Genomic DNA, 72,089 nt, shown 5'->3' with positions numbered 1-72,089 from the left:
GTGAATGCTGTGAGCGCCTTCAGCCTCAGCACACTGGCGGCGCTCACATTTGGGTGCTTCGCCTCGACGTTCCTCAAGAATTACAGCGCGCCTGTCTCCATCACTGCTGCCAATATTGTGCTGTGAGGACACGATATTTCTGCTTCCTGCATTTATTTATTGACTTTATAGCCTTAGATATGTTGGGTTTGTGGTATAAGAGAAGTATTTTGGCGCCATATGCTCTAAGGACACGTCAGCTTAACCCATTCAGTACAATGATACTTTTCCACATTCATCCTGCTTACTAATTGGTGAGGCAGCTTCAGGAAACTTATGTGGGGGGGTTAAAATAGTGAAGACTGTGGCTATAAATCTTCTGACCTCCATAGACACTTCCTGTTGTCAATAAAATGGTCTAATCGTACCCAAAAGTAAAATGTCAGTATTGAAAGCGTTAAAGTTACATCAATATTGGTCTTATTTGTTTTATTTCTTATTTTTTGCACATTGAGAAAGACTTGCGTTATTGTAGTGTGGTAAATTTGCAGTTTGAACAAATATACCCTATCTTATATTTCTTTTCCCTTATGTCTAACAAGCTTGAGGACCTCCTGGGAAACCTAACCTAACCTAATCTTACTATTAATTTCTGATAGGGTAGAATAGGGTTAGAAATGCTCTGATAGGGTAAAATGGGATTATAAATGCTGGTAGAAGTGTGACCTAGACTGAGAACGTGTATAGTGACATGTGGTGTACTGGTTTGGTTCCAACTGCAATGATTCCTAGTGTGTGATTACTCTTAATGTGTCTGTTGTTGTGTTTCGTCCTTACTATTTGTGTATATGTTGTTTTGTCTAGTTTTTTGGGGAATTCATGTAAGGAAAACACATACTCACACACACAACTAGGTAACTACACATACAGTACCTTTAAACCATTCTCTCTCTCTCTCTCTCTCTCTCTCTCTCTCTCTCTCTCTCTCTCTCTCTCTCTCTCTCTCTCTCTCTCTCTCTCTCTCTCTCTCTCTCTCATTCCTTTCATTGTTCCTCAGATATTCTCTCTCTCTCTCTCTCTCTCTCTCTCTCTCTCTCTCTCTCTCTCTCTCTCTCTCTCTCTCTTTCTCTAACCTGCAGGAAGAATGTGCCGGAGTATGCAGTGTCTCGGGAGAAGAATGACCTTGGAGCGCTGCGTTTTGACATGAACTCTGACCTCACCCCGCTCTTCAACTGGAACACCAAGCAACTCTTCCTCTACCTGGTGGCTGAGTACGAGACACAGAACAACAAGGTTAACCAGGTCAGTGTTAGCTCATTTAAGGACACACACACACACACACACACACACACACACACACACACACACACACACACACACACACACACACAGAAATTTATGCATGATTCTTATTTAGATAAAATAAATAAAAACTTTTAAAAATAACAAAAACAAACTAGTCATTATATAACTACTACTACTACTACTACTACTACTACTACTACTACTACTACTACTACTACTACTACTACTACTACTTACTTTCAGGTTGTGTTATGGGACAAAATCATTCGACGTGGAGAAGCCTCTGTCGTGTCACTGAAGAACCAACATCTCAAGTATTATTTCTGGGACGATGGGAATGGCCTGCTGTAAGTATCTCTCTCTCTCTCTCTCTCTCTCTCTCTCTCTCTCTCTCTCTCTCTCTCTCTCTCTCTCTGGAAATAATAATGTCAAAAATGTAAAACAAAATTCATTAAACACTCCAAGAACACACACCAAACACTGCAACACACTTGTAACACTCCAAACACTGCAACACACCACACAAACATACAACACACATTAACACACCCCCAAACACACTCAAAACATGAAACACAGTAACAGCCATACAAACACACTCAAAACGTGACACACCCAAAAACACTGAAATTCACAGCAACACACCCTGAAACACAACACCCCCCCACAAAATACATTGAAACCATGTCACCACACACCCGCCATGGACTCAAAACACAGCAACACCTTCCCAAACACACTCAAAACACAGGAACACACCTCGAAACACAACATCACACCCGCCAAACACACTGAAAACACAACAACATGGAACACACACTCCCAAACACTCAAAATACCTTATCACACGCACTCAAAGCAACAACACACACTAAACACTTAAAAATACAGAAACACAGCACTACAAAACATTCAAAACACAGCAAAATACCCACAAACACCAAAAGCACTGCAACACACAGTAACTTACCCAAAAATACTACAACACCCACCCAGAACACACTCTAAACACAATGAAATACCCAAAAACACACTTAAACACCACAACACACCCAAAACACACACAATCCCAAAAAACACAAGAGAACACCACAACGCACACATAAACCCAACAAAACACCCACAAAACACAACATAACCCTCAGTAACACCCAAAAATACACAAAATACTCCAAAAACACACACAAAACATCACTAAACACCCACAAAATACAATATAACCCCAAAATACACAACATAAACCCCCAAAATCTCCCCCAAAAACACGCAAAACATCCCCAAAAACACACAAAACACGCACAAACTCAAAAACACCACAAAACACAGAACACCCCAAAACACTCCTGAAACACAAAATACCCCAAAAACACACAAAACACCCACAAACACTACATAACCTCCCAAAACACCCAAAAACACCACAAAACACAACAAAACCCCAAAACCACACACACACACAGTAACACACCCCACATTAACCCGTCCAATTTTTCCTGCCAGGGGTCACAAGAACGTCTCCCTCTCTCTCTCCTGGAACATCATCCCCATTGCTGGCACTCTTCCCTTGTGGAGTGGCAGTGGGTCGTACCGCCTCACCTTCCCTGCTGAGTACACACAGGGAAGGAGCTCTTACTAAAGGGCTAGAGGTGGTGGTGGTGGTGGTGGTGGTGATTTGAATGTAGAGGGAGTGTTTCTTTCATTCTCTCTCTTTCTCTCTCTCTCTCTCTCTCTCTCTCTAATAATTTCTTTTGATATCTTTTTTTTTTTTCTTCCTTTTTCTCGTTCCTAACTCTTTCATTCTTTCTCTTAATATGTAGAAGTGGTTGTTTCATTCTCTCTCTCTCTCTCTCTCTCTCTCTCTCTCTCTCTCTCTCTCTCTCTCTCTCTCTCTCTCTCTCTCTCTCTCTCTCTCTCTCTCTTCTTGTTTTTTTTATCTTTCAGCCTTTTCTTGTTTTTGTTTTTTCTAATTTTTTCTGTTTTTGTTTATGTTTAGCCTGTTGTTTTTTTTTAATGTATTTTTTCCATCCTTCAGTCTTATTCACAAGCTTTATTTATTTATTTATTTTTATTTTTTTTCTCATTTTGTAGCATTTCCTTTTTTTTTTTTTTTTTTTTTTTTTTTTTATTCAACATTTTTTGTGTATCTCTTCATTCAATCTTATTCCATCCATTAGTTTCCTTTTTTAATTTGTTGTTTTCTCCTCCTTTCCCTTTTTTCTTGTATTTCTTCCTTCTATCTTGTTTTGAAGCTGTTTCTCTAATTTGTTGTGTTCCCTTTGTCTTCTTCACTAATTCTGAATCTTCACTTTCTTTTTCTTTTCATTTTATATTTCCTCTTATATTCTGTAGTGTTCCTCTATTCATCCTTTATCTTGTTATTCCTTATCATTTATTCTCTTTGTTTCTTGACTTTCCCTTTTTAAACCTATTTCCTTTTCATCTCATTACAATTTATTTTCTAACGTTTTTTCTTCCTTCTTTATTATCTTTCTTTCTCTATTGTTGTCTCATCTTGTATATCTAACGTGTGTGTGTGTGTGTGTGTGTGTGTGTGTTTGTTTGTATGTGTGTGTGTGTGTGTGTGTGTGTGTGTGTGTGTGTGTGCATCTTGTTTCTTAACTACGGCACAACACTTTGTTTTGAAACGTGACTCTTGCTTTCTGGAAAACTGGGAAAGAAAGAAAAATTGTACCGTTGATGTGAAAATTAATTGAAACCAAGATTAGAAACACTGCCATGGGTGAAGCTTGGTCGTCAGGTTCTTTTTTTTTTTTTTTTATGATTTATTTTTATTTATTGTATTTTTTCTACTTTTCCTTCATATTTATCTAGTTTTATTTATTGTATTGTTTTTTCTACTTTTCTTCATATTTATCTTTATCTTTTTCAATTTTTTCATATTTATTTTAGATTTATTGTTTTTTCTATTTTTTTCTTCATATTTATCTATTTTTGTTTATGATATTTTTTTTTGTATTTTTCTTTAAATTTGGTTATTGTTAGGTTATTAGGTTATTGGTTGCTCATTTTTTTTTTATTAAGTCATCAATATCATTTCCAAGTCACAGATATTTTCCATTTCTTTTTTATCATTATTCCAAACTGAATCATCCAGTATCTCTTTATTTCTATTATTTAGTCATCATTTATTTCAAAGTTACTGGTTGTCATTTGTATTAATGTAGGAAGTATTATCATTTTGTCATGATCTGCAATTTCTAGTGATTATCTGTATTTTGAAGTTACAAAATACACCTTAACAATCAAACTTATTATGTTCAAAACCCAAAGTAAATATTTGTTAAGGATCTAATGTAATGTATTCCTCATTATTTAGTGTGTTTGTATTTTGAGATTATTTGTATTTTTGAGATTATAAAATACAACTCCCATTAAAACCAAGTCAAGTATTTCAAACTTTAAAAGACAAACTGTTAAGGTCTCAAAGTAAGCTGTACAACAAAACCATTTACCTGAAGGAGGAGGAGGAAGGGGAGTAAGTTAAGGTAGTGGTGGTGGTGGTGGTGGGTGTTCACTTTTCTCTGGTTTATTTATACTCTGCTGTGTCCCGTGTGTGGCGCCTTGGCCGGTGCTGTGACAGGAGTAAGGGGCAGTGACGGGCACAGCAGTGAATGTCAGTCCTTCGCTGTTCATAAATATACGTGACTTTTCCTTCATCTTGTGTCAGTGTTCCTTAAAGTATAGTGTTAGTACTGCAACATGGAAAAGATTGAATGAAGTGGTTGAATACTTACTGCTAATTCAAACAGGAAAGAGAATTAACCTAGACAGTGTGATTTCTAATATTCTAGCATCAGTATAGTGACATAAGCTGCAAATAAGACTAAAAAGGAATTAAATAGACTTACTGCTAACTTAAATAGAAAAAAATATGAATGTACAGTTTAAGAAAGAATTAGCCTTGACAGTATGATTCCTAATATTCCAGCATCAGTATAGTGACACAAGCTGCAAGTATGACAAAAAAGAATAAAATACATGAATAGACTTATTGTTAACTTAAATAGAAAAATATGAATGTACAAGAAAATTAGCTTTGACAGTATGGTTCCTAATATTCCAGCATCAGTATAGTGACATAAGCTGCAAAGATGACAAAAAAAAAAATGAAATGCATGAATAGACTTATTGTTAACTTAAATAGAAAAATATGAATGTACAAGAAAATTAGTTTTGACAGTATGGTTCCTAATATTCCAGCATCAGTATAGTGACATAGCTGCAAAGATGACAAAAAAGGAATGAAATGGATGCATAGACTTATTGCTAACTTAAATGGAAAAAAATATGGATGTACAAGAAAGAATTAGCCTTGACAAGTTGACAGTGCAGTTCCTAATATTCTAGCTTTAGTATAGTGACCTCAGCTGCAAATAAGACTAAATAGGAATGAAATGGATGCATACTTATTGCTTATTCATAGAGAAAAAAAAATTGTTTTGTGTCAGTGTGGTTCTTAATATTCTAGCATCAGTAACATAAGTTGTAAATAAGACTAAATAGAAATTAAATGCATGAATAGACACTGCAAATTCAAATAAAAAATCTGAAATTACAAGAAAGAATTAGTTTTAGCATCAGTGCATTCTTAATATTCTGGCATTAGTATAAAGACATGAGCTGCAAGGAAGACTAAATAAGAATGAAACAGCATGTTCTAGCATTAGTGTAGTGACGAACTGCAAATAAATAAGAATGAAATGCATGGATACTTATGGCCATTTCAGACTGTGAAGAAATCCATACGAAATTCAAGGATATTCTAGCATTTGTATAGTGACATGACCAGCAGATGAGACAAAATAAGGTGAAATGCATTAATACTTCTTGCTAATTCAAGATGAGAAGAAAAATATGAGTGTGTAAGAAAGAAATAGTTTTGCATCTGTGCAGTTCCTGGTATCCTAGCATTAGTTTTGAGAGTAATAGTAACAATTAACCCCTTCAGTACAATGATGCACCTCCCTATTCATTGTGGTTACTATTTAGTGATTTTATACAGCTTCAGAAACTTATGTGGGGGATTAAAATAGTGAAGACTGTGGTCATTAATCTTCTGACCTCTAATGTCAATAAAATGGTCTAATGGTACATAAAACTCAAGGTAAAAATGCATCCCAGAACTGAAGTGGTTAAGAGAAAAGAAAAAACAAGAATATCTGGTTGCTAAAAAGAAAGAAAAGTAAAAAACATGGACACTAGTAACAATAAAAATAAGTAAATAAATAAATAAAAAATTCTCGGTTTCCAAAAAGAAAGTCAAATGCTTAAGATAAAAGAGTAACAGAAGTAATGTCAACAGAGGCAGACACAGACATGACATCCCAGTGCTGGTATCACTGACAAGCTTCACATCCTGACGCTGCTGCCACTGAGAAAGGCTGGGCTCCTGTGTGTGTAGTCACTGATAACACTTCCTGCTCTTATCTCAAAGCTTCCTCTCACTCTCTCTCTCTCTGAACTGTTCAAGAAATGCCATGTTTTCAATACTACCACAAAAGTTAATATGGTTTTCAGTTAATGAACACAAAAGAAGTTATCATTTATATTTTTTGCAAGAGGGGGAAAACAGGCCAGGGCAATGAAAAGAGTGAAAAGAAAAGGCCATGTTTTCACTAAATGGGAATGAAAAGTTATGGGTTTTCAGAAAGTAAAGTTAATCTCATGTTTTAAGCAATTGGATACATTATTTGTCTGTATCAGCTTGTGTTCACGTGAGTTTAGTGATCTTAATTGTGTTGAGTCAAAATGTGCTCGAGAGAGAGAGAGAGAGAGAGAGAAATGGAGAAAAATTATAACTATCAACAAACAATCATGGTATTTTGTCTGCTGTTCCTGCACTACAGTAGAAAGAAACTAATACACTACAGTAATGCATTATTCTATTAACACCTTGAAACTTTTGAGTCAACAGTTAACATCACACTTCCACCAAATCCACCCATCATTCTCTCACGTTTCCTACATTAAGGGAATGACATCTGCATTGGCCACTCTATCATTCCATAAACACCTTCAAATATAATTAAATGAACAAATTGAAGCTAACATAACAAGAGCAAATAAAAAAAACATGTGATTTAGTTTCTCCTTGGATCAGAGCAAAACCATAAATAAAATACAAAATAAATAAAATAAATCAATGAAATAAAGATAAATGCAATAACAAAACATCCTTCCTACATCAGAGTAAAAAAATTAAATAAAATACAAAATAAATCAGTAAATCAATGAAATGAAACAAATAATGAGATGAAAGACAAAATACACTGGTGGTACATTGGAAGCCCTTTGGGGTCCGAGGGGTCTCCAAGCACACGGGTTCAAAATCCTGTCCACGGTCCGAGTGCAGGTTGGACTTCCTCACTCAGGGTAACGGTTCCTACGGGTGGGCCTTCAGATTGGAGGTACCCAAAAAGAGACACCTCCTTTACCCCATAAATACCTGGGAAGAACCCACATGGTACAAATTATATATAAAAAAAAAAAAAAAAAAATAATTCACCACACACACACACACACACAAAGGTAAAAACAAAACCACACACCAATGATCTTCAGACTTCTTTACTATTCAACATCATATACAATAATAAACTGTACCAGAATAACAGTGGATAGGGAAGGGCAGGAGGGTGGGAGAGGGAGAGGGAGGGAAAGAGAGAGACAGGAGAACCCATACAGAGCCAGTGAGAGATTGGTGAGAGGTGAGAGGTGTGTAGTCCCTTGAGTCATGACCCCATCACAGCCTGCATAATAATAATACATATAATATCACAGAGGTTGGACTTGGTAGGGTCATGGCTGTCTTGGGGGGAGGAGGAGGTGGCTAGTCCTTCACTCACCCAGAGGCAGTGGTGGGGTGCTGTTGTGAGTGGTGGTGGCTTGTGGGGTGTGTGTGTGTCTGATATAACACTGAGTAAACCAATAAACTGACCTAACAACTGTGTGCCTTGGTTAGAATTGAGTGAATGACTTATATTGACGTTTAAAAAGTGTGTCATGTGCAGCTGAGTAACACAAACTTTATTGGTGTGTTTATGAGTGTGTCTTGCATAAAACTAAGGTAGTAAGAGTTAGCCTTGCCTAATATTAAGCAAACGAAACCTATATTTGTGTTCTAAGTCTTCCTTAAATCAAACAGAATGATAGAAAAATAACTTTGTGCTTTAGCAAAAATAACTACCAACTTGTAATCATTGGCACCTCAAACATAAAATTTTCATCCATCGTTTTAATAATGTGTAAAAGGAAATAAACACATCAAAACAAAATTCTATACCTAAACTTGGTAAAATCATACACAGAACACATTTTAAAAGCACCACAAGACACACTCACACACAAGACACACTCTGAAAACACCTGGATAGCCAAAACAATTACAAACAATAAACCAGATGTGTGATGCACTGTAGCACCACAAGACACACACACACTCACACACAGAGACAAGAACCTTATGTACCTCAGGCCTCCAAGATGAGAGAGAGACCCACAGCTCCTCCTGGCTAGCACGAGATGAGAGAGTGTTCCTTGGTGGGGAAACATGGCAAGCCTCTCACATCTCAGCGCTGTTGTTGCTTTCACTCGAGACTTGTGACTAACTTGTGGGGACTGTATGTGTGTGTGTATGTGTAGGGGTTTGTGAGTGGCTGTAGTGATGATGTGATGTAAAATAGAAACAGTACATGTATTTTAACAAGAGGAAGGGCATTGTGGGAGGCTGTACAATGATGCATGTGTGTGTATGTATTGTGAGTGTGTGTAGGTGGTTTGTGAGTGACTGCTGTGATGACGTGATGTAAAATAGAAACAGTACATACATTTTAACAAGAGGAAGGGCATTGTGGGAGACTGTACAATGATGCATGTGTGTGTGTGTGTGTGTGGTTTAAGTGATGCAAAAATGATAATATTTAATAATGATATATACACTGGAAATACAGGATTGAGAAAAAGCAGAATAATGATGTGTGTATGTGTGTAGGTGTATGACAAATGATTGATGATGATACTTGCACAAATAATACATAATGATAACAAGAAAAGACAATATTGGAAACTGTATGTATGTGAGTGTATGAATGAATGAGTGGCCACAGTGAAATGAAATGTAAAATGATGCAGAAATAATAAATAGAGGTAATACAAGAGCAGGGGCAGTGTGGGGCGGTGATCCTGTAGGTCCATCAATAAACAGTCTTGGAGGTAGAACGTGGAGAGAAATTACACACAGACGCCGGTAATACGATAAATACTTAGCAATGTTACAGATACTGGTAATATAATACAGAAACCATGGCAGGAGATTGGCATTAAAGGAGTTTGTGAAGAATTTAAGTATTTTGGCAGTGAAATCAAAGCAAAAACTAGACGCACTAATATCATACAAATATATTGAACAGAACCTTTAAATAAAAGTTTGTGTAGAATGAAGTGTTTTGGCAGACAAATCAAATGACAAACTAAAGAAATAATTATAAAAAATACAAAATAGGGTTGGCAGACTAAAAAGAGACAAATCAAATGAGAAACTAAAGAAATAACGACAAAAAAATGTAAAATAGTGCTAGCAGACTGAAAAGAGACAAAAATGAGAAACTAGAGAAATAATGATACATATATAATAGTGTTGGGAGGAAGCATAAATGAGTGTTTGGAATGACTTCACTATTCTGGCAACCTTATTGAATGATGGGAAATGAAACAGACTAAATAAAGGATGAAACTAAAGAGATAATAATAAAACAAATAAAGAAAATTAGTGTTGAGAGGAAGCGTACATCAAAATTTGAGCAGATTAAGGTTTTTTGGGTGAACTTGCAGTGGTATGAAGTGAAATATGAGGAAATAAGGGTAGAAAATAAAAGTGCAGTTAATATATAGACAGAAACTAGAGATAATCATAATATAAGTAGAAAAATAGTGCTGGGAGGAAGCGTACATCAAAATTTGAGCAGAATATGAAGTGAAATATGAAGAAATAAGGGCAAAAAATAAAAATGCTCTTAATATATAGACAGAAACTAAAGAGATAATGATAATAAATAGAAAAAAATAGTGTTAGGAGGAAGCATACATCAAAGTTTGAACAGAATAAATTTTTGGGGTAAACTTGCAGTGGTATGAAGTGAAATATGAGGAAATAAGGGTGGAAAAGAAAAGTACTGTTAATATAGAGACAGAAACTAGAAATACAGGTAATATAAATCAGAAAATAATGATAAGAAGATGACATGAAAGTTTGTGCAGAATAAGGAATCTTTAGTGAACTGGTAAAGTGATGCGAGGTGAAACAGACAAACAGACACAAAACTAAGCCGTACTGAACACCTCCAGGAAACAAAGAGTTGTGTGTGGACTAGCGACATAAACCAACGTAAAATTTTAGCATTACCGAAATACATATGAATAATTGTAATCGTATAAGTTTCTCTCACATTGTATTGGTAACACTGTGTCATTACGTCAACATGGCCGCAGTGTTGCCATCGAGAAACACAAGACAAAATTAGTGACCTATTCAAAACAGCTTAAGAATGTTGCTATTTTGAAACACAAGATGAATACAACACAGCAAAGCCTCAACTTAACAACATAACAATATTTCAGCACATCCTGTAAAGTATTGCCATTCAGAAACACAAACTAAAAAGAACATCCATTTCAAAACACATGTAAAATATATCTACAGAAATACAAAGTTATGACACCAATATTACCATTACCTCAGGCCACACACTGTTGCCATCTTGAAACACCACACGAAACGCAACACAAGACACCAACACATCAACACATAAACACATCATTACCAATTCAAAACGCAGGACATGAAACACACACCACTGGAAACTCATCCGTCATCGCACACGCCACTGATAACAAAACACACACCATGAAAACAAATGCCGTAATCTTGCCGTACGTCTCAAAAACAAACATAAACACACATAATGAAAAAAACAAATGGTAAAATAGTTCCATAAATAAATAAATAAATAAGCAGGATAAACAAGACAAGTTGGAAAACAAAAGCACAATCTTTCTGCGAGTTGTAAATAGAATAAACAAACACACATACAAACACACAAACGGAAGCTAACTCCACATCATTCCCACAAACAAGAAACGAGAAGAAAAACAAACCAAAACACAAATACAGGACCAGAAATAAACACCCACAAAAAATAGATAAATAAATAAAGATAAATAAATAAAAAAAAAAAAAAAACACACACACACACCTTCCCATCACATTACAAACCTCAAGGAACAAACAAACACAAACACACAAACACACAAATACGGCAAACAATAAAACACAACATACATGATTTTCAACACCACGTAACACTGGGAAGAGAAGGAAAGGAGTGGAAACAGAAGATGATGATGATGATGATGGTGATGATGATGATAAAGGGCTCTGATTGTGTCCTAGTGGTGGGTGAGAGGGAGATGGGAAGGGTGAAAGAAGTGTTATGGAAATCAAAGGTAAGGTTAGGTTAGGTTAGGTAAAGTTAGGTAACGACAAAGTGTTCCGCAGACAAACGGCAACACATGGACGAGACGTGTGAGCATGTTTGGTAGTATTGCATCTGTGTGTGTGCGTTTGTGTGTTTTGTTCTTAGCTTGATGTGTTGTTCCATTGTTTCTCTTAATATTTCTGTGTTTTTCTGGATATTTTTTTTTTGTTTATTTATGTTTGTTTTGTTTTTCCTATATTTTGTGTTGTTTCTATCTTTGTTCTTTTTCTCACTTTGTTTTTCAAGTTTTCATGTTTGTCTTTTACTTATCATAATTCTGTGTGTGTGTGTGTGTGTGTGTGTGTGTGTGTGTGTGTGTGTGTGTGTGTGTGTGTGTGTGTGTGTGTCAATAAATACTGTACATCTATCAAAAATTGCATCTTGTATGTTGCATGTTTGGGTAAAAGTTTGTGAGTGTTGTCAGTTTAGAAAAAGTGTAAGTATCAAAACACTCTGTACACACCAACACATAACAACAGGAAGGACAACGAGAGAGAGAGAGAGAGAGAGAGAGAGAGAGAGAGAGAGAGAGAGAGAGAGAGAGAGAGAGAGAGAGAGAGAGAGAGAGAGAATGATACACCCACACAAAAAACAACAATTTCTCCATTAAAAAACAAACAAAAGAATCCTACAACACTCATATAGCAAAAACACACAAATGAGAGAGAAAGAAACACACCAAAGACACAAAAAGTCCGTTAAAAAATTCCCCAGTGACAAAGTACATACGTTTTCTTAATATACATTTTTTTTTTGCCCTTTTTTGTAGTTTTTCATAGCTAACTTGAGAATGTAAACAGTGTCCTTTGTAATACTGACAAGATCAACCCTTTATTCCTGCCTCAAGTAATGTAGGTTAGGTGATGAGTGATGGGTGTGGGTTGAAGGGGTGATGTGTGTGGTTGGGAGGGGTGTGTGTTGAGGGGCTGACTGGTGTGTATTCATGGGGTGACAGGTGTGTGTCGAGGTGGTGACGTGTGTGTGTTGAGCGGGTGACAGGTGTGTGTTGAAGGACTGACTGTTGTGTGGCTAGAAAGGGTGGTGTGTTCTTGGGAGAGGTGTGTGTTGAGGGGCTGACAGGTGTGGGCGACAGGTGTGTGGAGGTGGATGAGAAATGTGTTGGTGAGATGGGAGTGTGTGGGAAGGCAACTGGTGTGTGTATAGGGGGCAGGAGACAAGTATGTGTGGTGGGTGACAGGTGTATGCAGGGGTGACAGATGTATGGGGTGACAGATGTGTGTGTGGAGGTGATAGGTGTGTGTGGGGGGTGGACAGGTATGTATGACAGGGTGATAAGTGTGTGTGGGAGGTGAGAAGTGGGTGTGTGGTGAGTGACAGCAGTGTTTGTGTGTGTGTGTGTGTGTGTGGGGATTACTTTACCAAAACAGTGTGTATATAGTAAAAAGACAAAGCACCTATAATTTCTACTTGTGAGTGTGTATGTGTATGTGTGTGTGTGTGAGGAAGGGAAATACATCAAAACTGTATACATGAAAACTAAGTGGTAGCATAAAGTGTAGTAAAAGACTTAATGTTTACAGTTTCAACTCTACACTTCCCCTACATGACTACCCAATCAGAAACCTTCCTCGTCAACCACACCGACCAATCACCAGCCACGAAACACTACCGGAACACAAACACCATACAAAAAAACACAACAAAACAGCAAATTGACATCCGAACAACAATTACAATACCGAAACCAGAAAAAAAACATTGATTCCTCGTCTGGAGTGGAAATGAAAGCAATTAATTTTCTTCCTTCTAGAAATGAAATGGGTGGTGGTGGTGGTGGTGGTGGTGGGCTTAGGTAAAATGGTAATGCACTGGCCAGGAATGGTGAAGAAATGGAGGAAATGGAGAGAGAGAGAGAGAGAGAGAGAGAGAGAGAGAGAGAGAGAGAGAGAGAGAGAGAGAGAGAGAGAGAGAGAGAGAGAGAGAGAGAGAGAGAGAGAGAATGAAGGTAACAATAAAGGTTTAAAAATATGCTAATAAATAAATAACTAGACAAATAATAAAACAAAAGAGGAAACAAAATATAAACAAAAGGAAGAAGGATCACACAAATACACAAAATATACAAAAGAAATAAGAGAAAAACAAAGAAAAATGGAAAAAGAATCAAAATGTACAACAATGAAAGAGAAATACATAAATAAATAAATAAATAAATAACAAAAAAAATGAGAAAGAAAAGAAAACAAGAAAACAAAGAAAAAAATGAATAGAAAAATATCAAAATGTAGAAATCAAAATAAGAAAAATAAATAAAAAAATGAGAGAGAGAGAGAGAGAGAGAGAGAGAGAGAGAGAGAGAGAGAGAGAGAGAGAGAGAGAGAGAGAGAGAGAGAAACACAACGCAAGCAGTCTGAAGTGAAAGGAGCGATCTGTGTCACTATTAACTATCTATCTACAAAACTCTCTGTAATAATAGACTCTTATTTACAGTGCCATTGCAGCAAGTACATACATACACACGTACATACATCCCTACATACGCACACACACATATGTAGCAGTACGAACGTTTCAATATATATATATATTTATTTATAGATATTTATATATTTATATATTTATATTTTGTATTTATATAGATTTATTCACTTAGCGGTGGACTTAACAGTTAGGTTAGGTTAGGTTAGGGTGGTGGTGGTGGCAGCGGGTATTAACTGAGCAGTGGTGCGCCACGTGACGTCTTCTGCTGACTCTGGCTGGTGGTGGTGGTGGTGGTGGTGGTGGTGGTGGTAGCCTCTGAATACAAACTTCTCCGAGCAGCACCACTCAACCACATCACTGTATTCATTCACTGGGCTTGTTGTTGCTGCTGTTGTTGTGGTGGTGGTGGTGGTGGTCTCTGTCATGCCTCCACACATCTCAACCACATAGACTGAGCAATGACATCCCACCACACACACCACACATTATGCCTTCACTGTTGTGGTGGTGGTAGTGGTGGTGGTGGTGGTGGTGGTGGTGGTGGTGGTGGTGGTGGTGGTGGTGGTGGTGGTGGTGGTGGTGGTGACTTCATTCCTTCATCTCAAAAGATAATAATAATTTTCCTTCCATTCCTTGCATTTAGCTGAGATTTCTTTTTGTTTCCCTTTCTTCTTTTGCTTATTTTTCTCAAACTTTTTTTTCCAATATTCTGAATATTTTCATTCACTTTCACTATATATATTTTTTTTCTATTTTATTTGTTCCTTTCCATGCCAAATTTTCCAATAAAAAATCCACAAATTGAATTTCTGAACACATTACAAACTATCACCACTCAATTCTACACAACTATTGAATTACTAAGCACATCACAAATCCTCTGCTCTCAAGTCTTCATAGCAACATAAATGTCAATTCTCTATACTTAAATTCCTCAACATATCAATCCCTCAATTCTTTATAATACTCAAATTCTAGACACATTAATAATTGCTTTCCTCTCAAGTCTTCATAGCAACTTAATTCTCAGAAAGCGATGTCAATTCTCTATCTAAATTCCTAAATATATCAATCACTCATTTCTTTATCATACTCCAGATTGTAAACATATCACTTAATTCCTTACAATACTCCAAATTCTCAACATATCATCAATTACTCTGTTCTCAAGTCTTTATAGCATCTCAATTCTCAGGTATGTCAATTCTCTATTTAAATTCCTGAACATGTTACTAATCACTCAATTCTTTATAATACTCCAAATTCTAAACATAAGATCAATTATTTGCATTTTTTTCTTATTGTAATCTTTTTGTGTTTTTTTAATTTCACCTTTTAATATTTGTCAATTTTATTTTGATATTCTAGAGCAAGTTTTTTTTTTTTTTCTTCTTCTTCTTTTCTCTTTATCTTACAAAGATCTAAGTTCGTTTTTGAGTTCTGAGTTCATGGCAATACTCCTTTTTTTTTTTTTTTAGTTATCTTTATTCCACTTTATATTTTCATTTTTCATCATTATTTTCTTTGCTTTCCTCTTTCCTTATTCTTGTTTACTTTCTTTCAGTTTATTTCAACATCCTAGCTATCATTTTCTTTTTCCTCATTTTTTTTTACTTTATTTTGATTTATTTTCACATCTAGACCATTTTTTTTCTCTCTACTTTCTTTTGATTTATTTGAAACATCCTGGCTATTATTTTCTTTATCTTCCTCATTTTCCTGTTTCCTTTCTTTTGGTTTATTTCAACATCACACACATTATTTTCTTTGTTCTCATCATTTTTTTTCTTGTTTCCTTTCCTTCCCAACATCTGAGTCACTTCTATCACTTTACAATCTTTCAATTAACTTTTTTTTATATTTTTTTCTATTTTTGCTAAGAACTGAGAGAGGAAACTGTGTCTTTTAGTTTTCTACCTCATCCTTCACTGGAAAGAGAGAGAATAAACGCTTCAATCCCCTCCTCTCTCTCTCTCTCTCTCTCTCTCTCAAAACCCACACGTAAACAAACAAACCCAGAAACAAATGGACAAACAAAACACACCACACCAATCTTGGCACAATCTCCCTTAACAAAAAAAAAAAAAAAAAAAAAAAAAAAAAAAACTTAATTCCAAGATAGCAACGGTGGCGACAGCAGCAGCAGCGGCGGCGGCGGCGGTGGTGGTGGTAGTGGCGGTGACGGTGGTGGTGGTAGAAGTAGTGGTGGCGGTGGAGGTGTTAGTGGTTGCGGTGGTGGTGGCGGTGGAGGTGGAGGTGGAGGTGGTGGTGGTGGTGGTAGGTGGGTGAGTTAAGTAGGGTCCCTGGCTTGGTAGAAGAGAATGTAACCAGTTTCCGAAGATTTTTGGAGCTCGGAAGTCAGGCCGTAGAATTCCTCCATTAACGACGGGTCAATTTTCTGAAAACATAAGGGGAGAGATGGGAAAAGAAGGGGAGATGGAAGGAAGGGGAGATAAGAAGAGGAGCAAAAGGAGGGGAAGGGGAGAGATGGAAAGGGAAGAGGATATAAGGGAAGGGAAAGGATGGGAAGAGAATACAAGAGATGGGAAGGAAAGAGAAGATGGGAATGGAAGAGGAGAGATGGGAAGAAAAGGGGAGAGATAGAAAAAAGGAAAGAAAGAAAGGGAGAGAAGAGATAGGAATGGGAAGGGAAAAGAAGAGAGAAGATAGGGAGAGATGGAAAAGGAAAGACAGAGGAAAGGTAGAGAAGGGAAGAGAAGAGAATGAAAGATGGGAAGGGAAGAGATGGGAAGGGAAGGAAGGAAGATGGGAAGGGAAGAGGAGATGGGAAAAGGAGACAAGGGAAGAGAAGGGGAGAGATGGGAAGGAAAGGGGAGAGTAAAAAAGATACCAACATTTTGTAAAACAGACAAATAACAGAACAAGATGAAAGAAGATAAAGAAAATGGAAAACAAAACAAGAAAATAGACACACAAGAAACACAAACGAACAAAAGAAAAAAGAAAAAGACACAACAAAAGAAAACAAGAGAAACAACACAAGACAAACACACACACACACACACATAGCAATACTCACATCAACAGCATCATCGTCAAACAGTAGCCAGAACCGGTGGGACTTAACGATGGCAATGTAGTGACCCCTGTTGATTCCAGTCCCGCAATGCACCACCACTGCCGCCAAGTCATACAGGCGGTCTGGGTTCACGGCATCCAGACTCTGCAATGAGGGAGATAGCGGGAGTGTTAGAGGAGATGAGGAAATGTGAGAGACAGAGAGAGGGAAGTGGCAGAGGTAAGAAAGTTGGAGATAGAGGGTGTTAGAGATAGGGAGTGTTAGAAATGAGAGAGTTAGAGATAGGAGTTCAAGATGGTAATGTTAGAAGGGAAGGAATAGTTAAGAGAAGATACACACACACACACACACACACACACACACACACACACACACACACACACACACAGAAACAAAAATATATGCCAAAACATTTCTGCATAACACCAAAATATTAACACTCTCTCTCTCTCTCACACACACACACACCTTCCCAGACTGCCTAACAAACACTGAGAGGCCCTGTTGATACTGGGCAGAAGCCTACTATGTCACCCAAGGCTTTGGCACCTTCTCCCCCATGCCACCCCTTAACCTGTCCACACCACACGTCACAACAATGTCCTCATACCCACCAAGGCCACTAGAACTGACCACTACAAAACAGTGCTATACCCACCATGGTACGACCCATAAACCATTAGAATAGGATACTAGTCATAAGCCTCCTCCCCATGTATATTTTCACTATGTATGTACTGCAATTCCTAATAAACCGTATATTATTATTATCATTATTATTACACACACACACACACACCGTATCAAACACTCTAAGCTCCAGGGGAAAGACGACACGGTGGGAGAGCTTGAGTGTTCTGTTGTACTGGCCGAGGAACTGGAACCTTTTCAAATGCAACACCAGAATTGTGGGAAGCTTCTTAACGCGAGTCCTTTTCTGCATGGGAGAGAGACAGAGAGAGAGTTAATATTTTGCTTTTATTGTCATTTTGAAGTGTTTAGTTTTTTTTTTTTTTTAGTATTTTTGTGTGTTTTTGAGTGTGTGAGAGAATGTTATGGTGTTTTACCGTTATGTTGAAGTGTTTTAGCGTGCTTATTGTGTGTTTTTAGTGTGTGTGTGTGTGTGTGTGTGTGTGTGTGTGTGTGTGTGTGTGTGTGTGTGTGTGTGTGTGTGTGTGTTAATTTTAATGTCATTCAGAAGTGTTTTGGCATTTATCTTTATCTCTGCTGAGTGTTTGAGCATTTTAGAGTGTCTTTGTGAGATTTTGCGATTGAGTTAATATTTTGTTGTTTTATTGTCTGTCAGAAATGTTTTAGTGTGTTTTGTATTAGTGAGTGAGTGAATAGATTATAAGAAAAACTATATATTTGAGGAAGAAACTGCATGAAAGTGTGAATATTTGACTGACAGCATGAATGAATGAGAGAATGACAACAATGAGGCTAACACACAATGCAAATGACAACACAAAAAATAAACACGGAAAAGAAGGTAAACAAAAATAAAATAAAAACACATGAATAAATAAACACAATCCCAAAAAATAAATAAATAAAAGTAAATAAATAGATACATAAATAAATAAATAAAATAACCTAATGTAACTCCAACTACCAACAGATACCTGGTGTTCAGAAAGAAAGAAAGAAAGAAAGAAAGAAAGAACCTAACCGAGACACCCCATACAATAAATAAATAAATAAATAACCTAACCTAACCCCAGCACCCCATACATATCTAGTGCTCATAAATAAATAAATAAATAAATAATAATAATAATAATAAACAAAATGCCAAACCTAACGTAACCTAAGCTATAGTGTGTGTAATCTAAATCGCCTCCTGGGTGACGGTCTGGGTCTGAATGGTGTCCCAGGGTGGTGGTTGTCAGATCATGAGGCAAACCGTGAGCTGTCCTTGTGATAAGTGCATTCATCAACACAAAACAAGTATCATTCACATTAAATCAATTACGTTATCAAGAAGCTACTATGTTCTGAATCCAGGAGCCATTTTAGAATAGACAGACTTAGCCCCAACAGCCCACACATACCCGTTATTCATAAATAATAATAATAATAATAATAATAATAATAATAATAATAATAATAATAATAATAATAATAAGCAAACACAAAAAACCCAAAGCTAACGTACACCCAGGTATCCCCAACAGCCCACACGTACCTGGTGTTCTTGAAGAGAGCAGCAGTTTTCACACAGCACCTTGTTCTCAGCGCTGATGGTTTCCGTGGAGAAGAAGCAGCGCAGGCAGTGAGTGATGCTGGTGTTCTGGTGCACCTCCACTGATAAATTGTTCAACACCTCGTCTGTGCTTCTCACCTGTGATGGTAGATAGGTAAGGTTGATAGACAGGTAATATTCATACAGTTAACATTTACACCCATATTAAAAAATGCCTTTCCCTCTCGCTTCAACAATTTTCCAAGGCCACAGAGACAACTACCCAGGTTTCAAGACAGTTTCTCCTTTTCACCCCTTCAGTACCATGACACATCTCCATATTCATTCTGGCTACTATTTGGTGATTTTATACAGCTTCAGAAACTCACATGGAAGATTAAAATAGTGAAGACTGGCCATTAATGATATGACCTCCACAGATCATTCCTAATGTAAATGAAATGGTCAAATCGTACATAAATCTCAAGGTAAGAATGTGTCCCAGTATTGAAGGGATTAATAAACTAGAAATTTTGCCAATCCATCACTGGAACCATGAAAATACTTTTTAAAATACAAGTATCTTCAATTGGAGCCTTTGAAAAACAGTGATACAGAATACAGTACTGGGACACATTTTTACCTTGAGATTTGTGTACAATTAGACCATTCTATTGACATTAGGAAGTGTCTATGGAGGTCAGAAGATTAATGGCCACAGTCTTCACTATTTTAATCCCCCCTATGAGTTTCTGAAGCTGTATAAAATCACCAAATAGTAAACAGAATAAGGAAATGCATCATGGTTCTCAAGGAATTAAGACAGGTAAGACTGACAGACACAAAAGAAACTGAAAAAAAAATGGAGAAGAAAAGAAATTGATGCTGAAAGAGGAAGAGAAGGGAAAAAAACACACAAGAAAAGAAAGAAAAGGGAAGGAAAATTAACAATAAAAGAAGAGAAGGAAAAAAATACACAGGTAACATTTAAAGACAGGCAAGATTTCAAGATACGAAAGTTTTATATATTCATCAATTTTCTGATTCATAGACAGGGAACAATTATATATTCATTTATTTCCTACATATAAGGCACTAGCTATCTACATTATCTGACACACCGAAGTTATGATTAAAAAATACAGTTAACTGAGGTGCTGGTTCATTTACAAAAGCAGTCCAAAGTCAAAGGAACAGTGATATAGAGTTGTTATTGCTAATTAAGGCATTTTTAACATGTACCTCAATGTTAGTGTGTCAATAAACTACCTATCTTGAAACTTCTAAGATAAAGTTTTCAAGTCACAAGGAAAGAAGGAGAAAACCAGGCAGGGAGTTCCAGAGTTTACCAGAGAAAGGGATGAATGAATGAAGGTAATAGAGACGGATTTGAGAGGAGATTGAGAACCAGACAGGGAGTTCAAGAAATAGAAAAAACAAGCACGGCAGGCAGGAGTTATAGAAATACAAAAGCAGGAAAGATATTACAGAGTTTACCAGAGAAAGAAATGAATAATTGAAGATATTAGAGAGAGATTTGGCAAAGAAATACAGAAACAGGCAGGGAGTTTTGGAAATACAGAAACAGGCAGGGTAGGCAGAGGGGTTCCAGAAACAGAGAAGCAGGCAGGGAGTTATGGAAATACAAAAGAAGGCAGGGAGTTCCAGAGTCTACCAGAGAAAGGGATGAATGATTGAGAATACAAGAGGGAGATTTGGAAAGGAAAAAAAGGGAGACAAAGAGGCATGAATATGAATTAAAGAAAAAGAGAGAGATTTGGAAAGGAAAAAGAGACAAAAATGCAGGAATATAAAACTAGTAACAGTGAAGGAAGGGGGACACACACACACACACACACACACAAACACACACTCACCGCTTCACAATTCAAGCACCGTAGCTCTCTCGTCACCACCGCCTGAAAAATCTCATGGACCCAAGTGTTCTCCTGCTGCTGCTGCTGCTGCTGCTGGTGCTGTGTGTTGCCGCCACCACCACCACTGTCCTGCTGCCCCCCACCCCCTGCCTGCTGCTCCCGTCACCACCGCCCACCCTGCCGCTGCTGCCTCCCTGACTGCGACCCGCCAGCTGTTTCTCTGTCAGGAATAGAGAGACTGTGAGAGAGAGAGAGAGAGAGAGAGAGAGAGAGAGAGAGAGAGAGAGAGAGAGAGAGAGAGAGAGAGAGAGAGAGAGGAACACATACACCTTTCAAAATACAGAACAACCCCCATACACACACACACACACACACACACACACACACAAGAAAAGACCCGTTTCTCACCCATAATTGTCTCATTGATGCTGTCGATGAGCTGAACAAAGAACTCGTGCGCATCTTGTTGCATGTAGTTGTCAAATTTCACTGTTTTGGAGAGAGAGAGAGAGATTATTAGTCAAACTTTTAACTTAACCTAACAACAACAAAAACTGCACACACACACACACACCTTTCCTTGTTAATTAAGCATTTTTGAGTGAGAAAATGAATGGAAAGTGAATATGAGTGGAAAAGCATTAAAAATCTAACAATTTGAATGATAACTGTGAAAGCAATCAAACACATTCATAAAAAAAAAACTTAAAAAATACAAAAAAAACTAACTAAAACACACAAACCAAGGCAAATAAAACACAACCTTAAAACTTATTACCAGACACACATACACACACACACACACACACACACACACACACAAGAAACCCCAACAAGAAAAACACATCCAAACACAAACAAACTACAACACACACACCATTCTCTTTCCTAAACCTGGCGATGAACTTTTTAGGCGCGATGCTTCCGACTTTCTTCTTCTGAGTGGCAATACTGTAGAAGAGGTCAGCAAGGCAGGCTAAGAGAGTCTCCTTGGTCCTCTTGTTCTTGGCCTTGTACTCCAGGATCTTCTCCCTAAATGGCTTGCAGAAATACAGCGCCTGCAGCACCGAGTTGATGTAGCACGTGTTGCCAAACTGTACAGAGACAGAGACAGAGACAGAGAGAGAGAGAGAGAGAGAGAGAGAGAATTAATGAAGAGTTGGTTGTCTTAAAGAGGTTTTAATTACTAATGATTAGAATGAATGGGATTGAATGCATCTTAACCCATGGGCTGCAGGCGATGACATAGTTTTGTCGGTAAAAAGAATACTCAAAACTGTGGGCAACACACGTTATGCGTCGTCAAATTAAAATATCCTTAAAATATTCCTAGTGTATTACTGAGTGCTCAAATTTTGACAGAGTGATCCCTGAAGGCTGCTCGTGTTTCTTGTAAGTGCATGCCCTCGGGTGTAGCTTGCCTCATGACTCACCATCCGCACCTCCCATGCTGTGTTGGGCGCAGAAAAGGCTTGGCTAAGACATGTTTGGGCTGATAATGCAAAACTTTACACATACAACAGATATTTAGAACCCTTTTTTTTTTTTCTTCATTTTTATTTTCATGGTGGGGGGAAGGGCACAAGAATTCCATTTCCACAATAAACAGAATTAGCTCAAACCAAGCCTCAGTGGTGGTACATGTAATTACAAACAAGGCCACAGGGGATCAGTTAAGAGAGTCTGATTACAAAAGAGTAAGACTGGATGTGTTAATGTGCTTTTTGGATTAATAAGGGATTGGATGTGAATTAAACGGGTTTTGATATGGAGGAATGGGATTATATATGTCTGAAGGAAATATTGATTGAGAAGAAATAAGATTAGATTTGTGTTGCGACTAAAATTATAAAAAATTGTGTTGCCAGATAAATAAAAACCACACAACCAAATGAAGATATATCTGAAAAAAAAAAAAAAATGCCAAAAACAGTATTGCCAGATAAACAAAAATTAAAAATATAAAAAAAATGAAGAACTAAATGAAGGTATATGAAAAGAATGCCAAAAACAAGGATGCCAGAAAATATAAACAAATAAAACAGAACAAAATGAAGGCATAATAAAACAGAAAACCAAAAAAAATAATGCCAGAAAAAAATTTAAGTAGAACCAAAAGGTATATATAAAAAAGTGCCAAAAAAGGTGTACTTACAAAAAAGGCAGTACTTACATTAACAAGCCCAATATAATGTTCATTGGGAGGGAACTGGTCTGCTCCGATCTCCTTCTCCAGCTGGGAGGCATTGGCGCCCTGTATTGAGAGAGAGAGAGAGAGAGAGAGAGAGAGAGAGAGAGAGAGAGAGAGAGAGAGAGAGAGAGAGAGAGAGAGAGAGAAGGAAGGAAAGAAGGAAGGAAGGAAGGAAGGAAGGAAGGAAGGAAGGAAGGAAGGAAGGAAGGAGACAGGGAGGAAGGAAGGAAGGAAGGAAGGAAGGAGAGAGGGAGGGAGGAAGGAGGGAAGGAGGGAAGGAAGGAAGGAAGGAAAGAAAGAAATTGAGAGAGGGAGAGGAATAGGTATTTAGAGAAATGGAGTAGAAAGAGAGAAAGAAGGTAAATAGAGACATATAGATAAACAACAATAATAATAATAGTAATAATAATAATAATAATAATAATAATAATAATAATAATAATAATAATAATAATCTAAAATAAGATACAAATTGAGATTCTAAGCACTTAACACAGCTTACTAATGCATCTCTTTATCACATCTTCCTCTATGCACCTTACTGACCACTTCCTCCACTCCACACACACACAAATACACATATAAACTGAAAGACAAGAATTGACGTTAATATCAGCTTTTATGAGTTTGATCCCTTCAGTACTGAGATGCATTTTTACCTTGAGTTTTGGGTGTGATTATATGATTTTATTGACATTAGGAAGGATCTATGGAGGTCACAAGATTAATGGACACATTCTTCACTATTTTAATCCCCTATATAAGTTTCTCAAGCTGTATAAAATCACCAAATAGTCACCACAATTAATATAAAAAGCTGTCATGGTACTTTAGAAGTTAATCCCCTCAGTACTGAGACACATTTTTACCGTGAGTTTTGGATATGATTAGACTATTTTATTTGCATTAGGAAGGGTCTATGGAGGTCACAAGATTAATGGCCAGTCTTCACTATTTTAATCCCCACATAAGTTTCTGAAGGTGCATAAGATCACCAAATAGTCATCAGAATGAATATGAAAATTTGTCCTGGTACTGAAGAAATTAAGGTTTGCTAATGTTTTCCTCACATCTTCCTTCATGCACCACATTTATCACTTTCTCTCCTTCCACACATCCATAATAAAGGAAGAGAGAGAAACAGAAATGAATGATAATGATAAAAACGTGAGATATTTGAATAATTTAAGGTTAAGAGTTTTCCTGCCAATTTTTTCCTCATATTCTCATTCACACATTTTACTTATCATCATTTTCCTCGACACCTCCATAAAAGAAACAATAATAAATAGATAAATAGAATACACACACACACACATACAGACAAATTATTTTCTTGATCACATATCTTATAATTTCCTCTACACCTGCATAAAACACGATAAATAAATAAATAAATACCAAATAATTAATAAAACACATGCACATACAGACAAATCGTATTCTTGTTCACACATCTTCTCTATCATCACTTTCCCTCCAAAATGAAATGATAAGTAAATAAATAAATAAATAAACAAATAAATAAATAAGTAAAACACACACACACATACATACAGACAAATCCTTTTCTTAATCACACGTCTTATATGTCACCATTTCCTCTACGATAACAAATAAATAAATAAAACACTCAAATACAAATAAATAAATAAAACTCAAATACAAACACACAGACAAACATCCACGTAACCACTCAAACCAACAAACACACACACAAACACAAACACGGTGCTGCTTCTCCACATTAAAAAATATATAATAATAATAAATAAATATAAACACAAATAGAATAATGACTCGTATATTTCAAGACTTAACGTGTCAAATCTTCAGAAGGAGAGGCAGCTGTCAACATCGGCCTAACACTACCAAAACTCACCTTAAGCCTACAAAAAACACTGAAGCCTTAATAAAAACTCCGTGAAATGTCTTACTAGGAAAACATCAAGTAAATTAGGACTAAATATTTACCGCCCTCTCTTCTCCTTATCATATCTTCCCACATAGACCTCCCCCGCCAGTTTTGCTTAGGCCTACCGGTGCTCTAAGCCTTTCTCACCATTTTGCAGTAGCCGAGGAGATCCAGATTGTAGTAGTTTAGGAGAAATAGAAGAGTGCGAGGCGGCAAGGCGACAGAGGCCAGCCAACAACAACAACAATGGCGCCGATTGTTGTAGTCCTATAATTTTTCTGGTTCTGGCTGTTTTCTTCCTCAATGTTGTAGATAAATGTTGTTTTTATTTATTATTTCAAGGTTTGTGTGTGTTTCCATGGCTGCCTTTGATTTTTTGTGATTTTTTTAGCTTTAAATGTTTTAGTTTCGTATCCTTTATTTTTACTTGATAGTGTAGAAAAAGTTGTTTATTTATATTTATTTCTCTACAACAAAAATAAACACTCAATTGAGAGTATTACTTTACTAAAATTCAATCAGAACTGTATATAATTTTAGGTTTGTATCCACGGTCTTCAAATGACAGGAATTTCTTTTGACAGACATCCACATCTCCCCACACTCTACTCTCAGCTTGGTGGGCGTGTCTTCCTTCACGAGTCTGGCATTATACTAAAATTTCAACTCTTCGTTTCCAAATACTTTATGCAAAGATTAATCAAAATGCAAAACACAACTGGTACAATTACTCCATTATTGCCTTATTCATTCATTCATTTTATTTTATTTTTTACATACATTCAGCATTAAATAAAGTCAATAGAGGTATGTTTCTACTTAAATATTACCGTATCTATGAAACAACACAGTAGGAAGGGGAGTATAGAATCATGCATTACAAATTTTAAATCTTCTAGCGACACAACACTATAGTAACCTAAACCAACCATTAATCCTCTCATTTACACAACTTTCCACATATAAAAGACACAAAATACACCCAAAACAATGAGATAAGCTAAAACTGTCAGGAAGGCGAATATAAAACCAGACATTACAAAACACAAATCTTCCAGCGACTCTTAAGACACAACATTACAGTAATATAAACTAACCTAACCTCTCATTTACACAACATTTCTTATATAAAAGACACAAAATACACTTAGAACAATGAAATGAGGTAGAAGTATGAGTGTGTATAAAGCCATCGCAGTGTTGCCAGATCGGAGAGTGGACACGTCAGCTGGCAGGGCACGGAGACTCACGGGCCGCCACCACCACACACCCTCCACCACACACCACACAGGAATATTACTGAGCCGCTGTAACCTTCAGGATGGTGAGTGAGGCGTGAGTAAGGAGTGAGAGGGAGTGAGAGAGGGATAGGGCGGCGGGCAGGGCGAGATGGGAGGGTCAGCTGATACTCTCCCAGGTCAGTCACTCGTCATGTTTTCCTTGATAAATAAATGCAGGCGTGTATTTTATGTGTTATTTTGCCTGTTGTGGGTGACTGTATGGGTGTGTGGGTGAAGGGATGGGTGGTTGTACTCTCACTCGTACACTCGTCACCCCGGCTTGTTTATTCTAGTACTAAACACAATACTATTCCTGTTTATGTATTGACGTGGCTCCTATGGGTGTATGGGTGAAGGGAAGGGGGTGTGAGCTGGTGTATGGGTGAAGGGAAGGGCGTGGATGGGTGTATTGGTGATGGGTGATGGTGTGGGTGGGTGTATGGGTGACAAGCGGTGGTGTGTTAAGATGAGGTGTGTAAGTTGGCAGTTTGTATATAGTGTCTACCTTCAAAACTCATTGGTTCAGTGGTCTTAACCCTTTTAGTAGTTTAGTGTATTTTGATTTAATTTGTATTCTAAAACATCACTGCTTGTCTCTTTAAAGTCTTTACGGTAGAAATTGCTAAATGTATTCACTTATTATCTAGTCTATTGTAAATGATTATAATATTTATTTGGGTATTTTATTTACCTATTATTATTTCATTATTTTTTTATCTATTTTATTAATTTATCTTATTATTATTTATTTATTTTATTTTTTTATTGTGAGAGGTTAAGATGTCAGGTATGAACGAACAGCTGGGTTAGCTATCATATATTTAACGGCTCATAGCATTGTATTGCCACATGAAGGGCTGAGGACTTCTTGCAGCTTTCATTGATGTTCACCTTATTGCATCATCACCACCACATCACCACTTTCCTTTTGATGTCCCTGTTGACACCACCACCACTGCCACTACCCTTAATATTCCTGTTCCTATCACCACCACCACCACCATGGATGATTTTCTTTACTTTCTTGTTTGTTCTTTTTTTCTTTCCTGTGTTTTCTTGAGTGGTGTGTTGTCTCGTGTCTTTCAATATATTTTCTTGTTTCTTTAATATGTGGATGTTTATTTCCTTAACATATTCCTATCACCACCACCACCACCACCATTATTTCCTATCACCCCCACCACCACTACTTTCTTTTATGTTTGTGTTGAGTATAGACACCACCACCACCACTGCAGCCATCCTTAATATTCCTGTTCCTATCACCACTGTCAATATTATTTCCTTTAATATTTTCCTATCACTACCCTGACCACCACCTTAACCTGTTCCAATCACCACCACTACCCTCCTTTATGTTCCTGTTGACACCACCATCACCACTGCCACCACCCTTAATATTCCTGTTCCTATCACCACCATTTCTTTCCTTAAACTGTTTCCATTATCACTACCATTACTCGCTTTTATGTTCCTGCTGACACCACCACCACCACCACCACTGCAGCCACCCTTATTATTCTTCTTGTCATCACCACTACTTTCCTATCACCATCACCACCACAAGTCTCCTTCGTGGTCCTCTATGTTCCTGCTCACCACTGTCACCACACACCACCACCACAAGTCTCCTTCGTGTTCCTCTATGTTCCTGCTCACCACTGTCGCCACACACTCACTAGCACCACCACCACCACCACCACAAGTCTCCTTTATGTTCCTCTGCATTCCTGCTCACCACACACTCACCACCATCACCACCACCAGTCTCCTTCATGTTCCTCTGTACCCCAGCTCACCACCGTCACCACACGCTCACCACCACCACCACCACAAGTCTCCTTTATGTTCCTCTGCATTCCTGCTCACCACACACTCACCACCATCACCACCACCAGTCTTTTTCATGTTCCTCTATGCCCCAGCTCACCACCGTCACCACACGCTCACCACCACCACCACCATGTTCCTCTACACCCCTGCTCACTACCGTCGCCACACACAGGTGCTGCTTGCGGCGGCCGTGTGTACCCGCAGTGGGAAGGCGCTGGTGTCTCGGCAGTTTGTGGAGATGACCAAGTCTCGCATTGAGGGTTTGCTGGCGGCCTTCCCTAAGTTGATGACCAGTGGGAGGCAGCACACCTTTGTGGAGACAGAGTCGGTGCGTTATGTCTATCAGCCGCTGGACCGCCTCTACATGCTGCTCATCACCACACGCGCCTCAAACATCCTCGAGGACTTGGAGACACTCAGACTGTTCTCTAGAGTGGTGCGTTGGACTGTGTGTTTTGATTTTTTTCTTTCTTTTTTTTTTTTTTTTTTACTCTCTCTTTCCCTTTGTTTTCTATCTTTTCTGTCCATTTTTTTGTTTTCTTGTATGTCCTTGCAATGTTTTTTTCTTTTTTTTTGTATGGATATGTTTTTCTTTTGTCTTTTCCTTTCTTTTCTTTCTTTTCTTTTTTTTTCAAGTGGTGTGTTATCTTGTGTCTTGCAATATTTTTTTTCTTATTTCTTCAATATTATTTCTTAACTTTCTTGCTCTACCTTTCTTTGTTTTCAGGGTTTTCTATCAAGAGCTGCATTTTCATGTTTCTTCTTGCGATATCTTTTTTTCTTGATTTTCTTGTTTCTTTCACGTGTGGATATTTCTTCTCTTCTTTTCTTTTTCTTTTCTATGTTGTCTCAGTTTCTTTTTTCTGATCTCTCCTCCTTTTCATTCTGTTTCTCATCTTTTCTTCCTAATCTCTTTCTCTCTTCTTTCTCTCTAATCTGTCCTCTCAATACATGTTCTCTTCTATTCAACTTATCCTTTTATTACTTAACCTAACTTAACACACCTATTTATCCTTTTAAACCTACCTAATCTAACCTAACCTAACGCAGATCCCAGAGTATTGTCGCAACATGGAGGAGAGTGAGATCCTAGAGAATTCCTACCACCTGATCTTTGCTTTCGACGAGATCGTGGCGCTGGGCTACAGAGAGTCCGTCAACCTGGCACAGATTCGCACCTTCGTCGAGATGGATTCGCACGAGGAGAAGGTTTACCGAGCCGTGAGGGAGACACAGGAGAAGGAGGCGCGCTATAAGATGAAGGTTTGTTGGGGTTCAGTTTGGTTTGGTTAGGTTAGGTTAGGAAGGTTTGTGTAGGGGTTTGAGTTAGTTAGATTGGGTTGGGTTAGGTTAGGTTATGTTCGATTAAGTTCTTTTTGGGTTTTGGTTAGGTTAGGTCTCTCTCTCTCTCTCTCTCTCTCTCTCTCTCTCTCTCTCTCTCTCTCTCTCTCTCTCTCTCTCTCTTAAGGTTTCAAGTTGGCTATTTATTCATTTTATTTAACCAGTTATTCATTCACTTTGAGTCATTTAAGCCATCATTTAGCCAGAACACATTATCCACTCATCCATGTATCCACTTATCCACTCATCCACCTGCAGGAGAAAGTGAAGGAGCTGCAGAGGAAGCGCCACGAGGAGATGAAGCGCGGCAACAAGGGCAGCAGCTACACAGGAGGCAGCGGCGGCGGGTTTGGCGTGTCTGGTGTGTCTGGCGGCTTTGGTGGCAGTACTGGTAGCTTCCCCAGTCCCACCGAGACCATCCCATCCCCTACACAGGTGCTGGTGGGTGACAGTGGTATATTTGGGGGATGTCAGTGTCGCTTATTCAATCAGTCATCAATCCAGCCACTTAACCACCATCATTTACTGAATTCTATAAAGTTCTGGGTATAATAAGATTTGTATTGCAGCTTTCCAGTCAGTTAGTCAGTCAGTCAACCAGTCATCAATCTAGCCACTCAATCCACATCTTCCCAGCCATTCATTCAGTCAGTCATTCATTCATTCAGTCAACCAATCATCAACCTAACCACTGAATCCTCTAACCATTGAATTCTTTAGTCTTGTAATACATCTTCCCAGTCAGTCTGTCATTCAGTCAACCAGTCATCAATCTAGTCACCCAATCCAGCTATTTAGGCACCATTAACTATTGATTTTCCCTCCATTAAGTTCTGGGTATAATGAGTCTTGTATCATGTCTTCCCAATCAGTCAGTCAGTCATTCAATCAACCAGTCATGAAGCTAGCCACCATTAACCATTAAACCCCCTCCATTAAGTTCTGGGTATAATAAGTCTTCTATCACATCTTTCCAGTCAGTCAGTCAGTCAGTCAGTCAGTCAGTCCAGTCATCAACGTAGCCACTATAAACCATTGAACTCCCTCCATTAAGTTATTGGTCCATTAACCCCTTCAATACTGTGACACATTTTTAGCTTGAGATTTGTGTATGATTAGACCATTTTATTGACATTAGGAAGGGGCTATGGAGGTCAGAAGATTAATGGCCACAGTCTTCACTCTTTTAATTCCCCACATGAGTTTCTGAAGCTGTATAAAAACATCAGCCTGTAAGCAGAATGAATATGGAAAAGCATCATGATACTGAAGTCTTCAATTGCATCTTCCCAGCCAGTCGTCACTCAGTCATTCAATCAGTCATTAGCCACCATTAACCATTGAACCCCCTCCATTAATTTATTGGTCCATTGAGTCTCTCGTGTCGTCCCTGTGCAGGAGACTCGACCCAGCACTATCAAACCAGCCGGACCAAACCGTGCCATGAAGTTAGGCAGCAAGGCGAAAGATGTGGACTCCTTCGTGGATCAGCTCAAGTCCGAGGGGGAGCGTGTCGTCTCCTCCACCGAGCCTGTGTCCACCGTGTCGCCCACCAATACTCCTGCGGTGGATATGGATGTGTGGGTATTCCTTTGTGTTTGTTTGTGTTGGCTGGTTTTCGTTGGTTTTGGTTTAGTTGGGTTTTTTGTTTTTTTTCCCATTCACTTATTTGTTTTCTTCTTTTCCCTGTTTTTATTTATTTATTCTTTCATTTTGTTTCATTTATTTGTTTATTTATTTCATTTATTTATTTTATTTATTTATTGTTTTGTTCCGAGGGGCCAATACCTCAGTCATTTGATATTGTTGTGTTTGTGTATCATTGTTTGTTTATTTTTTGTTTTTTTGGAGGGGCATTGTGTTTGATTGTCTTGTTATTTTGGGGGATTTTAGTTTAATTTCTTATGTTTTTTGGTAGTTTCTCCTTTTTTTTTTTTTTTTTTCAATACTTGTCATGAATATTGATGTGTTTGTGTTCCATTGTGTTGGTTATTGTCTTAATTTTTGGTTTGGTTCAAGTTTTTCTTCTTTTTTACTTTTTATTTTTATCTGGCAACACTTCAGTCATCGCTATTGAAGTGTATAGTATGTTGGATTGTTTTTTTTTTTCTTGTTTTGTAGTGTAAATTATTTTTGTTTCCTGTCATTTATTTCCTCCTTCTACTTTCTCTAATTTGGTATCTGCAGCTGAGGATAATTTTCTGTAATAACATTGATGCTGCCCACTGTACATTTCTAGTTCAATGTCCAAGCTGAGGTAACACCCTAGGCAACACTCAGAATTAGTACCTGTCTTGCTCTGTGGTCTCTCTCCTTATTTCCCTATTTATCTAGCTATTTTTTTCCTTTTCCTTCTTGTTTCCTTTTGCTCTTCATACTTATCTGTCTCTCTCCTGAACTTCCTCCCCGTCTATTTATTTATCTTTCGTTATATAATTTTCAGATTTGCATGCTCTTTGTACCTTCTGCAGTTTAATATCCAGGTTAGGTAACAGTCTTTAGATAATGTTCAGAGCTAGTACCATCTTTGTTCCTGTTTGCACCTCTTCACTTCATTATCCAGGTTAAATAAGTCTCTAGATTATGTACAGAGTTATTTGTTCTTGCTCGTATCTTTTCCAGTAATAGTCTTTTGCATTAATATTCAGCGTTAGTGCCAATCTTGTTCCTCGTACCTCCTCTAGTTCAGTATTCACCTGTGAGGGGGAACTGTTTCTTCCTATATTGTTCAGTGTTAGTTCCTGCTTGTCTATTGATATGTCCAGTTAATCTTGTTCTTGTTTGTACCTTTCTTCATTACAATATCGAGCTAAGAGAATCAGTCTATCTATCTATATTGTTCAGTTAGTATCCATTTGTTCCTGCTTGTGCCTTTTCTTCAATATCCAGCTGGGGGAACAATCTCCAGGTGGTGTTCAGCATTAGTATCCATCTTATTCTTGTTTGTACCTTTCTTTCAATATCCAGCTAGGGGGAACAGTCTCTGGGTAATGTTCTGAGTTTATATTCATCTTGTTAATGTTTATACCTTCTTCACTTTATTATCCAGGAAGAGGGAACAGTCTGTCTCTATATTGTTCCTGGCTTATATCTTCTTCAGTGTCTTATTCCTACCTGTACCTTCTCCAGTAACAATGCTCAGAGTTCATATCCATCTTCCTGGCGTGTACCTCCTTCAGTTCAATGTCCCTGTGAGGTAACAGTTTCTCTGGTCTCAGTGTGCACATCGTGGTGGCAGAAGACCTGGTGGTGCATGCCGGGCGTGATGGAGGCCTCAAGACAATGGAGATCCAGGGCATTCTCAAGTTGCGCATCTCAGACCCTGACTATGGATACATCAAGGTTCAGGTGTGTCTCTCATTACTTCGTGGTTTTTGTGATCCTCCTAATCATGTCTTCCATCCTTTATCTCTGTTTTAATCATCCCCCAAATCTTGACTTCCATTCCTTATTGTTATTTAAGTCACCCTTCCAAATGTTGTCTTCCATTTCTTATCGTTGTTTTAATTATCCTCCAAATCTTGTCTTCCATCCCTTTTCTTTGTTTTAATCACCCTCCAAATCCTGCCTCTCCCTTTTCTTTATTTTGATTGTCCTCCAACTTCAATCTTCCACCTATGAGTTGATATGGTGGTTCTCAGACTTTGTTGCTTTGTGGCACACACACAAATTTTAAGAACACACACCAGTCAAAGAAAGCAAAGCAGTGTTGACTCACATTATACACCGTTCCTCTCACCATCTTACCACCAAGACCACACAAGGAAACAGATAAGCAATAAGTCCTGGAACCAAATTCTGAAACACTTGTGCTGTGCCTCCATTACACTCAGAACCTTACAATTGAAGTAACACGGTTTGTGAGGCTGCTTGTTCTTATTGCTCTAGCTACAGATTTATAAGAAAAATACATTATTAAAAGGAGAAACACACTCGAAAACCCAACTCATCACTAGTGGCCTTTCAAAATAGTAGTGAGAGAGCAAAGCATCTCAGAGTATCGTAATCTCTTCAGCACCAGGACACATTTTCACATTCTGCTAACTATTTGGCAATTTTATACAGCTTCAGAAACTTATGTGGGGATTGAAATAGTGAAGACTCTGGCCATTGATCATCTGACCTCCATAGACCCTTCGTAATGCCAATAAAATCATCTAATCACACCAAAAATTCATGATAAAAATGCATTCCAGTACCGAATGGTTTAACTAGCAATTCACCAACCTCACATGTCACTTTCTGGCAGGTGGACAACACTGACTCCCGGCCCATCCAGCTGCAAACTCACCCCAACGTGGACCGCGAGCTGTGGCGTTCATGTGGCCAGATTGGCATGAAGATGTCCAACAAACCCTTCCCACACAACACAGACGTGGGCGTGCTCAAGTGGCGCTTCCAGACCAATGAGGAGAAACATGTGCCCCTCTCCAGTAAGTGTGTGGGTGTGGTGGGTGTGTTTGTGTGTGGGTGGGTGGGTGTGCATTTAGTCTTGTTGCTTTTTATCTTTCTCACTGGATCTGTTCATAATTTTTCTCATTTCTCTTATGTATTTCCATCTTCCTTTGACTTGGCTTCTCTTAAGAGGGAGGTTTTAAGACATTTGTCCCAGACTTTTGGCTAACTCTCTTAATCTTTCTATAACTCACCAATACAAACTTAAGGTTTGTAGGAAGAAAGAAGCAGGTAGTCACAGTTCCAACACATGAGTTACACCAAGCCTCCTTCACCCCGCAGTCAACTGTTGGCCCCAGGAGAATGGCGCCGGCAGCTGTGACGTCAACATAGAGTACAACCTTGAGAACCTTGAGATGGAGCTGAGCGAGGTTGTCATCACCATCCCCCTGGCTCCCGGCGCGCCCCCACCAGTCATCAATGAGTGTGAGGGGGAGCATGAATACAGCCGCGCCCACTGTGCTCTGGTGTGGCGCATCCCGGTGATTGACAAGACAGCCCCCACAGCCGCCATGGACTTCACAGCTCGAGGGGTTCCGGATAATTTCTTCCCCGTTCGTGTCTCCTTCAACTCCACCAGAATGTTTTGTGATATCAAGGTGGGTCAAGTTGTGGTAAAGTTTGCTGTCTACTGTGGTGGTGGTCTAGCTCTCCTTTCCATTGTCTTCTTATCCTTTTCTCTCTTGCTCTACCTGCTCACCTCCTCCTCTACAATGTTTTATGCAATGAAGGTGGGTAAAGGTAGTGGTCAATTTTTCTGTCTGTTAAGATGGCTAGTGGTGGTGGTTTATCTTTCCTTTCCATTATCTTCCTTGTTATTTTCTCTCCTTAACCTCCTCCTCCAGAGTGTTTTGTGATATCATGGTGGGTAGTGGTGATGGTGGTGGTGGTGGTGAACTTTTCTATCAATCACCAGTGTTGCGTTGTGATGCATTGAGTGACATTTCTTTGCTCCTCAGGTCTTGGGAGTGGTGAGTACATCTGATGGCGCCCCAATCAACTTTTCCCAAGAGACACAGATGAAGACCAACGTTTACGAGATCGACTAGACACGCTCCGCTTCCCTCGTGGCGCACAACTATTAGAGGACTCAAGTTTAGTTCCCTGGGCCAGGTCTTATTTAGTGATGTGACTGAGAGGTAGCCAAATCAACCAGCCAGCCAGTTCACCAGTCAGTCACCAGTTAGCTAGAGAAACCGGTTATTATTTTGAAGTCTCTGTACATTCCGTGTTTGTTGATGGTGAGGATTATTTTCTTGGAGCTTTTTGTGGTTAACTTATTCTGTTTATCGTATTTACTTTCATGGTTTAGTTGTCAATGGTGTGTGTGAAGGCAGCCGGGGTGTTGTGTTGTGTTGTGTTGTGTCTCATGGGTGTCTGTGCTGTGTTGAAAGGGTGTGTGTCTCCCGCTTGACCCACTCCACACTGCTGCTCCTCCCATCATGCAGTTCTTGGTTATTGTTTGTCTATTGCTGCTGTTCTCATCGCTAAATTTGAATGTTTATGTTCCTGTTGTGTGTTTGTTGTGTTTGTTCCATTGACTCAAGTGGAAATCAGTTTTTTTTTTTTCTTCTTTCTTTTTACGTATGATTTTAATTTTTCTTTTAGTTCATCAATAAATTTTTTTTTCTGGAGTTGGCTGTTAAAATTTTCTTGACTTTTCTAAAATATTGTGGGTTTCACTAAATATTTTCTTTCCTCATGTGGTTTTCACTAAATTTTCTTGTGTTTTGAAGTTTGTCAAATTTCACTGCATTATCTACGACATTTATCACTTTTTTTCTTTAAATACACAATTGAACACTTCCACATTAAACAGGGTAAAAAAAATTGCTATCAGGAAGATAAATTTTGGCTAAAACTGCAGCATTTGTACAGGAAAACAAACTTTATAAACTGCAGAGAAACCACGATTATCTTTTGCAACAGAGAAGAATTACTACATTATCTGCATCTGGGTCTTCTCATCCTCCTCTTCCTCTTCCTCTTCATCCTCCTCCCTTCCCATCATCATCCCACACACTCCCCTCAACCATATGTATGCGTCACACCCTATCTCTTTACCAAGGTGGACCAGGCAAAGCATCACACACACACACACACACACACACACACACACACACACACACACACACACACAGCCCTGTCAGCCTCTGGTGGAAGGGGACAGTCTTGTGGATCCCTCCCCCTACTACACCCCAGGAACTTGGACACACCACATTGATAAGGAACAGTCTCGTCTTAATCTTTCCTCCTCCTCTTTTTCTTTCATGTCCTCTCACACTCCTGTATATTCACATTAACACGTCCTTCCTATGTATTATCTACACCTCTCTCTCTCTCTCTCTCTCTCTCTCTCTCTCTCTCTCTCTCTCTCTCTCTCTCTCTCTCTCTCTCTCTCTCTCTCTCTCTCTCTCTCTCTCTCTCTCTCTCTCTCTCTCTCTCTCTCTCTCTCTCTCTCTCTCTCTCTCACACACACACACACACACACACACACACACACACACACACACACACATTTTTGTCAATCACTGCAGTCTTGTCCAGTGAAAAACAATTCTGATCTACTGTGCAATGTTCAACTAGATTTAAGACACAAGAGGAGAGAGAGAGAGAGAGAGAACAGTCTGGATATCACTGTGGTGCATTCTGTGCTATGTTAATGCCAGGAGGTTGTAAGGTCACTCTTAGCTCCTTCCAAGTGTGTGGTGGGAGAGGTGGCACAAGCTGATGCCATGACTCTTTGTTGTGCTTATTCAACTTACAAAAAGCTAGAGACCCTTCCATATTCTTTTAGACAATCTTCCTAGGTTGGGAGGACAGAACACAGGGAGCTAATATTACCAGGAGTACAAATAGCAAGACTGTTCCTTACTTCCTTCCTAGGTTGAGAGACCACTGGTTTAACATTGTCAGCTTGAGTGCCACATGAGCTCCTGGTGTACAAAAGACTAACAAGACCAAGGTTGTAATGTACGAGTGTGATATTTTACAACCCACACTGCATCATGAGGCCAAAATCAGACTAACAACAGATTAACGCCATTATCATCTTGGACGTGTGTGGGTCATGGCCATTGTGAGTGTTCCCATCCAACTTTCCCTGGTGACTGAGCAAGGGTATTCACTGAAAGTTGAACTGAAGAGGGTTGACTGAAGTTTTCCTTATTTCCATCTCTGTTTGATCCTTTTTACATGTACAAATTGTTCAATCAAGATGGGTTTGGATTCCATGTGACTTTTTATAACTGAGAGCTTGTGTTAAACTGACGACTAGAAATATTTGCTCCACTCCTAAGGGGTTGCAATCTTATCTGACTTTATACTGTGAGTACCAACATTAACCTTCTTTCAAGACAGCTTATGGATTATATACAACTTTTTATAACAGAGAACTAATGTAAACTAAAAAGAATATTCCCTTCTCCTCAAAAAGACTTCAATCTCATCAGACTTTGGCCAGTGTTATGAAACATTTCTGCACTGCACCTCCACTACTTTCTAAAGGCTCTAATTAAAGTGAGATGAGTTTTTAAGTGCATTTTGACAGTTTGAGTGAGAGATTAAAAACATCACATTATGAATGGGAGAAATACTCTCAAGAACCTGGTTAATCATCTCTGTGGTCTTGGAAAAGTAGCTAGTTGTGGTGAGAGCGTAAAGTGTTTCATACTGGCCTCCGTACCACAGGCGTCAAACAATTCCAAAACATTTTCAAGAGCGGTTTGGATTCTGTTTGACTCGCCATTGTTAGTTACCTTGTTTGCAATCTCAGAGACTCGCAGTACTGTTTGTTATAAGGGTGAGGAGCTGCTGTACATAAGTGAAATCTAAGCGTTAGTAAAAGTTTCTATTTTACATGCAACGATGCCACCTGCTCCATAATATAAAGTAAGGCTGCTGTTGTATTTCTTTGAGTATTGTTTTCAATATATATCCCCTAAAATAAAGAAGTAAAAGTTTGGTGATGGTTTTGTTAGCCTTGCTAGGATGTGTCTGTGTGTTGTGTGACTAGCGATCGGCAGGATTAATGACTGATACGGAAACTAAATCTTTAAATACAAGACAATGAAGAAATATTGTTGCTGGTTAACCCCTTCAATACTGGGACACATTTTTATCTTGAGATTTGTGTACAATTAGACCATTTTATTAACATAAGCAATGGTCTAGGAAAGTCAGAAGAATAATCCAAACAAAACAATCGTCTTGCCCTCCTCATATGCTGCTGCCCTCACTGGCCTCTGAGTGGCCTGGCCTGCCTCTCTCACCATGGAGAAAAGTCAGTGTACCAGCAGCCTGTAAAAAGAGAGAGAGAGAAACACAGGACAACAGATCAATCCTAGGCCGGCACTTTGGGATTCTGGAATAGTGCCGGTTCTCCCTATGGCCAGTCTGGGCCTGCTATTATCACTATTGTTATTATTATTATTATTATTAGCTATTACAGTATTATTATTATTATTTTCATTGTTTCCCTAGTTCATAAGGCAGGAATCTTGAACTCTATTTTTTCTTGTATTTTTCTTTCATATTCAATAATGAACTCTTTTTGCTGTCTGTTCCTGAAGTTGATAGTCTTTTATATTAATATTACCTATTATTATTATTATTATTATTATTATTATTATTATTATTATTTTCTTTCTCTAAGCTAATAATGCATAAATCTAGTTAATTTGGCTCTAGAACTCTCTCTTTTTCAATATAACTTAACCAAACACGTTGACTAGTTCAAAGACAAAATTTCCCTTTCTTCCCTTTAATCTATCATTAAATTCTTCTCTTATTCTCTTTCCTCTCCCTCTTTCCTTTTTATCATCTCTTTCCTTTGTCTATTATTTTCTTTCTATTTCCCATCATCTAAAAATTAATCCTGGTACCCTTACCTTTTAACACTCCTAAGAATCAATCCTATTATCCTATTTACCTTTCTGCTCAGCAAGGCCATTCTCTCACCCATAATAGGATTTCATGTGGATTAACCCCTTTTACATGTTTTCATATTTATTCTACTTACTACAGGGTTATTTGGTGATTTTACACAGCTTCAGAAACTTGTGTGGGGATTAAACTAGTGAAGACCGTGGCTATTAATCTTCTGCCCTTCATACATCCTTCGTAATGTCAATAAAATAGTCTAATCACACCCAAAACTCGTATTTCTATATTCATTCTGGTTACTATCTGGTGATTTTACGCAGCTTCCAAAACTTATATGGGGATTAAAATAGTGAAGAGTATGGCCATTAATCTTCTGACCTCCATAGACCCTTCCTAATGTCAATAAAATGGTCTAATCACACACAAAATCTCAAGGTAAAAATGCGTCCCAGTATATTCCCTAATGTACAAGGACTGGCTGGCGTTCTTCAATAAAAGTCTAAAGGGAATACAGAAGCAGGCAGGGAGTTCAGTATACCAGAGAAAGCCAGTGACATTAATGCAGCCCCTCACCACATAATACCCAACACACTTCTGCATCCACCCATCCACGCCTGTTTGTTAGTAATAGTATTTGCATGTCTGTGTGAAGATAGACAAATAAGCAGTTAACTTGATATGTTGATAGATAGATAAATGGACAGATAGATGGATAAGTATATAAATTCGTAGATAGATAATATTATGATAGATATGCATGACAAGATATGTATTCATTCCTTTACTTATTATCGATCCACCGTGGTATATTTTCAGAAATACTCATATATCAAAGATTAAAGGCGATAGAAATACAGAATCAAAGAAATATCATAGTCTGCCTTTCAAACCCCTCGCTTTTTTTTTTTTTTTTTTCTTTTCCGCGCGATATGAAAACACTCCCTGTAAAACAAGAAGCTATTTAATATTTACTGCTTTGACAAATAACCGTAGATAGACACAATAACACAAACAAAGATGTCACAATAATCAACAAATCGATATATGAAATTTGTATAAGTGTAGTATCTCATTTATAATAGATTTAGTAAGTCATTATAGACATTTATACTAAGGAAACTGTCATCACAGAGATACCTACGGCTACAGGTCGACCGGGAGCGCCAGTTGTTAGTGGTGGACAAGTACCGCTAATTTCAGTACCGGTACGTACCGGTACAAAAGACACCGTTACCCATACTACCGGTGCTGTACCGGTACACACACACACACACACACACACGCTTGTGTTTGTGTGTGTTGGAAATAGCCAATTTAAATATCTAGCATTTATCATTTCTATCTACATAAAGCAAATCACACAACTCTTTCATAAATATTTTTTGTAAAAAAAGATAAAAATAAATATATAAATAAAAGACACACGGCCGTCTTCATAATAAATTGTGGTTCCCTTTTTAAAACTGATGGAAAATACCTAAATTATAGCAAATTAACATGAAAAAAATCATTCGTAATGATATGAATTGAGTGGTATGCAGCAGCAGCAGCAGTAGTAGTAGTAGTAGAAATGCAATGGTAAAATGCCGGCCAACTGCAGTGTTACTGCACCGCCAGACGCCAGTCCGCCAGACCGCCACCCGTCCCGGCCACCGATCCGCCGAGTGGTGCCCACACATTATTCATTCTTAGCGGTACGAAGCAGCAGAGTCCCGGCACAGACGCTAGACACTATTTAAACATGGTTGAGGACACAAAGTGGACAGTGGAGTGTGGGCGCCTGCTAGTGACACGGACAGCCGCCGCCGAGCAGTCTTTGGCTAACGTAAGTAATATATTGGTGTAACTCATCATTTCACGGTGGTGCCATGTCATAACCTAACGTTGGTAACCTCCAGGACAACATATCAGTGAACTAACACCTGCACATACTTATAAAACCAAATAATTCAAATCTTGAAAACGTAAACAAACCGATCCCTGACCCGCCGCCTCTCTCTCAGCCATTATCTGCCTCATCTCTCACTCATTACAGGCCAGACAGGTCACAAAGTGGAGCCATAGGCCTAATCTTTCATGTCAGTTGTTGAGATATATCCGCAATTACCTGATTTGTGTGCTATGGAGGCTCAGTGAGAAGAAGCGGGCCTACCCATGACGTCACGAGCCCCAGGCTGTGACGTCATCACCAGCTCCCGCCCAAAATGCCGGTCCCAGATGCTCGACTTCCACTATTATTTATATTTGTCTCAGTTCATTTATTTCGAGTCACAAGTGCCTTTTAAGGGTTTCTAATGATAGTTCGCAGTGTTTTACGTGTCTTCCATGCTTGAGTTGAGTGAAGTACGGTGATGTAGAGGGTGTTTATGACTTGAATGGGAGGGCCAAAATACGCTAAAATTTTTACCTCCGCTATCTGTGATTTTTTATTTGAGGTTGTAGCGAAGTGTTTGTGTTTTCAAAAGATGGTTTATCATGAGAAAAGTGTGCAAGGCTCCTGAGAAGTTAAAGATGTGGACTTTAAGAATGATATGTAGTCCTGTTAATATTGTAAACAACGTCATTTTTAAATATTATTTTTCTAATAGGGCGAGTTGCCAGGTTTTGATATATCGAAATGATAGTCATAATTTTTGAAAAACGTTATCGATTCAGTTGAATGAAATTGGTGGGCTTTGAAATTGTGTTTAAGCAAGTCGAAGTTCTAATACTTTATTTAGTATATTTTTGAGCTATTTTTATTATTCCTTTTCTCGGCAATGTTTTTGTATTTTAGAAGTTAGTTTCGATTGATAACGAGTCAGAATTTTTATAACATTCGTGTCCAGCTGCCTTTTTGGGAATCCTCATTTTCAAAATGATTTGCGTAACGAGTATATGTGACGTCATCAAGGAGGTTGACCCCACCCCGGCTGGACCCAGGCCGATACCTGGCTCCAGGCCCGAGGGTGTGGGGTGGGTGTGTGTGTGTGTGTGTGTGTGGGTGGGTGACTGTGTGTGTGTGTGTGTGTGTGTGTGTGTGTGTGTGTGTGTGTGTGTGTGTGTGTGTGTGTGTGTTATCTTTCGTTATGAGGGAGCCCACCAGCTGGAACCACTGACACCCAGCTCCCAGCTGGAGGGTGTTGGAGGGGAGGTGGCTGTGTGTGTGTGTGTGTGTTTTCTTTCATGGTACTTAGTGTGTGTGTGTGTGTGTGTGTGTGTGTGTGTGTGTGTGATTCACTATGGTCGCCCGGTAGTCACCCAGCCAGCCTTCCCCATTACGGAACAAGCTCAGAGCACATAGACAGATCTTCGGATAGGACTCAGACTGTGTGTGTGTGTGTGTGTGTGTGTGTGTGTGTGTGTGTGTGTGTGTCGTTATTTCACCGTTCTGTATACGTTTCATCTCTTTATTATCCTAGTCTGTCAACACAAACTGCAAGTAATAGCGTATAGCGAAATGTGTCCTATTCTTAGCGCTTATTGAGCAAGGGGAAGCTATGATATGTAGGAAACACATAGCCCGGAGCAAAGCAAGGTGCCTCTATCGCCTCGCCTCGCCCCGCCGTGTTAACCCCTGCAGTAACATGACGTGTTTTCATATTTATTCTGGCTATTACTCAATGATTTTATACAGCTTCACAAACTTATGTGGGGATTAAAATAGTGAAAACTGGCCATTAATCTCTGACACCGTAGACCCTTCTTATTGTAAGCAAAATCATCTAATCACACACAAACTATCGTAAAATGCCACTTAAGGGATTAGACTCGACTCACTCAGACGCCCATAACTGAGTGCATGGCGGTAATTCAGTGCTGGAGATCTTAATGACAACAGTGCCCACAGAGATAGATTGAGAGTTTATGGACGACAACAGTAACAACACAGCGCCTTGTTTTCACCCGACATGTTTCCACTTTCCATCGTCGTTCGTGGAGTGGCTGGCGAGAACAAATCAAGGTTCCTCGCAATTCTTTTACCTTGATTTTTGGGTTTGATTAGGCGATTTTATTGACATTAGGAAGGGTCTATGGAGGTCAGAAGATTAATGGCTGGAGTCTTCACTATTTTAATCCCCCACATAAGTTTCTGAAGCTGTATAAAATCACCAAATAGCAGAATGCATAGGGAAACGCGTCCTGGTACTGAAGGGGTTACGGCAACGCACACCCTAAATAGCTTTGATACTAGTTAACCCCAATGAATAAGTGTATGCAAGTCACTGTGTGTGCTTGAGATCTTACTGAAAACAATGCCTACACATCAAATTGTTTTCACCTATTACATATTTCCACTTGTATCGCTGCAAGTGAATGGAATAGCTCTCTCTCTCTCTCTCTCTCTCTCTCTCTCTCTCTCTCTCACACACACACACACACACACACACACACACGCACGCAGCAGTTAACTATTGGTGTGTAATAATCTTGTTCAGTTCTTGAGAAACGCTTAAAGGCACGTAGTTTCTGGGCTGAGAGCTTACAAACTGTTACTCCGGGATACAAGCTTTCCAGGATCACACAGCAATCCATGGCTGGAAAAATATTAGGTGGAATGGAGACTGAGACTAAAGAATAAGGAATAAATAGGCGAGTGTCTCAGCTGATAGGTATTGAGCGGAGCGGCGCGAGAGATAGATAGATAGAGAGGGTGGGAGGGGCTCTCTCTCTCTCTCTCTCTCTCTCTCTCTCTCTCTCTCTCTTTAACACCTTAAACACACACACACACACACACACACACACACACACACACACACACACGGCCAGTTTACCGTGAGTCACGGTAAACTGGCTGGCCGCCGGGCTGACTACGACAGGGTTGCCAGACACTACACATGAAAGAAGGACAGACCTGCTTTAAAAAAAAAGGACAGCACAACAAAAAGCGTGTATATATATATATATATATATATATATATATATATATATATATATATATATATATATATATATATATATATATATATATATATATAAGTCGAATTGGGTGGATGCTATTGGAGTTTTATAAGTGAAATTTTTTTTATAATTTATAACATACTTAATTTACACAATTCTTTAAAGTTAGTTAAGCAGATGTTATGATGTTGTGGATATTTGTTTAAGTATCTATACAGTTATAAAATGTCAAGCATACGGCCGTAGCTTCGTTTTTTCTATAGGTCATTTTTAAATTGTTTACGTAATTTAGACGAGTGTTTTCTAAGTGTTGTGTTTCGTTTCTAGGCTCAGACGTGTAGATAGAAGCAACAGAAGGAAGAAAAAAGAGAAACAAAGGAGGAGGAGGAAGAGAGAAAGGAAAAGAGAAGCGGAAGAGGAGGAAGAGCCAAGCATTTAGGTAAGTCTCCCTTGTAATCTTACCGTTCTTTCTAATTATTTTTGGGGATATGTTTTGGATATTGTAAGAGTATTTGGCAGTGTTGCAGGTGTTTTGGGTGTTACAAGTATGTTATAGGCGCATTTTGTGTGTGTTAGATGTTTTTAGGTATATTTTACGTATCTTGAGTGTGGTGTGGAGGCGTACTTCATTATTTGGGTGTTTGAAGTGTGTTTGGGGGCATTTTGAGGGGTTATAATGGATTTTACGTCAGCTTTGAGTGTTGTAAGAGCTTTGGGTGTAAGAGGGGTCTTTTGAGTGTGTACGTGGGGTGGTTTTGGTGAATATTGGGTGTTTCTTGTGAGTTCTGTGCTTGAATAGCAGCCTTTTACGGTATTACATGGTATTTAGTGTGTTTTGGGATAATTTTAAGTGTTTCGGGTATGCGGGACGTGTCTTGGGTGCGTGTGGAGTTTATTTATGTGTATAATAGGTGTTACTAGTGGATTATGAATGTATGTACCTATTTATTGGTATTTTGAGTATGTTTTGGGATAATTTTAAGTGTTTTGGGTATGCAGGATGTGCCTTGGGTGCGCGTGGAGTTCATTTCTGTGTATAATAGGTTTTACTAGTGAGTTATTGGTGTATTTACCTATTTATTGGTATTTTGAGGTGTTTCATGGTGCTTTGAGTGTGTTTTCGCCCAATTTTGAGTGTCTTAAGTGGTTTGGATGTGGGTGGCATGTCAGAGAAACAAGAAATTATGTCAAAGAAACTACAGATCGGTCACTTCCCGCCCAGCATCACCACCACCACCACCACGGGCACGGACACTGGCACCAAAACTGACTGAGCAGTGAGCCCCAGCTGTTGTGTGCATGTGTTGCAGGCTGCTGTGACCGCCTCCGCCACAGTCCCGCTCGGACAAAATAAATCTAATAAATCTCCACTTCTTCATCCTCTCTATTTTCTTAAACTGTGCCGCTGTATATCTTTAAAACAAAGCCAAATGTCGTGGAAAATAAATAAGTAAATAAATAACATAAGTCTATCGCTATTTGTTCCCTGTGTGTAACCTGCCTATGAAAACCATTACAGCTTCAACTAGAGGATTTATAATGTTTTTTTTTTTTTTTTTATTGTGTGAGTAATGCAGGAATCTTGTGAACTGTCATTGGAACCTTAAAACAAATTTTTTTTTGAAAACCCTCATAACTTCAACAAGTCATTAAACCTATTATTACTCAGTCACACCTGCCAAAGCCTTATTAGTTAATCGCCTACCCAACCTAATCACTTGTAATCTCACGATGTACACGTGAATTAACTACACACACACACACACACACTTTGTCAGTAAACATTACTTCTATTAGCAAACTCTTACCTTCACGAGTCACTCCTGCAGGGTCTCACCACCGCTACATCCTCCGCCATCGCTGCAGCCACCACTTTAACAACTCCACTCTCTCTCTCTCTCTCTCTCTCTCTCTCAGATATGATGGTAAGTGTACTCCGCAGGGCAAGCTGGGTTGAACTGGGATAAGAGTGAAGACTCGAGACAATGAATCCTATTATGAAACACTTTGGTGCCGCACTACTCTTTAAAAAGACTAGTTTTACCTAGTTGTATTTAATGGGAGGAGCCTATACTCGTGTTGTCCCGTCTCTGTATCTCACAGTGTCTAATTTTCTTTTAAGTCATGTATAGACTTTGCACACACCACCTCTCTGTCCAGTCCGTTCCATATATCTATCACTCTATAGGGGAAGCTGTTTTATTTGGTCTCTTCTGTAGTTGTCTTTTCTGAGTTTTAGTCTGTGTCCTCTTGTGTCCCTTCTGTCCCTCTTCAGCAGGTCGATCCTATCAGGAAGCTCCATATTATTCATTATTCTGTAGATGGTCAACAGGTCGCCTCTTTCTCTTCTCTGCTCCAGTGTTGTTTATTCTTGTCTCTCCAGTCTCTTTTCATACATTTGGTGGCCGCTCTTTGTATCCTTTCAATTTTCCTGATATTCTTCCTCGTGTTAGGTGACAACAGTACTGCTGCATACTACACTCGTGGTCTGATCAAGGGTACCAATAACTTTTTACCATATCTTCATCAATATATGAGTATGCAATTCTAATATTTCTCAGTAAGTTGTAGGTCTCACCAACAATTTTATTTATATGTTTATTGAGGGACATTTCTTTTGTTATGAGAACTCCCAGGTCCTTTTCACTTTCCACTTTCTTAATCTCTTCTCTAAGTTCATATTGTCTTGTTATCTTATTTTTGCTCTTCCCAAATTCCATTAGTATGCTACATTTCTTAATGTTGAATTCCATCCCCCCATCTTTGTTGTTGAAGTGGTGTAGGTGTTGGTTTTCAAGCACGTTTTTATTGTTGTAAGGACAGATTATCATGATTTCTATAAGAATTATTGAAAGGTATAAACACATCTCTGAGGTTGAAAAACAGTGTGGTGAGGGAATAAAGCTCACCCTCGCCTTTTCACTGCCAATTCTCACCTCCCTAATTAAAACAAGAGTTGTTAACCTTCACTCCCTCACCCCTTTCACCACTGATGCAGGAGTTAACCGATATATTCACTGTTTCACCACCTACTCTGTCCATCTCCCAAACTACTGTCTGTGTGTCAATTGGTAAGATAGAGATGTAATATGTTGCCCTTACTAACATGAACACGAACATAGAGTGTACTTCAAGTCACTTTACTGTTCAACCAAGCATAAACTGCTAAGAAACACTGCTAATATCACTGTAGTATATATGCTAACCTAACACACACACACACACACACACACACACACACACACACACTAAACACCATTTGGTACATTTATCTTTTTTTATTTACAGATATGGTCTATTTACACAACAATGAAACATGATTGCTCACTCAGTCACTCTTATATATACACATGGAATCTTGCAACCAAAACACATCATGATTGTTTCCTGCACTCACAATGATGCAGGAAGTAAATGAAAAGAAATAGTTAATGCATGACATGATAATAATAAGCTCAGCATGAGAAATGGCAATGATTACAATTCAACCAGCACTGGCAAATTGGATAATGAAGAGCAACCATAAGCTATCATAGGCACATACCATCACCTGTTCAATAATTTAGGCTTTTTCTGGGAAGCCTAGTAAGAGAACGAGACTAGACTTATTTTCTCTCTCTCTGTAAGTCAATTAAATGTCATATAATATTATTTTGTAGCTCACAACAAATCACAACACACACAGCTGTTTGGTTCCACATGTTTATAGTTAACCTTCAGAGTATAGCAGCAAACGAGGTGTGTCTAGTGTGCAGTGTTACCAGAACAAGCACAAACACACTCACTGGGACCTGATCTAATGTTGCTTGTACCTGTCTTGCCTGTGTAGAGCACGTAGAGGTCTGATGTTGTGTTTAAGTATGTGTGTAACAATCCTTTATGATCTTTTAAGCTAATACAGGTAAGTTTTATAGAATATCTTCCTATTACAAGGTTTCTCATTTATACTTGTAGATTTTCTGTTTTAAGTATTAATGCTTCTTTCAACCTAACAATGTCAAACTTTTTTTCATATTCCCTCTGATAATACTTATTTTCATCTCAATTATGTCCCTTAAATATATAGTAAATCTTTTGAGTATTAACATTTAATCTAACACATCTTAACTTCTCTCATATTTCCTCTGATAATAAGACTTTCTACTTATTCTCATCCCTATTCTGTTCTTTAAATATACGTTAAATACCTTTCTAAGTATCATCTTTTGAAGTAATACTGCAACACTGTTAAGAATCCTCTCCTACTCTCTCCACCTCACTAGTGCAAGAGTTAACCAGTACCTTCACAACACTTTCTATTTATTTTCACCCATATTCTGTCATTTAAATATGTAGTAATTCTTTTTAACTACACTCTTTCTAACTAACACTGCCAAACTCTCCTATTCTGTCCACCTCACTAGTGCAAGAGTTAACCGGTACCTTCACAACACTTTCTATTTATTTTCACCTATATTCTGTCATTTAAATATGTAGTAAATCTTTTTAACTACACACTTTCTTACCAAACTCTCCTATTCTGTTCACCTCACAAGTGCAAGAGTTAACAAGTACTTTCATTCCCTCACCTTTAAATATGTAGTAAATTTTTTTATTATATTTCAAACTAAATGCTTTATAATCTCCCAATTTGTATTTCCTATGACAATTTCTCCTTATTCTCATCTTTACTGTTACTCTTTCATCCCTTTACTGGTACACTCCTCAGCTCAGCCTGTCTGTCTGTGTGTCTGTCTAAGAGGATTATTAGACACCTCTGGGACTTCATTGATTTTTCTCCCGTTTCATTTCAGGAGCAGCACTTGTAAGCACCTTCTCTTTTACATATACTATACTAGTTTTGCCTCAGCCAATCTCCCTAACATGGAAAGTAATGATACATGAATAGTAATTGTAATTCTGGATTAGTTAATTATTGTTAGTGTTTTCCCAATTGATCAGACACTAAACTTTAAAAAATTGTAAATAAATAAACTAAATAAATAAATGAACACACAAAAAATGATAAATGCTAAATCTAAACACTCCTTACTAAAAAAAAATACAGCAAATAAATCAAAACAAAACAAAATAAATAAACAAGACAATAACACTAAATCTATCTATATATGCTGGACAGACTAAATTAATCAAATGAAATAAATAATAATAATAATAATAACAATAATAATAATAATAATAATAATAATAATAATAATAACAATAATAATAATAATAATAAATCTTCATAACAGTCTGGCAATCACACTCACACATACACAGAGGACAGCTCAAACAATAAGAAAAAAAAAACACAAAGAAATAAAAAACATGGCTAAATGAATAGCATTACTGAATTTACTGATCAATATGCATGGCGGCCCAAATAATGATAAATAAAACCATAAACACACTCCTTAACAGTATGGAAGGATTGTTGCAGTATTGCCAAGACCAGCCATGAACCCCTTGTGACACCAATAACAAAGGTACCAATGGACTAACACTTCCCCATTCCCCCACCCCCACCAACACCCCAGCCACTCCCTCCTAAATTTTTAAATATTCACTCCCAAACATTTAAACCTACAAAATAATTTACTCGCGATTAAGTTAGGTTAGAATTTTGAAGGGAAGATATTTAGAAGGGCAAAACTAGATGAAGCCAAAATGTTATACTATGTTATGTTACTGGCAGTGTTGTGTGAGATATCTTGAAGGGATGGGTTAGTTAAAACTGTAATGAAGGCAAGTTATGTAGAAATGCTGGCCCATCCCTTGTGTGTGTGTGTGTGTGTGTGTGTGTGTGTGTGTGTGTGTGTGTGTGTGTGTGTGTGTGTGTGTGTTTCTTTATCTAATTGTATCTAAAACTGTGTATATGTATGTATGTATGTCTCGGATGGGTTACTTAAAAATACTAAGAAATTAAATTAATGAAGAAATGTGGTCTAACCCTAGTGCATATGTGTGTATGTGTGTTTTGTTTACCTAGTTATATTAACCTAAGTGTGTGTGTGTGTGTGTGTACATGTGTATGCCTGGAACCCCAAAATATCACAGCTGTATCTTGAATAGCATCACTCATTACTCTACATTACATTCCCTCTCCACCTTAACATTACTCACACTCATAATACTAATAATCACACACACACTCATACATACACAGAAGGAATGTTCAATCAGGAGGATGAGGAAGTAAAATGAAGGATAAAAAAATGTAAAAGATGATAACTACATCCACAGCACACAACTCAGGAGGTGGTGGAGGAGGTGGAGAGTGAGGCAGTGGAGGAGGAGGAGGTGGTGAAATGGGAGCGTTGGCGGGACAGACGGAAGTGGTCCTCAGGCAAGATGTCCTCCACGCCACGGCCTTGCAGGGGACGCAGTGGAAGGCGAGCTCTCAGGCCGCGGGTGGTGGGGCGGCACGCTGGGTCCCGAGACAGCATCAGCTTGAGGAGGGAGCTCTGTGGAATGGGGCAGAGCAGGACGTTTTAGAGAAAGTTGATAAAATTAGTGTAAAAATAAGGTTTAATTGTGACATATGCTGGTCCCTCAAAAAATCTGGTATAGTTTGCCACAAGTAACAATATATATTAGTTTTGATGTGTGTTATGTGTTCAGAAGGTCGATATAACAGGGTGGGGCATGTGTTAAGCTTTAGAAAGTTGCTAAAATTTGCCGTAACTAACAATAATATTTGGTTTCTGCTCTCATATGTCAAGGCATAGAAAAGCCAGGTTAAAATTGCCACTCTCTCACATCAAGACAGAAAAGCCAGGTTAAAATTGCCACTCTCACATCAAGACACAGAAAAGCCAAGTTAAAACTACCACTCTCACATCAAGACACAGACAAGCCAGGTTAAAATTGCTGGTCTCAAAAAGTAAAGAGTAAAGACAACCAATAAAAATGAAGTCATACAAAATAAAAAGAAAAACACAAACAAAACTTTAAACTGCCTGAAAAAAATGCAGAATAAAATTGCAGTTCTAAAGAAAAGTAAAAAATAGAAAGAAACACAAATAGAAATGTAGAACAAAAATTGCCATTCCCATAAACGTAAAGAGGAAAAAAAAGCCAGAAAATGTCTCGAACTCCCCAAAGAAAATCAGAACAATAATGGCATTCTGAAAAATACATATAGAGGAAAATAAATAAATTGAACACCTTGCAAATCACTCCCAGCTTTACCAGAGAGAGAGAGAGAGAGAAATGTCTTGAACACCAACAAACCCTTCCCATCTTTCTCACCTCATCAGGAAAGTCGTCCTCAAACTTTGGCGGGAAGAGCAGCTCCTCCCTGAGTCGTGTCATGACAGCCAGGCGCTCCATGCCCGTCCCGAAGGGCACCAACATCTCAAAGAACACCAGCCCCAGCGAGTAGATGTCCACCTTGTAGTCGTACACCTGCCCACTCACCTACAGGGCAGCATGAGGTGAGGTTAGGTTAGGTGTGGTTTGGTTTGTTGTGTGTGTGTGTGTGTGTGTGTGTGTGTGTGTGTGTGTGTGTGTGTGTGTGTGTGTGTGTGTGTGTGTGTGTGTGTGTTTCACTGTTTGATCTGCTGCAGTCTCTGACGAGACAGCGAGACGTTACCCTACGGAACGAGTTCAGAGCTCATTATTTCTAATCTTGGGATAGGCCTGAGACCAGGCACACACCACACACCGGGACAACAAGGTCACAACTCCTCGATTTACATCCCGTACCTACTCACTGCTAGGTGAACAGGGGCTACACGTCAAAGGAGACACACCCAAATATCTCCACACGGCCGGGGAATCGAACCCCGGTCCTCTGGCTTGTGTGTGTGTGTAAAGTTAGGTTAAGTTAAACAAGTTTAATTTAGTCTTTCTTAGGTTAGGTTAGGTTAAATTTTATTATTATTGGTTTTCTTGAGTCACATAAATTTTGTCTCAATTTAGTTCAGTTTAGGTTCAAAATAGTTGAATTCAGGCTAGAGCTAGATTTTGTTGAATTAGATTCGTTCAGCTTAGATTAATTTAGATTTTGATTAGATTAAGTTACATTTGGTTCATTTATGTACATGTTAGCTTGTTTTAGTCTCAGTTAGGTTAGGTTAGGTAAGGATAGCACCACACACCTGCTCAAGACTCATATTTGCTTGTTTTAGTTTTACTTTAGTTTAGTTAGGTTAAGTTAGGTTAGGTTAGGTAAGGGCAGCACCACACACCTGCTCAGGACTCATGTAGAGGCGAGTGCCGACACGATGAGTATGCGTGCGTTCGGCGGGGAACCTCTGCAGGTGTGTGGCGGGTGTGTAGGCGGCCTGCTGCTCCTCTTCCTCGGCAATGGTGGTGACCAAGCCAAAGTCACCAACCTTCACCTTCCCCTCCAGCGAAAAGAAAATGTTGGATGGCTATGGCAGAGAGAGAGGGAGACGGAGAGAAGAATTAATTGAGGTACAGAGATAAAGAGAGAGAGAGAGAAAGATAATTCATGAATGGGGGTTGAGACAGAGATAGAGATAATTTGGACGGCAAAGAGAGAGAGAACAAAACTCCCATATCAACCCACAAAAAAGAAACAAATAAAATCAAAACAAAACAAAAAATAAAAAAACTATGCCACTCACAACAAAAGAAGAAAAAACAAGAAAAATAAAAACAATGAAAAACTAAAACAAAATCAAATGACCAACCCCCCAAAAAAAACACTCAACACAATCAAGAACAAAAAAAAAAAAAAAAAAAAAAAAGACCTCAACACCAACAGTACCAGCAACACCAACACCGACTTACCTTGAGATCGCGATGCATGAGGTGGTTATCATGAACATACTCCACAGCATTGGTGATATCATTGAACATGTCCACCACCACCTTAATGTCCCTCTTTGAGTTCTGCATCAGCCAATCCCGCAGGCTTTCCTTCTGGCACAGCTCCATCTGGATATACAGGAAGGTGCGAGGGATAGACTGTGGCTTGATTATTGCTTTCTCCTCCCCATTTTTGAGTTTGTCTGCTGTTGTGTTGCCGAGACTTAACGTACGTGGTCTCTCTCCTTTCCTGTGGGTGTCTGCTGGTTGGCTTCGCACTCGTTGCCTCTTCTTGGGTCCCTCTGCTGTGTTTCCTATCTTATTGTCCTGTTCTCCTTGCATCTCCTTGCTGTCTGGGTCTTCAAACACAATGGAGGAGCTTACAGAGAGATGGTGGTGACAGTCTCCTAGTTTCTCCCACGACTCACGGCTGTGTCTCTGTTCGGTTTGTGAAGTGTCGGAATCACCACTCACCTCACCAGTCAAGTTATTCATGTCACCATTTGAGTCACCCGTGCACTCCTTCCTGACGCCAACAGACCCCTGGGAATGCTCAAAGACGACATCGAAGGAACTGTCATCCTTGTCACCACCCCACACATTACTCTGGCTCTCTCCACTTGATTGTGTTGAATCCTTGCCACTGTCCTCATCCTCCTCCTCGTACCCACTCATCCCATCACTGCCCCATGTGTTAGCCAGCTGCCCCAGTTCCCCCAGCCCACCAGTGACAGCCAGCCCCCCTAGGACACCAGACAGGCTGCTAGAGTCCCCTGGTGGTTTGTCTGCCATCGCCACCTGCACCTCGCTGTGTGATTCCTCTGTGCCTGGCGAGAACATGGACGACATAGAGGCCACGTCCCTGTGTGTGGGAGAAGAGGTGTTAAGGTATGGGGTGGTTAGGTTAGGTTAGGTTAGGTTAAGTATGGTTAAGTTAGGATATGGAAAGATACCACATTCTTATTTTCATGCTTTCCTTTCAATCCCCTCCCCTTTCTCTCTCTCTCTCTCTCTCTCTCTCTCTCTCTCTTTTCTTAAATATAGGAAGGAAGGAGGAGAGGAAAAAGCAGCATAGAGATAGAAAGAAAATAGAGGAAACATGGAGAGAAAGTTTGTGATTTTTCCTCCAGTTTCCATGACAAAGAGAGGCAGAGAGAAACAAACAACATAGAAACACCACAGCACCATTAAATAACAAACTAATCCCTCAAAAAACAACCCTAAAACACACACACAAACACACACACACACTCTGATTAAAGAAATGGATCAAGTGGATAATGAGAAACTAATCCTGAGAGAAGAATATGACATTAGAAGCACAAGATCGCATAGTAAGAAACTGAGGAAGGGAAGATGTCTGAGAGATGTTAAAAAATATAGTTTCCCACAAAGATGTGTTGAGACTTGGAACAGTTTGAGTGAGGAAGTGGTGTCAGCAACAAGTGTGCATACTTTTAAAGAAAAATTGGATAAGTGTAGATATGGAGACGGGACTACACGAGCATAAAGACCAGGCCCTGTAAAACTACAACTAGGTAAATACACACACACACACACACACACACACACACACACAAACAAACCTAAAAGAATATAGTTATAGAGATTGAAGAGTTTGGGAATCACTACACTGGAGGAAATGAAGGAAAGAGGCAATCTGACAGCACAATATAGGATACTGGAAGGGATAGAAAAGCTGAACACAGATGATCTTGTGAAACTTGACATGAGGAGTACTAGAGAACATGGAAGAAAACTGAAAAATGAGTGATTGCAGAAAAGACATTAAGAAATATAACTTTCCTCATAAAAGTATACCAGTGAGGAACAAACTTAATGATAAAACAGTGTGTGCCAAGACAATACATGAATTTAAGCTCTTCAGTACCATGATGTGCTTCCATATTCATTCTGCTTACTATTTAGTGATTTTATACAGCTTCAGAAACTTATGTGGGGATTCAAATAGTGGAGACTGTGGCCATTCATCTTCTGACCTCCATAGACCCTTTGTAATGCCAATAAAATCATAATCATACCAAAACTCAAGGCAGAAATGCATCCCAGTTCTGAAAAGGTTAAGGAAAACTTGGATAAAAACAGATTGGGAGACAGGACAGAATGGGTCGAGTGCTAGGTAAATACACACACACACACACACACACACACACACACACACACACACACACACACACACACACACACACACACACACACACACACACACACATAAACTTGATGAGGAGGTTGTAATGGCAGGAACTGTGCATACTTTTAAGGAGACATTTGATAAAAGATATAGAGACGGGACACCATGAATTTACTCCCCTCCCATAAACCACAACTAAGTAAATACAACTAGGCAAATACACACACACACACACACACACACACACACACACACACACACACACACACACACACACACACACACACAGACACTCACTCGCTATGCATGGTGTCCTGGGGGTCCTGCCATCCTGTGGGGGGTGTCTCCAACCAGCTGTTGTAGTACCGGACAATATTAGTGTGGTTCAGCTTGGCCAGCGCCCTCACCTCTCTCTTCACCCTCTCGGCCGATGACTTGCTGTGGTGGTGAAGGTGGTGGAGCGGTGTTAGTGTGGTGGTGGCAATATAGGCAAACTCTTATTATCTTTAAAGGAACTGGCTATCAAGTGGGTCATTCATTTTATCTATTTAATTACTTATTTATCTATTTCTTTTGTCCTTGGTCAGTTCCCCTCTTGCAAAAAAAAAAAAAAAAAAAAAAAGAAAGAAAGAAAGAAAAAGGAGGTGGTGTATGTACAAACGAATGCACATATTATCCAAATGTAGGTTTATATATAGGAGATAGAACAAAGAAGGAGGAAGAAGATGATGCAAAATAAATGTGGTGTATTGATGGAAAGGAATGAGAAGGGATTGGAAAGAGGAGAAAAGAAAAACATGAATAAAATAGATAGAAAGAAGGAGATTGATAAATACTAAATAGATAGATTGATAGATAGATAAATGCATAAATAGATCAATAATAATGGAACAGAAAAAAGTAGAAAGGGAAAAGCAAATAAAATAGGTATATAGAAAGATGAAGAGAGAGATTGCTAGACAGACAAATAAATAGATAGACAGATGGATAAATAGACAAATAACAAGGGAAAAGAGAAAGAGAGAGAGATGAGAAAAGGAAAACACGAATAAAATAACTAGAAGATAGAAAGACAAAGATTGATAGATAAACAGATAGATGAACAGATACCACAACAACACACACACACAAACACACACTCACTTAGTTGGCAGATTAATCCTCTTCACAGCATATTCATTTTCATCCAGCTTGTTCCTCACTTGACACACCACGCCAAACCCGCCCCGCCCTAAACGCTGCACCAACTCAAAGTCTGTCAAGTACCTGCAGAAGGAAGACATGGTGGTGGTAGTAGTGGTGGTGGTGGGTTAATCGGTGGACTATCATCTGAACTATCTGACTATCTTCTCTTAATACTACTAGTTTTAAAAGGGTCTGGTTGAAGTGTCACAAGTTCTTTTAACCTCTTCAGTACCAGGACGCATTTTCATTTTTATTCTGGTTATTATTTTGGTGATTTTATACAGCTTCAGAAAATGATGTGGGATTTAGAATAGTGAAGACTCTGGCCATTAATCTTTTGACCTCCATAGACCCTTCCTAATGTAAATAAAATTGTTTAATCATACCCAAAACTCAGGTATAAATGTGTTACAGTACTGAAGGAGTTAAGGGTGCTTTTATGGTTCTAGTGATAGATTAATGAAGTTTCTGCATTTTTTACAGGAGAAATACACTTGACAACCTTACTACCTGTTTTTAAAAAGGCTCTGGTTGAAGTGTCATCGTATCTAAGGACGTTTTATTGTTCTAGTGGCAGATTAATGGGGTTTCTATATCAATATAAGGCTCTAATTCAACTGACAGGTTTTTAAGGATGTTTTCATAGTTCTAGTGGCAGATTAACAAGGTCTCTATATTATGAACAAGAGAAACAGTCTTGAGAATCTGGCTTATCATCTCTGTGACCTTGGAAAACAGTTGTGGTGAGATAGCTAAGCATTTCTAAACAGGCCAATGTAGTATGGTTTAAACTTTTTTCTTTTTTTTTTCTTTACTCACCTACAACACAAAGTAACCCATAGACAAACTCACAAACCTAGTGTAACCTAACCTAACCGATAAATTAACTCACTAACCTAACAGACCAACCTGGAGGTGTACTCAGTGGAAGAATCATTTCTCTCTACAGTGGGGGCAGTCTCCTGGGGGTGTGAGGTGTTAGGGGGCAGCAGGGCCTTCTTCCCCTCCTCCTCATTCTCCTGTGCTCGTGGCGATGGTGGTGGTGGTGGTGGTGGCGGTGGCAGGGCTTGGAACTGTATGCCCATTCTTTGCATAAGTGCCAAGATCTGTAGAGTGTTGAGAATGTAAATAAACCAAGAAACCAACACACACACACACACACACACACACACACACACACACACACACACACTTGGAACTACAACTAAGAGAGCCATCACCCTGACCCTTTCAACACCCACCTGTGGATTATTCTGCAGCACCAAGTTGAACATATGAGTGACAAGGAGCAGTGCCTGGCGGGTGAGCTGGCGCCGCATGTAGGCAACCATGTAGCGAAGGAGGAGGTAGTGAAGCAGAGCGTAGCAGCCCACCGCCACTCCCAGCTTGAACCATGTGTCTGGCCTGAGGAAGGAGAAGGTGAGGTGTTGGTGGTGGTGGTGGTTGTGTGTCGTCTGTGTGCTTGTGTATGTTATTGGTGGTGATGGTGGTGGTTGTGTGTCATCTGTGTGTGTGTGTGTGTGTGTGTGTGTTGTTGTTGTTGTGTGTGTGTGTGTGTGTCTGTGTGTGTGTGTGTGTGTGTGTGTGTGTGTGTGTGTGTGTGTGTGTGTGTGTGTGTGTGTGTGTGTGTGTGTGTGTGTGTGTGTGTGTGTGTGTGTGTGTGTGTGTAAGTTACAGGAAGTATTGTTGTTGTGTTGTTTTAAAATCTTTCCTTCTCAATGCACTGTAACCTTTTGTATTTCAATGTTGTGGTGATGGTGGTGGTGGTGGTGATGTACTGTGTGTGTTTGTGTGTGTGTGCATTACAGGATGGTGTTGTGGAGTTATATTTCAGCTTTTCCTTTCTAATGCATCATAATCTCTTGTATTTCAGAGAAGGTGTTATTATTATGTTTGTTTTTTGTCATCATTGGTGTTTCTGTGGTGTGGTCTGGTGTAGGCAAAGATGTGTACTGGTGTTTGTGGTGTCTGTGGTGGTGTGGTGTTTTGTGGTAGTGTGTGTGGAGATAAAGGTGTATATTTGTTAGGTGGTGGTGGTGGTGGTGGTTTCTAAGGTATTAGTGTTGGACAAAAAAAATGGTGTTTGCAATAACCAATAAACAATAAATAAATCAAATAAATAAACAAACAAATCCTTCGTGAGTTACATGTGTGAAAAAGACAAAAAATGATGTTAAGAAAACCAAATGCAAAAATTAATAAAATCAAAACTAATGTACAATACATATAAACACACCTCCTCTTCTCCTTCCTCTTAAACTATCTGCCTCTTCCTCCTCCTCCTCCTCCTCCTGAACCATTAATTTTCTCCTCCTCTTCTTCTTTCTCCCAAAACATCCATTTTCTCTTCTTCCTCCCCCAATGCTGCCTCTCTCCTCCTCCTTCTCTTCTTCCTACCCTCAAGCCATCTCCCTCTCTCCCCCCGTCCTCCTTCTCCTCCTCTTCTTTTCCTCTCTTCAAATTGCTTCCCTCTCTCCTCTTCCTCTTCTTCCTCCTAAATCATTCACCTCTTCTTCCCAAATTACCCTCATCTTCTTCCTCATTAGCTACTTCTCTCCTCCTCTTCTTCCTCCTAAATCATTCACTTCCCCTTCCTCTTCTTCCCACATTTTCTTCCTCTTTTTTTCTCACAAACCACTTCTCTCCTCCTCCTCCTCCTGTTCTTCCTCTTCCTTTTAGTGTCTCACCCAATATGGAAGCAAATATGCATGATCTGTGAGGTCACTTCATCCATTATTGTCTCTTCCTCCTCCTCCTCTGTGCTGGGGCGGTTCCAGGGGCGACTCAGGTTAAGCTGGCTGCTGGTGTCATCTGCGTAGAGGTAGTACCCATTGTCTGGGGAGAAATGGGTTATGTTACGGTGGGTTTGGATTGCATTGGGTTGGGTTGGGTTAGGTCAGGTTTGTTTTGGTTGGGTTGGGTTGGGTTTGGCCAGGTTAAATTTCGTTAGGTTAGGTCCAGTTAGGTTGGATTGGTTTGGGTTGAGTTTGGTTAGGTTTAAAGTTAGGTCAGGTTGGGTTGGTTGGGTTGTGTTAGGCTAAGGTTAGGTTAGGGTTCATTGTGTTTGGACTGGGTTGGCGAGAGGTTTTGATTGGGTTAGGTTAAGATTTTGTTCAGGTAAGGTTAAGTTAGGTCATTTTTGTGGGGTTGGGTTTGTTTTGTTTTGTTTGGGATGATTGGGTTAAGTTAACGTTAGGTTAGGTTGGTTTTAGGGTTGGGGATGGGGTTGGGTTTGGGTTAAGTTAGGTTGGGATGAAAAGATAGATAGATAAATACATACATGGATTGATATATGGATGAAATATTTGACAGAACAACAACAACAACAACAACAACAACAGCAACAAACAAGCAACACCAAAAACAACATGCATACATATAGCCACCACATTCACACACACACACACACACACACAATACTTACTCCTACTAATATAGTTATAGACAAACACTCCTCTCACACACACACACACACAATACTTACTACTATATAGTTATAGACAAACACTTCTACAGGTCTCACACACACACACACACACACACACACACACACACAATACTTACTCCTACAAATATACTTATAGACAAACACTTCTAAAGGTCTCACACACACAGACACACACACGTTACCTCGGGGCCCCAGACCGAGAGTGGTGTGCAGGAGAAGAAAAGCCAGTTGCATGCATTGACCCGCTAAACAATGACAATGGAAGTGTTATTTCACAGTGCATGGACAAATAAAACACACACACACACACACACACACAGACATGCATATTCAAGCATTCCTCTACACCAAAACATGAATGAATTGCTACAAGATAAATAAAAGACACAGACGACAAACAAACACACACACACACATACATACACACACACACATATATATATATATATATATATATATATATATATATATATATATATATATATATATATATATAAAACAAACAGTTACAAAATAAAACAAACACAGAACAGTAAAAAAAAAAAAAAAAAAAAAAAAAAAACCCAGCTAATATTAATAAGCAAACACACACACACACACACATGCACAAACACATAGAAAGAAACTGGACCTCACAATACTAAGGAAAAAAAAAAGAAAGAAAGAAAAAAAGAAAATAAGAAAACACACACACACACACACAGCTCACCAAACGGATAGTCGATATGGTGTGTGAGAGCGATGGCGGTGTTTGGCTCCTCGTCCGCCTCGAAGCTCAGGAGGAGAGGGTGCTGGTTGTGGTGGTGGTGGTTGACAATGGGTGTGCGTGAGGGTGCAGAGGCAAGGTACGGCCGCCACTGCACTCGGGGGTACTTGGTCACTAGAGAGTCTGTGGGGAGGTGAGGGGGTGAGGAGGTGAAAGGGAGGGTGTGTGGGGAGGTGTAAACTCTTATCTATGGTTGTTGTTTTAATTTTATCTATTTATTTTGTTCATTTATCTTTATTCATCTCTTATTTATTTATTTCTGTCCTATTTTCACTCATGTTCATTTGTTTTTATTGATTTCTTGACTTGTGTTCATCTCTTTTTGTCTATTTATCTATTTTCATTTATCTATTCATTTATTTTCATCTATCTTTATTCATCTACCTATTTCTATCTATTTATTCAATTGCATCCATCTTTTCTTTATTTCCCTATCTATTTTGTTCACTCAGGTGTGTTCATCTATTTTCATTTACCTATCTATTAATTCAGTTTATTTATCTGTCTTTATTTATTTATTAAGTTATTTTCAAAACAATTATTCCTTTATTCATTTATTCAGTTAGTTCCAAGACACTAGTTCCTTGATTTTGGCTAATTTCTTACTACTCTTTAAGGGAACCAGCAATTCAAGTGGGCCTTTTTCTTTAAATATTTTGTTGTCCTTGGCTGGTTTCCCTCCTGCATTAAAAAAAAAAAAAAACTAATAATTTCATTTATTTATTTATTTATTTATTAGTGTCCCACCTTCAGTAGAGTCAGCGGTGAAGAGTCGAGCGGCAGAGTTGAGCTGGTGGTGCATGCCGGCGCTCTGTTGTATGTACAGCTGCTGTTGGTGCACCCCTACATACAGTGCTGGCTGCTTCTCACCACTGCCACCACCACCACCACCACCACCACCACCACCCCACCCTGCAACACAACACAGCCTTCAGACACACATGGAACTGGCAACACACAACACACACTCAGGGCAGCAACACACAACATACACTCTGAAACACACATGGAGGTTATAAACTTCTCTCCCACACCACCCTGCAACACAGAATACTTCTCAGACACACATGGGGCTGGCAACACACAATACACTCTCTTAAACACACACTCTGGGCAGCAACACACAACAAATACTCTGAAATATACATGGGGTTATTAGCTTTTCTCCTTCCACCACCCTGCAACACAACAGTTCTCAGACACACACACACACACACACAGGCTTGCAACACAATAATGCTCTCAGACGCACACACATGGCAGCAACACACACAATATATGCTCTGAAACACACATGGAGTTATTAGTTTTTCTCCCACACCACCCTGCAACACAACTAAGCTCTCAGACACACACACAGGGCTGGCAACACGCAACACAGCACTCTCATAAACACACACAACACAGCACTTAGACACACACAGAGCTGACAACAGAACACAGCACTCTCAGACACACACACACAGCTGACAACAAAACACACCACTCACACACACACACAACACAACACACCACTCTGCAACACACACACAAGGCTGGCAACACAACACACCACTTAGACATACACACAACACACACAAGGCTAGATGCTTTTTTTGCGCTTTTCAAATCCCTATCTTTACAACACAATGCAACACTGACACACATACATACAGAGAATACACCCATATACACCAACCTTCCCCCAACACCCCGACACATGCAACACAGACCAAGGCAATCATTTAATCACTAGTTCCAGCATCACCAAACTCTCTCTCTCTCTCTCTCTCTCTCATCACTTCTTCCCTCCTTTCTTTCACCTTCTCATTCTTTGGTTCATTTCTCAAACCCTTCTGTGTTTCACCTCTTTTATTTCCAAAGGCTTTATTTAAGTTTACACAGATTTTTTAAGGTGTTTTTATTGTTCTAGAGGCAGAGTGATAAGATTTCTACATTATTAACTGGAGAAACACTATTAAAACCTCGCTAATCATCTCTGTGGCCTTGAAAACAGTCGTGGTGAGAGAGCAAAGTGTTTCTGTGTATGGCCATTTATCTCCAGTCTCTTCCTCCTACTCCCAAATCACCTCTCTTCTCCTCACGCTCCTCCTTCTCTTTTCCTCCTCTCAAACCACCTCTTTTTTTTTCCTCTTCATCCTCCTAAACCATCTTTCTCCTCCTCTTCTTTCTCACGGACTACCTACCTCTCGCCTCTTCCTCCTCTTTTCCTCCTCAAACTACCTCTTTTCTCTTCCTCTTCTTCTTTCTAAACCATCCTCCTCCTACTCTTTTCCTCTTCTCAAACCACCTCTTTTCTCTTCCTCTTCTTTCTCACAGATCACCTCTCTCCTCCTCCTAAATCATTCACTTCCCCCTCCTCTTGCAAATGTTTCTTCCCGTTCAGCTCCTCTCAGTTTATCAAGTTTTTGTTTTTTTCCCTGGTAAATAAGATATGGCTGGGGTGAAGGTTCATTTCTGGGAGCAATGTTTCCTCCATTCCTTCACTCACCGGTTCCCTGACTGTTCCTGAGCCTGGTGTGTTCTTGTCAGGTGAGAGCGCTGGGATGGATGAAGTACTGAACAGGTCCACCTCCTCCAGTTTCCCTTGCAGGACCCGCCACGCACTGACCACTGGTGATGTTAGCTGTGAAGAGGCTTGTGTTAGAGTTGGCTTAGTGGTCAGCGATGTCTGTGTAGGTTTTATAAGATTTGAAAGAGTCTCACTTTTTTATTTATTTTTTTTTTTTCATTTATTATTATTATTATTTTTTTTAGTAGTGGTGGTGGTAGTAGCACAAGTAGAAGTAGTAGTAGCAGTAGTAGTAGTTGCAGTAGCAGTAACAGTAAAAAAAATAAATCAATAAAAAATAAAATAAAGCACTAAATCAAACTTCTTCCTCTCACCACCACCATCACCACCACCACCTCACCTTCTGCTGCCAGAGAAGAGAGCCATCCTGATGCATGCCCATGATGACGCCCTCAGGAACCACAAAGCGCAGGGCAGGCAGGGGTGGGGAGGGGCCATCTCCACCCATGGCCGCCCCTGACCCACAGCCTCCCCCTCCACCCAGGTTCAATTCATGCTGGCCCACGCTAAAATTCCACCTGAGGAAGAAGAACGGATTAAAACTTTGCATATTTGGTACACCTTTCCTTTAGAACTACTCACTCTTATACATCTTTACTTGTTCCACAGCCACCTCCAATCACACACTGTTTCAATTTGGTCTATCACTTTCCTGTATATTTTAGAAGGATTTATATATATTTGTTGGTTCTTTTTTGTTTTATTTATTCACTTACGCCCTTCAGTACCATGACACGTTTCGATGTTCATTCTGCTTACTATATGGTGATTTCATACAGCTTCAGAAACTCATATGGGGGATTAAAATAGTGAAGACTGTTGCCATTAATCTTCTGACCTCCAATCTTTAACCCCTTCAGTACCATGATGCATTTCCATAATCATTCTGCTTACTATTTGGTGATTTCATACAGCTTCAGATACTCATATGGGGGATTAAAATAGTGAAGACTTTGGCCATTAATTTTCTGACCTCCATAAACTACTCTTAATGTCAATAAAATGTTCTAATTGTACACAAATCTCAAGGTAAAAATGCACCCCAATACTGAAGTGACTAAATGGTGCAGAAATTGCCAAATCTATGCTATTTCGTCCCATTCCTACCTGTTGATGTTTAAAAAGATGTCATGTATTGCTTCTGTTGGTGTTTATATCCAGTCTCCTCCTACTCCCAAATCACCTCTCTCCTTTTCCTCTTTTCCTTCTCAAACCACCTCTTTGTTTTCCATCGCAGTGAAAGGATGAATATGTATGGCTGCATGACTGTATGGTTACATTTAGCCTTGATTTCAATGTGTTTCTATGGTTGTATGTCTTATTTTTCTTCCTTTTATATCCGAGAGGGGTAAATCTGACCAAGTGCTACATAAACGGTTAAACAAAAAGGCCCACTTAGATGTCAGTCCCCGAGCAGGTCCACGAGAGTTAGCCAAAAGTATGGGATGTCTTGAAACTTCCTCCCTCTTCAATGAGATTAGGTCACAGGAAGGTGGAAATACAGAAGCACACAGGAAGTTCCATTGAGCTCTCTACTCGTATGTTTCTATGGTTGTATTTATATTGTGTGTATCCTTCATTTTAATGTGTTTCTAAGTAATGGTCCTCAAACATCAATCTATAGAGAAAAACACCGAAAAAGAGGTGACACAGACAAGAAAAATACACCAAGTGAAGAAAAAACATGAAGAAAAAGATGTAGAGACAAGCATACTCCCCAAAAAAACACAAACAAACACACAAAGAAAAGAACACTAAAATTAGAAAATATTAACCCCTTCAGTACTGGGACACATTCTTACCTTGACATTTGTGTACAATTAGACCATTTCATTGACATTAGGTTCTATGGAGATGTGAGAAGATTTATGGCCTATGTCATCACTATTTTACTCCCCCGAAGGATTTTCTGAAGCTGTATAAAATCACCAAATAGTAAGCAGAATGAATATGGAAATGCGTCATGGTACTGAGAGGGTTAAAAAAAAAATTGTAGAGACAAACAAACACCAAAACACAAAAAAGGTACAGCAAATAAAAAAAATAAAATTAAATTAATTTAAAGAAAATTTTAAAAACATAAATAAAAGAAATGAGAAAGACAAAATATACAAAACAAAAACCAACAAACGCACACACAAACACACCTCTCGTCTCCAGATTTAGGGTCAACAGCACGGACAGTCTGGGTGACTCGACGCACCACCAGCAGCCTCGGGGGGGTGGGGCTGGCTGTGTTCTGCCGCTTGCATCCTGACGCCAGACACACGTAGGTGACCCGACCCGACTCAAGCGCCAGACCCCATACCTCCGTCACCTTGGCTCCTGCACACACAACACACACACACACACACACACACACACACACAGGCAGAAAGATATAGAGTGTAAGGTTTCTATATATAAATAAATAAATCGAAAGTAAATATTATAACCTTGTATGTGAAGATTTGAGTTATGAGAGAGAGAGAGAGAGAGAGAGAGAGAGAGAGAGAGAGAGAGAGAGAGAGAGAATCATTATTGCTACCATATTATCGGCATTGATTATTATTATTATTATTATTATTATTATTATTACTATTATTGTTTTCTCATCTCTTTCACTCACATAAATAGCAGAGAGAGAGAGAGAGAGAGAATAAACTCTCTTTTATGAGCATTAATCTGCGTCTTCCTGAGATAGAGAGAGAGAGAGAGTATTCCTGAGTGACAGAGCGGTACATTGTTGACAAGACTAACACTCACCAATCTAATCTAATCACCACTCTTGATGTCTGTCTGTGTGTTTATCGCAGAGAACACTTTTAACAAGATAACCATGAGAAATAAGACATTTTTCCTTTCCTGTTAAACTTTTCTAACAACTTTACTTCTCTTCCTTCATTCACTTCCAAGACACTTCAATATTTATTCAGAGACCTTTTAAATACTTCACTTCTTTTTACTCTATTTTCCTATGACAAATAACTCGTAGTATCTTTATTGCCGCTAGTTATTTTTCTAAACTCTTCTGAAACTATTTGTATATTTTCTAACATGTCATTTCATTTCCTATGGCCTCTGTATCACCATTTCACCTTCCTTTCCTTACATTTCACCCTTTCCTTATATTTCACCTCCCTTTCCTTGCATTTATATTCCCAAAACACCTTTTTTCTTAATAACTTCTTAAACACTTCCCCTTTCTTTCACTCCTGGTCATATATTTTTTTTACATTTTGTTTCCTTTCCTATATATTACAGATCTTTATCACCATTTCACCTTCCTTTTCTTACATTTCTATTCCCAAAATCACCTTTTCCTCTATAATTTCTTAAGACACTTTCCATTTCTCCCATTCCCACAATCATATATTTTTCTAAACATTTCACCTCCTATCCCACATATCAAAGGCCACCATCACTATTTTACCTTACTTTTCTTGTATTTCTACTAAAATAACACTTTTTCCTTAATAACTTTTAAACACTTCCCTTTTCTACCATTCATATGTATTTTTCTAAACATTTCACTTCCTTTCCCATATATCACAGACCTCTATCCCCATTCCACCTTCCTTTCCTTACATCTCTACACCAAACTAACACCTTTTCTCATCAACATCTTTACTGCTGTTCTCCTATTCCTACACTTCTATATATATTTCCTAAACATTTCATTACCTTTCCCTTCAACTAAACACCTCACCTCCCTTTCCTTCCATTCCTGCACTAAAACACCACCTTCTCTCAATCAATGCTTAAAAACTTCCCTTTCTTCATATTCCTACACTGCCATGCTGAAGACACTCCTCTAACACACCTGTGAAGATTGTGTCAGGGTTGAACTTGAAGGAGGACTGCAGGAGGGTATCAGCAGTGACTGGCAGGGGCTCCACTCCCTCCCCGTCGAAGCGAAATATACCCCCATCCAGTGAGGGTATGAGTCGCACCCATTCCCCGCGCGATGTGACCTCCAGCTATGGGGGTGAGATGGATAGGGATAGATAGATGGTGGTTAATTGTAAGAATGGTGTAAATGGGTAGATAAGATACAGTGTGATATGGTGATGGATGCACTGGTCAAAGGGATGTATTGATTGAGGTATAAGAAGTTTAAATAAGGTAGTTAATTAATAAGGAAATTTGTCAGTAAGTTATTTGTTTATTCAGGTAGTTAGTCAGTCAGTCATTCAGTTAGTCAGTCAGTCAGCCAGCCAGCCGACCCATCAGTTAGCCATCAATCAGTCAGTTAATCAGCCAGCCAAACAACCAGTCAGTAAGTCAGCCAACCAACCATTCAGACAGCCAATCACTCATTCATTCATTCAGCCAGTCAGCACCGTTACCTTTGACATAGATGATGACAGAAGGGGCTGTGTGGTGCTGCCGTCGCCGGTCTGGTGTGACCACAGCACTGCACCGCTGGCCATGTCAAGGGCAGTGATGCGGCCATCCAGCGTGCTCACCACCACAGCCGGCCTGCAAATGTCCAGGCCATATGTGTGACTCAATCTCCTTTAAGTCACAAGTTCTATTGGGAAAATACTAATGTGAAAAGAAGCCTGGGTGATGAAAATATGAAACTGTAGCTACATTTTGCAATTCTGAAGTATTATTCCTACCATAGCTATGCCTTTCTTCCACCACTCACAACTCTTCGCTCTCTCTAACATGTTCAAAATGCAAATTATCGAACGTTATGAAATTTAATAGCCTAAAAATGTGCAGGGAGGGACAACTCTTTGCCTAGAAGTACTGACAACAGATTTACAGTGAAGGAAAAGGTGATAAAATAGTAAAAATAATGAAACAGTCGTGTAAAGTACCCTGTCCTACCTCTCAGCCGCCTCCTCAGCTGGTGTGTCGGGGCAGTGAGGGAGAGAGAATCCGCGGCCATGGTACAGCTCCTCATACACGTTCTCCTCCTGCTCCTCCTCCTCCACGTCTACTGACAACACCTCCTCGTCCACGTACTCATGCAGGCGCCTCAAGACATGCCCCTCGTATACGTCTATGGGCGAGTCTATCACGTTTCCTGGACTGTCACAATACTGGGGCACTCTCAAGTCCTCGCCATGGAACCACTCCTCCTCCTCACTCCTCTGCGCCTCCACCAGTGCCAGCAGCAGCACACACAGCACCAGCAGCACTGCCACCAATAGTCTGATGGTGTATAGTCGCCATTGACTCATCCTGCATCCCGTGAGTCATTACAGAGTCGCCTGTGAGCTACACACAGTCACTCCTGCTGCTACAACTTGCCACACTCAACGTAAACATTCCCGATAGACTGTCTTACTTTGTTAAACTCCAAAATTCTTTGCTAAGTTATTTTCTCTATCTATTCTTCTGTCTTAAAATAAAATTTTATAGAATATGGTTAAGATTTATGTTTTTTTATTGGTGTTTTCTCATTAGATTTTTATATTTTGCACTATACTGAGGTTAAGATTGTCTGAATTTTGCTTCGGAACGTTGCGTCATCACTCTCACCACCTGCTGGCCCTCAGTCAGGCGCTGCCATTGGTGGATGTCCCTCGTGATGTCACTGTGGCAGCCCTCCCATTGGCTGGACAGAGAGACGTGAAGTAGGCTGACGTGTAATAGTCAGCGATTACTCACACTTCTAGAGGCTGACTGACTGACCGAGCATTCGTCGTATGGCGTGACAGGATGCATTGTGAGACAACATTGAAATGCAGTAACTTTTCTATCATGATCCATACAGATGAAAGAATTAATCAAGGTTAATCTGTCACTAGGACAAATAAATAAAACTCGTTTCGCTTCAACTAGTGCCTTTAAAATGCATAGATCTTGCTAATCTGTCCGTAGAACCATAAAAACAGCATTAGAAACTCGCGTGGTACATTGAGCCACTGTCTTGCCCTTGGAATAGTAATGGAGGAGCACATGTGTGCGTACTGCCTGGAGACACGATAATCTTCACGAAGGTCGCTCGCCATTTGATTCGACGGTACCTCACATGTGGCTGGCTCAGCTACTCAAAGAATTTCACTGGTCTTTCAGTTCATACTTGAAAGTACCATGATACTGTCATACATAGCGTGTTAATTTACGGACATATTTTCGAACGTTGTTCTCCATAATGACTTTTTTCCTCTAACATAAGCCATTCGTAACCTAGACTCATGACTTTTGAGAGAATTTGTCAGAGGATTCTAGAATCCCAGTCGTAGTAATCAGTCTTCATCCTAGATTCTAAGGATTCAAATCTAATAATCGCCTCCCGCCCACCCCTACGACAGGCACACCTATGACCTGGCCTGGCACGACAAACAGCCTCGCTGGCCCAGTGTGCTCTTCAGCAGTGGCAGTAACCTTCACTGTGTGTCTTCCAGGGCAGTGAGGGCACACTTATGGCAGGCACTGTGCGTGCAGCCAGGAGGTGGTGGGCCTGTGGCAATGCGGCTGAAGGGTGCGCTATTGCAGGTTAACACAGGCCCAGCTGGTTCCCCTGTGCTGGAAGCTAACCATGGGCCACAGCTGCCACACCAGGCCACAGTGGCAACACCACTTCAAAGATGAAAAGACATGCCTGAAATAATAACAATAAAAGAGGAGAAGAACCCATTACAAAGAAAAATAAGAAAAGATAGGAAGAAAATAAATCATAAATATGAGAAAGGAAACTAGCAGCGACAACAAATAACCCAACAAAAAATCAAAATAAAATGAAAAAAAGAGAGAATAATTTGCAATGAAACAGCAAAAAACATGAAGGAGAAAGTAAGAGAGATAGAGATAGAGAGGAGAGAACCATTGTGGCGCGGATGGTCGTGTGGTTTGCTGCCTCAAGAGGAAAACAAATCGAGGAGAACGTGCATTGAGAGGTAGGCAGACCACACATTTCCCTTATTCCAACCCTTATTGCCACACCTGCACACCTGGCCCCGCACACACCTGCCGGAGGACTATCTACCTCTGCTGGTGTGGTGAAAACAGGAGATTTGCGTGTATGTACCAAGATTTTACAGCAATTTCTCCAACGCAGTGACAGGCATTGGTCAGCGTGGTGCAATATAGTGCTATGTGACGGGCAGAGAATAGCGGGTACAGAGAGGGTATGCTAAACTGACCTTTACTGAACTAATGGGACTGTTCTTAATGGTTTATTTAGACAGAGGAAGTGAGGTAAAGGCTTAATGTGTGGTGGGGAAAGAGGAAACAGGTCACAAGAGGAGGAGGAGGAAGCGAGGCAGAGACGGCCATATGGATTAGGTTAGGGAAGTGGTGAGTGTGGCAGGGGTAGCTTAGGGTACGTCTGGTGGGGTTACAGGGCTTCACTAGGTTAGGGTGGGTTTGGTGGGGTTACAGGGGCATTACAGTGCTATGTGGGTGTGTACAAAGGCTTCATTAGGTTAGGTTTGTTAAGGTGAGGTCAGGTTATAGTGCTATGTGTGTGTATGTAAGGGTTAGATTAGGCTTGTTTTCTTAAGGTTAGGTTAGGGGTGCATTACAGTGCTATGGAGGTGTTTGCAAGGGTTAGAATAGGTTAGGTTTATTGTGGCAAGGTTAGGCTAGGTTAGTGGTGCATTACAGTGCTGTAAGAGTGTACAAGGGTTAGATTAGATGGGGTTACAGATACATTATATTGCTATGGGGATGTTTGCAAGGGTTTGAATAGGTTAGGTTAGGATATTGGTGCATTATAGTGCTATGAGACTGTACAAGGGTTAGGTCAGGTTAAGGGACAAGGTGTGGACAGGTTTATTTAGGAAGGACCTAATAGTGAAATCTCTTGAATAGGGAGTTTATTGTATGACTTCTAATTTGAGGTCTATGATGGCAGTATGAACCTAACCTAACCAAAGACCAAAACCTGTCTCTCTCTCTCTCTCTCTCTCTCTCTCTCTCTCTCTCTCTCTCTCTCTCTCTCTCTCTCTCTCTCTCTCACAGTGTGTCTTTCCATATCTTTCACCACCCTCAACCTAACCAAACCACACCACACCCTCACCTCACCTCACCTCACCTCACCTCACTTCACCACACCACACCACACCAGACTAACACCCTTTGATTTTTGTGTGCAGGTGAGGTCCAGCCAGGAACGGTGCTAGGTGAGTGGCAGAATGGCTCGAGGACACCAGAAGGCGCAGTCACAGGAGAGGAACAAGGCCAAGCAGGCGGCCCAGAAGAAGACCGGCCACAACGCCAACCAGCAAAAGAAGGCCGCCATGAAAGCACTCACCTTCCAATGCTCCATCTGTAGGGTGAGCCTCCACACACACACACACACACACACACACACACACACACACACACACACACACACACACACACACACACACATCTTTTGTTATATATACAGGTACTTGCGTTAACATAATTTATTGCTGGTATTATTATTATTTGGTATATGTATATTTTGCCACACACACACACACACACACACACACACACACACACACACACACACACACACACACACACACACACACACACACACGTCTTTGTTATACTGTATGGAGACATTTAGATAGGTGGACTTTAATCTATTGTTGTTATTATTATTGTTAAGTAGATATGTTATTGTTCTTTTCTTCCTCTTTGGTTGTCTTTTTCTACTTCCTTTCTGTTTTCATTTTTCCTTGTTCTTGTTCTTGCTCTTTTTTTTTTCTTCTTCTTCTTCTTCTTCTTCTTCTTCTTCTTTTATTATTATTACTATTTATATAAGCACACATACTTGTAATCTTTTTTATATTTTTCTCCTAATTTTCTATCATATAAAGTGTATTTCTGCTTGCACAACCTATTATTATTATTATTATTAATATTGTTATTAGTATTAGTATTAGTATTATGATTACTACTACTACTACTATCACTTCATATTATGATTTTTTTCTTGTAATTAGTAGTAGTAGTAGTAGTAGTAGTAGTAGTAGTAGTACTACTACTACTACTACTACTACTACTACTACTACTACTACTACTACTACTACTACTACTACTACTACTACTACTACTGGACCACAGTACTTAGGCACACCATGGCTGGCCACACACACCCACAGCACACACCCACCACCCCTGTGTCTC

The 72,089-nt window shown here is 39.3% G+C and overlaps 5 protein-coding genes across 8 annotated transcripts in view; 3 read left to right on the top strand and 2 right to left on the bottom strand.

The window, feature by feature from the left end:
• Nucleotides 1-3,033, top strand: part of LOC123511341 (signal peptidase complex subunit 3-like) — a 3,480-nt gene extending 447 nt beyond the window's left edge. Inside the window, exons 1-4 of the mRNA XM_045267147.1 lie at nucleotides 1-122; nucleotides 1,119-1,281; nucleotides 1,528-1,631; nucleotides 2,785-3,033. The exon at nucleotides 1-122 is cut by the window's left edge and continues 447 nt beyond it. Coding sequence (XP_045123082.1) covers nucleotides 1-122; nucleotides 1,119-1,281; nucleotides 1,528-1,631; nucleotides 2,785-2,920 — 525 coding nt within the window. The 3' untranslated portion in view covers nucleotides 2,921-3,033. The remainder of the gene's footprint in view (nucleotides 123-1,118; nucleotides 1,282-1,527; nucleotides 1,632-2,784) is intronic.
• A 13,401-nt stretch (nucleotides 3,034-16,434) lies between these two features.
• Nucleotides 16,435-25,739, bottom strand: LOC123511334 (ubiquitin carboxyl-terminal hydrolase 46-like). The gene is given in 9 exon segments (XM_045267137.1): nucleotides 16,435-16,677; nucleotides 17,320-17,463; nucleotides 18,119-18,256; nucleotides 19,508-19,663; nucleotides 21,382-21,579; nucleotides 21,779-21,870; nucleotides 22,259-22,475; nucleotides 23,555-23,635; nucleotides 25,635-25,739. Coding segments are annotated over 9 exon segments (1,137 nt in total). The 5' UTR covers nucleotides 25,638-25,739; the 3' UTR covers nucleotides 16,435-16,569.
• A 933-nt stretch (nucleotides 25,740-26,672) lies between these two features.
• LOC123511328 (coatomer subunit delta-like) lies at nucleotides 26,673-36,791 on the top strand. Of its 2 annotated transcripts, none has more exons than XM_045267126.1 (9): nucleotides 26,673-26,811; nucleotides 28,773-29,036; nucleotides 29,651-29,863; nucleotides 30,200-30,376; nucleotides 31,340-31,521; nucleotides 33,160-33,289; nucleotides 34,191-34,374; nucleotides 34,679-34,995; nucleotides 35,356-36,791. In XM_045267126.1, the coding sequence occupies exons 1-9, from the start codon at nucleotides 26,809-26,811 to the stop codon at nucleotides 35,443-35,445; spliced, it is 1,560 nt and encodes a 519-aa protein (XP_045123061.1). In that variant the 5' UTR covers nucleotides 26,673-26,808; the 3' UTR covers nucleotides 35,446-36,791. The 2 variants fall into 2 exon arrangements, with proteins under 2 accessions (XP_045123061.1, XP_045123053.1); XM_045267118.1 differs by having other exon boundaries at nucleotides 30,200-30,382.
• A 10,633-nt stretch (nucleotides 36,792-47,424) lies between these two features.
• LOC123511315 (eukaryotic translation initiation factor 2-alpha kinase 3-like) lies at nucleotides 47,425-68,373 on the bottom strand. Of its 2 annotated transcripts, none has more exons than XM_045267100.1 (17): nucleotides 67,863-68,373; nucleotides 67,373-67,505; nucleotides 66,847-67,003; nucleotides 65,192-65,369; nucleotides 63,385-63,562; nucleotides 62,964-63,098; nucleotides 61,220-61,379; nucleotides 60,416-60,595; nucleotides 58,946-59,093; nucleotides 57,500-57,662; nucleotides 57,168-57,364; nucleotides 56,217-56,339; nucleotides 55,371-55,511; nucleotides 52,904-53,783; nucleotides 52,336-52,521; nucleotides 51,395-51,562; nucleotides 47,425-50,607 (listed from the first exon to the last, which is right to left on the bottom strand). In XM_045267100.1, exons 1-17 carry the CDS (start codon nucleotides 68,216-68,218, stop codon nucleotides 50,395-50,397), a joined length of 3,696 nt encoding a protein of 1,231 aa, XP_045123035.1. In that variant the 5' UTR covers nucleotides 68,219-68,373; the 3' UTR covers nucleotides 47,425-50,394. The 2 variants fall into 2 exon arrangements, with proteins under 2 accessions (XP_045123035.1, XP_045123041.1); XM_045267106.1 differs by having other exon boundaries at nucleotides 61,220-61,376.
• Nucleotides 68,374-69,730: 1,357 nt separating this feature from the next.
• The window catches only part of LOC123511301 (zinc finger protein 706-like), a 6,677-nt gene continuing 4,318 nt past the window's right edge, over nucleotides 69,731-72,089 (top strand). The window contains exons 1-2 of one of the 2 annotated variants that reach the window (XM_045267080.1): nucleotides 69,731-69,880; nucleotides 71,081-71,260. In XM_045267080.1, coding sequence (XP_045123015.1) covers nucleotides 71,120-71,260 — 141 coding nt within the window. In that variant the 5' untranslated portion in view covers nucleotides 69,731-69,880; nucleotides 71,081-71,119. Of the gene's footprint in view, nucleotides 69,881-69,957; nucleotides 70,004-71,080; nucleotides 71,261-72,089 lie in introns of those variants that run through there. The other variant, XM_045267089.1, reaches the window with a different exon arrangement.

Source organism: Portunus trituberculatus, chromosome 4 (genome assembly GCF_017591435.1).
Source record: "Portunus trituberculatus isolate SZX2019 chromosome 4, ASM1759143v1, whole genome shotgun sequence".
NCBI classification, from domain to species: Eukaryota; Metazoa; Arthropoda; class Malacostraca; order Decapoda; family Portunidae; genus Portunus; species Portunus trituberculatus.
The sequence above is the reverse complement of the archived record's forward strand: the minus strand, read 5'-3'. Positions and strand labels throughout refer to the sequence as shown.

Bases quoted from the DNA above. Each gene is read 5' to 3' on its own strand.
- LOC123511315 (XM_045267100.1), bottom strand. From the start codon at position 68,218: ATGAGTCAATGGCGACTATACACCATCAGACTATTGGTGGCAGTGCTG. The intron at 67,004-67,372 runs GTAACGGTGCTG...TCACCCCCATAG, and splicing joins TGTCATCATCTATGTCAAAG to CTGGAGGTCACATCGCGCGG. The intron at 65,370-66,846 runs GTGTGTTAGAGG...TTGTGTGTGCAG, and splicing joins CCCTGACACAATCTTCACAG to GAGCCAAGGTGACGGAGGTA.
- LOC123511328 (XM_045267118.1), top strand. The intron at 33,290-34,190 runs GTGTGTCTCTCA...ACTTTCTGGCAG, and splicing joins ATGGATACATCAAGGTTCAG to GTGGACAACACTGACTCCCG. The intron at 34,375-34,678 runs GTAAGTGTGTGG...TTCACCCCGCAG, and splicing joins GAAACATGTGCCCCTCTCCA to TCAACTGTTGGCCCCAGGAG.